The sequence below is a fragment of the Physcomitrium patens genome, chromosome 1 (assembly GCF_059467195.1).
Source record: "Physcomitrium patens ecotype Gransden chromosome 1, ASM5946719v1, whole genome shotgun sequence".
NCBI classification, from domain to species: domain Eukaryota; kingdom Viridiplantae; phylum Streptophyta; class Bryopsida; order Funariales; family Funariaceae; genus Physcomitrium; species Physcomitrium patens.
Window position 1 is genome coordinate 28,228,531 of NC_143410.1, and position 68,805 is coordinate 28,297,335.

Sequence of the window (68,805 nt, forward strand, 5' to 3'; positions counted from 1 at the left end):
ATATTTGTTGCCAATCCAAGTTTACCTGAAATAAATTAAAAACTTAAATAAATGTTTTTAGTATATTATATTTATTTGAAATTTGAAATATAATTTAATACCAGCTTGTATAAATTAGTGCATTAATAATAGTTTGAGTTATTAATATTTTTACATAATATGGAAAAATGGAATATATAAAATTGCTCAACATCATAAAATATAGTTTATAAAACAATCTAAGAAGAAATATTTAGATGATATATTAATTAATAATTTAAAAATATGCAAATACTAATTAAATCTTGAGAATAGTCATAATCATATTATAGATGAGGATATTCATATTTGGATTAGACCAATTTTTTTGATTGCTATTGAGTATACAATTTGCTCATTTTGTGAAATAGTTTAAAAATATATCTTTTATCTTATAAGTTCAAATTATGGTCTACATGTTTAACAAGAAATTAAATAGTCAAGATTTTGTGTCTTCGAAGCAAACTAACCACAACATTGTAGACTTATTAATGCTCATTAATACATTGTAACATTTATTATTTGTAATGATTATTTGTATACCTTAATGGTAATTATTTGCAATGTTAATTAATGCATTATATTGTTGATTGAGCTATTGAAATGATTTGTGGCTCAAAGTTGTGAAAGATTAGTATAAAGTGGCTACTTCAAGAGTTTTAGGACAAGAAGAATAACATGCAAATGTTAATATGTAAAATAGTTATATTATGACTATCTAACAATTTTGTGCTTAAAAATACAAGACAAATTCTTTAGTGTTTTGATTAGAGTTACTTCTTGTGATTTATGTTCATATATATATATATATATATATATATATATCAATTAATAACGTCATCTATACTTAGAAACAATTAATCTAACAACATTAGACAAGGTCAAAGTGAAAAAGTGCATTAGAGCAAACTTATTTGGAGGTGACATAGACTAGTGAAAATACAATGAATGAAGGTGGTATTAATGCCCCATGAAGAATAAAAATATGATCCACTAATTAATTGAAGATGGATCACTTTAATAACAAAATATATTCACCTGTTTCTAACCAAAAGTAAAAAAAGTCAATTTTAGACAAAGCCTATAATTAAAAGGCACCACTGTAATCTCTTCACCTCGTCAAGAAAGAAAGAAAAGCTTCGCAAATCAATTGAAATTGGACATACGAGGCATTGCTAGCAGCTGTTTTTCTTCTTCACCCCACTAAGCAGAATTCCAACAAAGCGAAGCCTAGATTTGTACAAGATTCAACGTTGCATATGGTGATTACAAAGCAGTCAAGGATTTAAATCAAGCTCTTGTCATGTTTAGGCACCTGAAATGGTTCAGACGTGTGGATGTGAAATCCTGCATGATTAGAGATGATCAAGTCGGCAAACAAACTTCAACCGATCAACTCCAGAGATCAAATAGCCAGCATGATTGAAATCAATGATCACTTGTTAAGTTCGTTTGAACGGGTGCCACTAGAACTTTTCGAGTTGTCAATTGTTTTCTCAACAACATAATATTGTACTCAATAGAAAATTGGACAGGACATTCACTGTCCAGTTTAAACTTGCCGACCTTGTAAAAAACGTTGCTGAATAACAGACATACGTGAAGATTTTGACTACATCCGCCGCATCCCCCGAGCTAGCTGATAGCATAATCTTTCAGAGCTAACAGCATCTATGATAATAATAAAAAAGAAAAAAGAAAAAAACGAAATGATCAATAAACTATGCCCCATTGGAATGGATTGTATCCTTGGAATGGCCCTCCTCCATAATCCCACTGCATCAGCGCTGATCTATGAGTTCAAAAACGATTGACTCTTCACAACTTCCCATGTGAAACAGTGTCTTTTGACTTCAAATTTGTGACCTCTTCAACATATTGAATAACCTCATTATCTATTTTCGCTGGGTGATGATGTTTGTTCGAAGCAGCAGACAGTGCTTTGGCTATCGAAAACAGATGTACCGAAGCCGGAGTTAACACAGCCAATTGGGTACCATCGCGAGAGAAAGCTACTCCATGAACAGCTGCTCATGCAAAATTTCAAGTCGCCCAAAACACCGAGTGAAACAATGCAGAAGGCAAAGGGTGATTTCTGGAGACTGTGAATACTCAAATACAGCGATGCACAATACTGTATGCAAAGGTGAGGTTCTGCATGAACCTTTGTCACCGGTGCTAATCCTTCCAACGACCTGCTAACACCATCATAATCAATTGTCAGTGACTGCTGGCTTCACTGTTTACGAAACTCAAATTCTCTAATCCCTTAGTGTATAATCTGCCCACCAGTGTGCACACCATGTCAACAGAGTTGATGTATCATACGAACTTTGACAGGGAGGTTACGCAGCGGTAGATTAAACATACGTCTCGAGAGTTGGCATCAATCAAACAAGCCTCGTTTGAGCCGCTGCCTCCGGCGGCAATCAAATTCTGCGAGAATCCCGTTCCGTACACGGCACAGTACAAGCGGCAGGGCTGCTGAACGACAGAGAAAAAAGTTACTTTCTCGGCATACTCAAACAGTAGGAATAGAATGTTCTCGGGTGGGAATAGCAAACTGCGAATCTTCTACTTCTGGGACAAGAAAAAAAAAAATGGTTGGCAACCTTGACAATCCACGAATTTGAAGGAAGTTGTGTTCTGGATAATAGAAAGATTCATCGAACAATCATACAAAATTCTTCTCATCAAGAGCATCTGGCTGTGAAAGGGCATTTACCTCAACTCCTACATTTCCTGGTGGCCAGCAGAGGTTTTCAATTAGCTGACCGCTCCCAAAATCCCATTCCTTGTGTATACCAAACCACCCCAACACAAGCATATTTTGTTGGCAAATTTGAAGGCCATGCAAAATAGTTCTTCCTTCCAAAGATGGGTGCCAATTCATTTATCTGAGTATAAGGTTTAGGGTAGGTTACAATGGGCGCCCAATCTGTAAGTGTTTTTCCATGTAACAACCCTTGCAATCTCCGTAGGTTCTCACCAAATTGCGAGAGGGTACGCAAAGGAAACACGTTGCTGGAAGAGAAAAGCAAGCGCTCATTGCTTAATCACTGGCAAAGCTCAAGTTGAAGATGCCAACGTCTAATTCCAGAGCAGTATTGTTAGGAGGCTGTGTGTTTTGTTTCCACCTGAAGTTGGTCTCTGCGTCGCCATGATCCAGTCAAAACATGGTTGTTCCCCTCTTTGATGTCCAGGGCATCTCCATAAATCTCCATTCCATACAAACTGCGAACGGAGGTTCCGGCTCTTGCATCCCACACCTGCTTGCACAGTGCACGACTACAAGTGTTGTAAAGTCGGCTGTCCAACAAAGGAGAGGGTGTAAGAAACACGTAACAAATTCTCAGTAACATGTCAGTTTTGGTAAACTAGCATCGAAATCAAATCAATTTGCCCACCTGAACTGTTTTGTCCCAACCTCCACTCAAAGTGATGTCGATGTCTGACGGATGCCATTTCAAAGCAACTACTCTGTTGCTGTGTCCTGCTGTAGTCACACCATTCCTACAAAATCATCCACATACCACAAACGTGGTTGTCATTTATGTGTAACAATAGGGTATTTGTCTAATAAAGTAACCAATTACTTGTTCATGAGATCATTCATAGATATGATGCTCGACGCCAGAACTATGTAGGCTTTGTACTTTAATGAGACGTATTATTTTTGGAAAATGCAGTAAAAACCACATCCGTTTAAATTCTGTTCAGAGATATCAAAAAGAAGGTAATAGATTCATCAAGATATCTCACTTGTTTACCCTTTTTCGAATGTTTGTATGGGCAGTCTCGTAATTCCATCATAGATTCTCACCTGTAATGAACGCACTTGTGTACATCAGTGTCAGTGGAAAACTTGGACGTTTCATGGATTTTCTGGAGCCTGTATTGTGGTTAGATGATCGCAGCACCTTGCAGTCATAGCCAGATGTTGCAAACTTCTGTCCGGTGGGGTGGTGATCCACCGCAAGAATCTCATTGTCTGGTTCTAGGCTCATTGATAGATGCTTCTCCGATGTGGCATGCCAGTGGTGGATTTGTCCCTTGATATCTTCCAAGTTCAACTATCATTACATATTAGTGGTTTCCTAAACATCTATTCATACCCTTGCGCTTAAATGAGTTCAGGGGGCTTAAAAGAAAGATATGGTGGTGGCATTCAAAGATGTTTGATACCGCCAGGATTCAAATCGCCGGGTCTAAGTGACCCCTGTGACATGTCATGACCGAAGGCTTCAATTTTGCAACTCTAAGATCTGAACACTTACTTCTGAACTCTGAAAATGCGAGAAGCATGATGATTTGGGCATTGTTGAATAATTTTATGCACTAAAATCTTTGTCAATTACTTTGACTGATTTAAACGACTAATAAAAGCAGAGAAGAAATGATGTACCACATGAAACCAACATATTCTGTGCGACTTTTGCAAATTTTGAAGAACGGAAACTCAGGGATGTGATCGACCATTTGCGCATGCCTTTTCTCCCCACATCCAACTTGTAAGAGAATCGTCCACTTTGTGCATTGTAGATCTGTTGTTAAAAACGACTAATTGGTAATTATACTTGGACGATTTCGTCTGGAAAATACATCGCAAAGCATTTGCATATTTCAAATAAATTGGAGGGGTAAAGCACGATGACTGAGGAGGAGACAACAACCTCAACAATTCCTGCAGATGTGCCGATCGCGAGCAAGTCATCGCTGTCTCTAGAGAAACGAGTACAGGTCGCCTCTGCGCTTTTCCTGCAACATAATTAGCCACATTCAGGCCTTGCATGTTCTTCGTATTCACTTTTTGGTGTTTATTTTTCTTTTCTGACTTTTCGGTACACATTCAGGATTTGTACAAAATTAAAATCCACCCATTCTCTCATTAGACAAAGTTCAAAGAATGGAAACGAGACAGGGTTTCAGAATGAAATACAGTAGACAGCACCATTCATGGTTATCTACTCAGAACTTCTCACGGCAGTAATATAACCCGCAGAACTCTCCAGTTCTCTGCTATAAATTCACTCCAGGCCTCATCTACGGTGCGTCAAAGTTCCTTAGCGCTGAACATACATGCCGTAAGCGTATCGACAAATCATATCATTAACTTACTGTACAAGGTACAAACAATCCTGATACTTGCAACGAAGGGCTATGAAACTACATTTCGCGTGATTTGGGTCATTTTTTGATTGCTCCAACTTCCAAAATTTTCCCGCTGTAACACTAGATGAAGTCTTAAAATCTAAGTCGACCTCAAAGAAGCCATAATTTGACCCAGGAGATTGTAATCAAGGACGATCATCACGAATCGACCAGAATCCACACCTTGGCCTCACCAGCGTCTGGTTGAAGGGAGACCCTAACTCATGCTGACCAAGAGCCTGCCACTGCTTACATGGAAATGACAGCATAAGGCTGAAGATTCTCTCCCCGCTCGGCATTGTCACGAACATGCTCCACAAATCCACGCGTTCTTCCAGAAATGGCAGGATTTGCAGCTCGCTTCTCCAACCCCTCCGCCATTTCTTCAAGCTCCTGCTTCATGGCAATGTACTCGTTCTTTTCTTCCTCATCTAGCGCAGCTTCTTCGTTCGCATCCACAACGAGCTTCCTCTCTACGTCTCCTTCGTCCTCAAGTAACTCCGTTTTCAGGTCTTTGAAGCACTCAAAAAAGCTAAACGAATTCATATTCATAATCCTCCATACACGACGCTAAAACAACCTGGAGCTATAGATGCTGTGCAGCACCAGAAGTGGTAGCAAGCCGGACTAAAATCTGACGTGAAGCTCGCCGAGGAGCTTGATGAGAAGGAAGAATCCATGAGAGCCCTGTCTGGAGCCGTCGTAACTGACAGCGGCAGCGGCAGCGGCAGCGGCAGCGGCTGTCGCGGCGGAGAACCGCCATCAGTTCGTCGTTTCCGAGACCCACCTTCTTTCGATTCCACATAGTTAGAGAAAGGGGAGGGGAGGAGGAGGAGGAGGGCGGCGCTACTTGGGTTGTTGCGGCACAAAATTATGGGCGCGATAGCCTCCGATGATTCGGCTGATGTCGACCCATCGGCATTCATGGGCCAAGTATCAATACCCACACTTTACCCTCGTCTTCAACTTCACGCATTGTTTTTCACGTGGATTTTTCAATTCCTCTGTTTCACAGTCATTGGTTTTGTGGTTTGCCCTGTTAGTCGGTTTCGGACATGCACGGTGAGTTCTTTTGGTTTTCGCGGTCCTCGAGGTGAGGTTTCTGCCTGATTTCGGTCTTTCGAATCCTTCACTAGGAATGAATGGTTTGAGGGTCATGCTCCCGCTTCCTCGAGAAGAATCGGTGTCGATGTTACCATCGACAGTTTGAGATGGATTATGGTGTATAGCTCTTGTTTTCGTGTCAGTGGATGTGGAGCTTTTAGGGTTTCTGGAGCCGCGTTCACTGAGAGGTATTATAGCTTGGAATAGCGCCACACACCAAAACTTCTGATGTTGTTGCATGTCATTGAGAGTTTGGTTTTTTGAGTCCAAGAAACTGTTTCCTGAAATCGCCTGTTAATGTCACAAACTCTGTGGGTTTGTAGTTTATGTTTGAGAGATGTTTGAGTAAGAGAAGAAATGAATCTCGTTTTGGATTTTTAATACATACTGGAGTCATGTTTGAGTGTCTTTTTGACTGCAGTATACTGAGTTGTAATATTTTTGGTCATGGGGTGGCTGGCAAAGACGTGTTGATCTTGGACTCTAAGTTTCCTGCTTTGGCGGAACTCTAAGAGTTTTCTGTTCATGTTGAATGCTAGACCGGTGTTTGAGGTGATGATTTATGGTGTATGCACATTCTTATCCATTTGCCTATGAAGGTGGACTGCTTGGCTTTCCTGCTGCTGTTGTTTTAATGGGGCTTCTACCTTCATTCAACAAGTTGTTTATGCTGTAACAGGGAAGTATTGAACAGAGCACAGGTATCAATCCAGGGCTGGTTGTTCTTATTGTGGTATTGGGAGCCTTATTGATCTTTGGTCTAGGAAATTACTTCTTATATCAATATGCCCAGAAGAATCTTCCAGTTAAGAGAAAGAAGCCTGTGTCGAAGAAAAAACTTAAAAAGGAAAAATTGAAAGGAGGAGTACGTCCAGCTGGAGATTAAGTGTAATACGCTTCGAGTACGCTTGCAACTTCCTGATAAGAATATATTTCTTTTCCAATAAAGGTTTGTGATAAAGCTATAGCCATCGATTAGTCTTGGTTATTGCACAGAGACGTAGCCTATTTCGCTGCAGTGTAGTGGGTAGTCGGATCTCTGAGCAGACCATGACTTTACACTGTGAGCGCAAAGTATAGGCTGGTTGTAGGTTGTCAGTGTTCAGTACTATGATGTCCAGAGTGGGTGGATGGAATTCTATGTTACTTTCACCAGAAGGTGCAGTTGTCTGTATGCGCTATTTTGTATCTTCGAGACAGAAGAAATGAGAGGTATTCTGGTATTCCTCCTGCTTTGTATTTTGGTGCAACTTAAAAGGAGGTTTATTGTATGTATATTCCTTCAGGTTTCAAGTAAAGATGTTACAACTTTGTAAGTCTATCATAGTTCCTGTTACAATTGAAACGATTTGTGGGTTACGAATCTACCTTCAAAGTGTAACTTTTCTGTAGAGTTTGTATCGCTGAACACCGTCAGAGCTCAGAAATTTTTTCTGAGAAATCTTAACATAGAGAATTTATTCCAAGGAACAATTGCCAATTGAAGAAATGTCCATCGACCAGACCTTCAAACCGGCTGCCCTCCTTCAGCAAAATTGCCATTGTGACCGCTCTTCCCAGTTTTGTAAATAATTTGTCTCTTTTGTTTACTTCCTGACCCTACTAATCTGCTCAAAACGCCTCAAAATCTATTCATTGTTTACTCAAAGATTGCGTCTGATTTTCGCTTCAGTCCAGATGCCCTCCTTGTGTTGCAGGGTAGACTGTTTCGTTCCAGTTCGACGTTGATCTGGTATTGATTATAATCAAGAACAAGAAAAACATTTTATTATATATATATGTATATATATATATATATATTTTCTACTCATGTATATATAATTCCAATTAAAATTCTACTCAAATTCATATATGAAAATATAGAGGGTGCTTGAACAGTCATAAACTGCTGCAAAAAGCACACGAATTTTGAGAATTGATAATTAATTGAGTGTCACAAAGAGTAATGTGTTCTAATGGACTTCCAAAATTCACCAATCTGCAGTTCCATTTACAAGATCATCCTTGAGAAGCGTAAATAGTATAGAATGACATTAAATCGAAATAATCACCCTTTTTTTTTTCCTTAAAGAAAATTATAATTCTAGATTTTATGTTTTGGTCCATGCACAAACTCCCACAATGTGACCGTGAACAAAGGCATTAAATTCGGTTATTTGCACCATTCTCACATTGATTGAAATAAATAAATAAATAAAAACATACTAAAAAGAATTCTCACACTAATGACGTTGACCAAAAAAGTTACATTCAAATGTTTTTAATGCTTTGGAACCACTCAATTGTTTTTATTCCTAGTTTATTTGTGGTTTACTAAGTAAAGTGGATTTTAATTCTTTCTTCAGAACAATGATTTCTTGAAAAAGAATATCAATAAATGAAATAAAATTATTATTATTATTATTATTATTATTATCATTATTTTTAAATTTCACAACTGGATTCATTATACTGAAAATTCCAACAACCAAAAAATAATCATAATTTCTATGGAAAATATCTGATCTGAAACAAATAACAATATTTAAAACATGCAAAAAACCCATCCTACAACCTAAACTACTGTTGAAGATGTTATTTCAAAAACATATTGTGTTAGACACTCATGAATAGACCAGAAAAAATTTTGTATAAAATATTTAGAAAATAATTTCTCTTTATGGTAAAAAATGATAACTGTGATGTTTTAGAACATCAAAGCATCTCATAGGGCATCAACAAAAGCTCACACGACTTACGACTTTTACAATGGACATCCTTTTGATCTTCAAAAATATTTAAGAATTGTGTTTGTAGCAAATCAATGTTATGACTTCAATTTAGCTTGGTTAAGAAAACTTTATTTTGCTGATAAACCAGCATGGGCAGTGAACCGGTCCAACTTTTCTCTTATTGACCTTGTGTTGAGCAAATGTGGCAAATGTTTGAGGGAAGAAACAAAAAACAAGAACAGTTGACACTTCAACCCACTCACACACACATAACACAACACAATACAACACATTGGAAGTGATTTAGTTGCATCAAAAGACTAGATTCCTCTAACCAACAAAAAAAGAAAAAAAGCACCATACCCAAAAAAAATCACATAGAACTATAGATTAATCTTCAAAAACATAAAATACAAAAATAAAGATGTTTATTCACTCACTCATTCACTCCTTTTTATTTGTAATTATCTCATAGAAAACATCTAATTATACCTATAAAACACCCTATTAATATCTGCCAAACCATATTTTCAAAAAACAAAACTTGGTTCACACTTAAGCTTTACTTCACATCACGGTTACCATAGCTTATTTATTTATTTATTTATTTATTTCCATTAAGATCTCTGTTTCCTCAACCTCTAGAGACAAACATTGATTAACCAATTCAGTGAACTGAGACACCTTAATATTGCAATACAGGACAGCAAGCAGGCAGTTCGCTAAACTCCACCCAGTTCCACAAACAGCACACGACACCACACCTTGTAACACACATTATCCCACATGGTAGAAGCGACATCGTGGGATTCAAGTGGTCAAGTTGGGGTGCAGAAATCCAGGAAAAATCACAAGCTTTTCTTAAGGTACAAGAGAATATAAAAAAACAAACATATAATAAGTAAAGAAAGCGGGGGGAAGAAATAGTGTGTCTGTGATAAGAGTGACATATAGTTTAACGTGGAAGGCCTATGAGACAGATTGAGAGAGAGCCAAAGGAAAGAGTGGATGCGTGTGTATCAAGGGACCAGTGTAGACTTACTGCTGCGGACCAGGCTGCTGACTTCCAATGCTTGGTAACAAGCGGTGCAAAATTGATGGAGTGGGGGAAAGCAAAGGGACCTGCATCTGGGTTTGTGGGTATCAGTCTATCAAGCAACAAACGATAAGCTAGAGGTGAAGCGTAGGGTGCATGGGTTCGAGGAGGAGCTTAACTTGATCGTGGTGAGCTTGGAATGGGGAAGATCGATGCCGAGTTCACGTGATTTGGGAGCTCTGCATGCGGCGCAATCTCGCAGTGGTCGTTGTGCATTTGTTGCAGTGGAAAGGCAGGAGGAAGAGGAGGAAGAGGATGCACAAACTGGCTAGTTGAGTAACTGGTCGCCAAACTGTGTGCACCGGTGCCGCGTTCACTGCAACCTCGTCGGCGGGCATCATGTTCGGCGGTCGTAAATCCTTTGCTACGGTTTTGGATCGCAATCCATTATAATAAGGGTGTTTGTATATATATATATATATATATGATATTTGTTTGTGTATGTGAATCATAAGACCGTGGGTTCAGAAGAGTGAGAATCTTGGGAATATGTGGCGATGGCGTGAGAGGTGGGCCTGCGTCGACGATGGTGGTTTATCTTTTTCCCGTAGCGTGGGATCATGCGATTCCTTAAATGCAGAGCGATGCTGATTCAACGAGGCGAGAGGCGTCATGTCTGCGAGTTTAACACCCCCCCCCCTACTCAAGGTGGGCCCAGACTTGTGCACCAACCATCCAGCCTCCGATCTAGCGGCTCTCCGCATCGTGACGGCTTGTCCCCACTGAGAATCCATCAACTAAAGTTATATTTTTTTCTTTTTCCCCTTCGGACTTGAGATCAGTCTGGCGTCTCTCATCGGACTTAACCGCCTTTCAGTCGATGAACTCCGCTGGCTACAAATGCCCCTGGCGTCCATGCTTGCGCTCTTCCTAGTGTGTTCAATCTCTCTCGCTCTTTCTGTGTCAGTGACGATTTGCAGGTTCTCTGTTTCGAGTTCGAGTTCCGGTTTCGGTAGATTTTAGTGCTGCAGCGGTGGTTCTGTTTGAGTTTTGGGTTGGAATTTGTTTGCAGAGTCTGCAGGGTCAAACCCCATGGAGAATTTGGACGTTCTGGTGAGGGGAGTGGTGATGCAGAATCCTGGGCTGGGCCTAGAGTTGATCAGTTTCCGAAGGGTTGAGTTGCTATGGGTTGCGGTGGTGGCGATGATCGTGTTAGCGTTGCTGTCGGTGAAGAGAGTGAGCATCGTGAGAGTGGGATGGACGTGGGGGTCCAAGCCGGGTCTTGTGCGTGTCCGCGTGCAATCGTTTTCCTCCATGTCGGACATCGGTATGTTCGACGATGAGCTTTTGAACTGCTCCGCGGATTCCTGCAGCGAAGACGCATCGAGCTCCTCCTCCGACGACCAGTCAGGGACTGCTGAAATGGTCTTTATTTTTGGAAAGAAGATGATGCCGCTCAATCTCCCCTCGCCATCACAAGCCTCCATTGTGCGCATTGCCCCTGAGACGGTAATTGGAACGCGACAAACTCCATCACAAGACTTCGAGATGAGCTTAGACTCGCCCTCAGCGCTGTTCCCTATTCCGCAACCCACTGACGCAAAGTTCGCAGAATCGCCGTGGCGCGAGGGAATCGATCCTGACTTCTCGCAAACCTCCCGTGGTGCCGATTCGCCGTTATCCTTATGGGCGCAGTCTCTCACGACGCCATTAGTCGGCGTAGCTCCACCGCCTCCGGCAACCATCGTGAAGAACGTTGATTCTTCTTGCGAATGGGATCCTCTGTGGAAGCTCAGAATTCGCGATGCAGTCGTGCGCGACACCAGAAAATACTCTCCTTCGGGGACTTTCAAAACGTTACCGCGAGCCCCAGTTGCAACGCAAGACGACAGCATCGTCACTCTTAAGGAAGACGTGGTTAGGTTATGGAACAGTGAGGCAAGGTGTCTAGTGAAGAGCGTGCATCTACCGAATTGTAACAGTGGAGACGATTTGGTCACAGCTTTTGATGCCGACTGGGAGTCCAAAGTTGCGGTCGCGGGCAGGAAGGGAGGGAGGCTTCTCCTCACAAAGCTGGAGGGTCCATTTTACGAGAAATGCTACGAAACAAACCTAAATGTGCAAGCGCTTCACCTAGATCGTAGCTCGTCGCTGAAGACTATATACACAGGTCAGTTTTCCGCCGTATCTTGATTTCGATTTCCCGAGCGATTTTGTTACCACATGAGTAGATTCTGATGGATATGCATGTTTTATTCTTTGTCACCGCAGGAGGGCCAACCATAGCCAATCCAGGCTGCTCCGTCTCGCTTTGGGATAGCAGGTCGAGCAGCTGCCAACTTTCGGTCAATTTGAACTCTGCGAGCTCCATCTATGGAATTCGCTCACTAGACCAAGAGCTTTACGTGCGGGACCAAGTTGACTCCCTCGCTGCGCATGACGTGAGGATGCTTGGGGCGGCTAGTGTAACCAGGGTTGCAAGTGACGTGAACTACGAACACACTCAAGAGGACAGATGGTGGGACATCGGCACCACCATCGAGGGCGACCAGGACGACGAGGACGATGAGTTCTCAGACAGTCTCACTGCTAACGATGAGACCAAGGGCGCCAGGGGGTCATCCTACATGGGCAGCCTCGTCAGGGCGATGAGCCGCAACTTCTCCACAAAATCTCCTTCCCCATGAAACTCGAACAGTCGACACACATTAAAATAATAATAATAATAAATAAAAGATCAAAAAAATCAAGAGGGGAAGCTACCCTTCTTCATGCGCTGTCAATTCCTTCGGAGCCATGTGTTTCAAACCTTGTGCATCATCGCACGACACCGGAACTCCGGAAGAGGAAGAAGCCGTGAAGGCGTGTGGCGATGGTACACACATGGACCCGCATCATCAGCAACTTCTCACATCCGCCTGCGCTAGCTTTGCGACACTGCTTCGATCAGCAGTGAACTGGCGGTCGTACGCGACCTGCACGAAGGATGTGGTTGTTGCATAGGCACGCGCAATTCCAGTTCCAGTTTCCATTCTTCGCGACACTATTTGGGAGTAATTTCTAGATTAAACTTGTGGATTTGGCTTTTGCAAGCCCGCGTCCCGGAATTCTCGGAGCTTGGTTACATCAGAGCAAGTAGATCCACTTCGGTGCCATGCAATGATCTCATGTGACGCCTCCTGGATTATCTTATTGTACATGGAAACTATATTGTCACCATCAGACAGACAGACAGACATACTCGAGGTGGTTGTGGTGGAGTTGGCTTGATACTGTTCAGCAGACCACCAGAATCACTTGAGGAAAGACACAAAATGAACTTTGGGTTTCGGAGTGGAAGAAATCTTTGATATTGTTGGAATATGTTTCAGCTCTGTAAATATCGACAACTGGAACTCATCACCATCGCCTAGATTGCACCTCTTAGTGGATCTTAATCTAGACTTGTTGCTTTGTGCGGGAGCAATGAGCCCTTGCTTGCTGCTCTTACGTGAATTTGCGTGTTTGTATTTGTGTGTGTGTATGTGTGTACATCTATTATATAACCAAAGACAGTTCAGATGATTGCAACTGCATCCTTACTTGCTGCTCTTCCAGAGCAAAATAAGGTAGGATGGACATGAGATGTAATTTGTCTTGAATTTTCGTAGAATTCAATTACAAGTAAATGTTAAAAGATTCACATGTACCATTCGTCTACAGAATTGTTTTCCACACGTGGAGTGCAACATGAAGAATTCCAAGATGATTCACTCTAAATTGAGTTGTTTGGTAAATACATTGACATTCAGTCAAAGCAAAGTTTTCATTTGAATAAGAGCAATAATAACAATAATAACAATAATATTCTTATGAAAATGTTGAGTGGAAATAATGTCTTCTTGAGGAGTAGACATAATGAAGTAAACAAATAAACAATTTGAAGTACAAATACAGTTATGTGCATTGTTAAGTCAATGCATGCAGAGTGTGGATATGAAGAGATGTGACTTTATTAGAAATGAAGCATTTGGGAGGACTTGCATTTGCAAGGGTACATGCTTGTATAGCTTAAAAGCTAATGTTATTTTTTGAGATGTTGAAAGAAGTAGAAAAAAAACCAGTAGAAAATAATTAAAAATGTATATTTAATATTACGATACTAAGAGTCACGTTTCATTTTTGCTCTAAGAAATGTGCAAAATAGACAATTTACCTTGCCAAGAGGAACAGAGTTCTCCTATGACCGCGGCGTCCATCCACGGGGTTCGGTGACCGGGACCCCAGAAACCCTAATGGGTCGGAGCGGGACGTGGCAGTGGCGACTCATGGCAGCACCGCCCTCGCAGCGCGAATTCGCTTGCGCCATTCGTGACGCTCCGCAGCGGCGATTTCTATTCCACGACGACTCGCGAGGGTGCCAATCGTGCTCTGTGTAGCCCCGCTGTGCAGTCTCAGTACTGGGTACCTTAGAACTTGAGCTGCTGTTGTTGTGGGTAGTCTTTGTTCTCGAGTCAGATGAAGAAGGGTGTGCACCCCGCGCTGCAGTGGATCCGCATCATCTCTCCCCACGGTCGTTTAGTGCGCGTTTTGGCTGGTAAAGCCTTCAAGCTCGACCGCCCGAGTTACGTTCGTGACCCTGGTAAACAATCCGAGACTGTTGGCACTCTCGCCAAGTTCAAGCGTCGTTTCGAGTTCGCTCCCAAAGCGCCGTCTGCTTCCCCACCTCCTGCCTCCGGATCGCCCTCCTCTGCACCCTCTGGTTCTCCGTCCTCGTAGGTCAGGTTTGTGTGTGTGTGTGTGTTTTATTTTTTTGCGCCCTCTTTCCGCCTTCGGCCTCTCGAAGGGTCTTATGTGTTTTCAGGTTTATTTTGTCGTCGGGGTTTCAATGATGAGGTTCATGGAAAATGTGAACCTCTTGTTTATTTTTAGGTTTTCAGGTTTTTATTATACCTTTGTCTTTTATTTTTCGTTGCTTCGTTTGGGTTGTTGGTTGATCCCGTGAATTTGGCTCTTTTGTGTTGGTTTTTGTTTTTGTATGGTTTCTTAGTTTTTGTACTGGGTTGTGTTTGCTTGCAGTTCTACGCTGCAGACAGCTTTGACAAAGTACAGACATGGAGCTTCAGGGAAATGTAGGGTTGTTGTCCAATGCGCCTCCGAAGCTTGAAGATGCCGGTCTTGAGGATTGTGCATTACCAATTGAGGGGGTTCAGGTATCTCGACCTTCTGATCCCGACCTTATTGCATTTGTCACCCTCTTCGCGTTCTACACCTTTAATTGTGCTAATGTGGCAGTAAAAACTTTCGAATATATATATATATATATATATATATATATATATATATATATTGACAGCAGTTACAGTTGAACGGTGTTTAGAGGTGGTCTCTGGATTTTATATATTTTTCAATCAACTCGGCCGTAGTGAAGAATAGAGTAGACATTCCTCATGTATATAGGAAACATTTTCTTTCAGAGAATGAATCAAGAATTTAAGGAATTTGTTGCGCGGAAGTGTGAGGAATTAAGAAAGCATGAAGAAGTAAGCGTTAAGCTTGATATTCTCAATGTACAAATTATATTGAAGTTTTAGAAAGAATAGTGATTGTTCCTGTATACCCATTTGGACCAGGACTGAATTTAGTGCAGTTGATTTTTGGGCCGGTTTCTTTGTTCTGGTTTGTTTCAGACGTGCTTGAATTGATTCATTAAACGTGTGACTTGACAACCAGGAGGCTTTTCGGATAGCGGCTGAGAAAGCAAAAGCGGCTGCTGAAAGCCTTAAGATTAACTTGAAGAGTTGGGACGAGGATGTTGGAGGTTGTCTTTCGTATCCTAAGCCCACAACCGGAGATTTGAAGGATGCTGGAATAGGCTTGGCTGGATCAACACCGGTGAGTATTTTTTTATTTGTAGAATTGAAGTCCGTAATCCACGAACTATTTGATGTTGAAATCTCGAGGTTGTCTTACCGTGTCTGTTTTTTGGATTCAGAATTCATACTTGACAGTGATTCCAGAGAATTGTAGTTGAATTTTAGTTTTATTTGGTTATGGGTTTTTTCTTTTTCAAGATGTCCGAGTCTGACGTTGATGCTGCCGTTGATGCTGTGATTTTGTTTATTAACTTATGTATTTGTTTTGTATGTGGCACAAGGATGAAAGCTGTGTTGAAACGAACACTGGAGGTCTATTGGAGGAGGGAACAGATGCTGTAGTCGATCCTGTAGGGGAGCCTAAGGAAGACAAGTTAGTGAGTGGCATAGATGTCCAGCCGAAACTTGGAGAGGATGGGTGTGTGGGTCCTGTAATTGGAGCCGAACCATCTGCAACCACGGATTCGGCCGATGACGGCGGCGATGAGGAGCCTAAAGGTCCCTCACTTACTGAAGCTTATCTTTAAGATGATAAGGCAGCACGTTCTCTCTGCAATCTGAAGTTTTTAAAAAATAACACCATAACTTGCCTGGGTCTCCTTCCCATCATTAACGATTTCAGTTTTTGACCCTCTGTTGCTTGATTCTTTCTATGACGCACTGCTATGAAATGCTCCTGGCTGAAAGCTGGTTTGCGTGTCTCATTCTTGCTGCTGTTAAATCCGAATTTACATGGACTGGTGGGAAGATATCCAGTTTCTTTATTTTGTTGTGAAGTGGGTATTGTGTTCCGAAACTGTCTTCATTAATTCAGGGAACTGCGAATGGCTTGCATTTTCTATATTGCTTAGACTAGACCAATGGGCGACTAGATCCTTGGGCACAGCTCGTGCCTTGAGCGTTGTGAGGAGCAGCTAAATGCAACTTTTTCTAAGTATGGATTTTATTAATATTTTTATAGCACATAGCTTGGAATATCAATTGTTTGAAAATAAATTTGTCACCACGATAAATGAAATGGGATCAACCAAACTCTCTGTTTAGCAATATCAATGTCTTATTGACATGGTCGACCTTTGGCGTGTATTGACCATAACGACAAGCAATATGTTGATCTTCATGGGATATTCCACTACAGTTCATTTTGAGATTGAGAAGACATTTATGTTCACAATCAATTGGGACATTGTAGACATGTTCAATGCGAATGACCAGGGATATGTGCCTACTTGTCAATTGTTTGAAGATGCAAACAATGACAAGTTGAGCTTGGTAGAGAGCAAGGTCTGAATTGTGAAGTGTACAAGGTGGAGATCAATTCTTTGTGGCTGTTCTGTCTCATGATTGGCTTTGTCTCCTGTAATGCCTCGCTTTGAATGGCAGCACGTGGATGGCACGAAGATTGTGTCACATGAGTTGCTTCAATGGGTGTAATGATGACCATGTGGCTTTGTTGTGAGTTTATGTTGTGAGTTTATAAAAAATTATTGAGCTCTTTCACATGCATTGGGTGTCTTCTCTTGTTTTTGATGTCAACTTAAAGCAAGGCATTTTTGAGTCAGATTTGAGCATCAATTGAAGGTTTAAAATCTCCACCTTTCTGTGGTTTTGCTTTTTAATCACGAGACAACCAAAATAAACTTTGCTACGTGTCCAAAACTTTTAGATGACCTTACTCCAAAATAGAGGGCACAATTAGTTGGAATTAGCATGGATGGTGAGCAAACAATGATTAGATGGATTTTTGGCATTGCAAGGAGGATGGTTGAGATGATTGGTGATAGAATGGTGTGGGTGTAGTGTGCTTTGCACCAACTTAATCTTATGGTCGAAGTAAAGTATGTGAAGTTGTATAATGACCAATTCGTCAACATCTTGACAAGCCTCATCTCTTACTTTTGCCGGCAATACAATCTCATTTGGAAGATAGATTGTACATGTTCAAAATTCATAGACTTGTAGTAGTTGTCTTTAAAAAAATTAAGTGGATTTTTTATGACAAGGGTGAGGGGTGATTTATGAGTACCTTTTGTAGAAGCTGCCTATATGTATTCCTTCACCTTTTTGGTAGGTAGTACTGCTTGCACTCAACAATGTTGAGGAAGCAATTTCTATTATAGTGATATGCTTATCAAGACTAAGCACCCTTTTGAATCAATAGAAAGTTCAACTCGAAGGCTTGATTCAATCTTTGGTAGGTTTGTGCAAAATGCAAGGATTGCATAATGCAAAGACTTTAGCCATGGCTTATGATGCCCCAAATCTGATTACTTGCAAATCTTAGTGTGTGGCTTTCACAAATGCAAAGGCTTTCATTCAAGATTAAGGTATCTTTGTAATGAGCCTTATGACTTTGCTACCTACAATCAAGGTTGAGGCCATGGTTTGTAATGTGACACTCTTGTTTACTAAGCTCGTCAACAACATTATGTCCATTATTGTCTAATACAATTGCAAAAATGGTGTTAGCGACAAGGACATTTTGAAAGTATTGCTTCATGGTTTATATGCACTACAAATGTCTCTGCTATGTATTTCCATCCATCCACACAAACCACGGTTAGAATTGGTTGAGTGGGACATTCAATCCATTAAGGATATTAAAAATGACCACCAAGCCATGGTGTGTGATTACTGCAAGGAAATGACCTTCAAAGATGCCTTTGACAAGTTCTTTGATTTGCGAACAAAATTTCATGTTCGATGGGATCATTGCAATGGTTGGTCTCTACAACTTCAAATTTTTTGTAGCAGATTGGTATTCATTTTTTTCAACATAAGTATTATCAAATCCAACTTTTTCATGATCGGATGGAAGAAGGATGAGTATCTGCAGTGCATCAAAGACTTCTTGCTTAAGAATATCTTGCATTCTAAACAATTTGATAGAATTTGTCAAATTTGATGAGGATGGATGTTTTTGGATATTTCTATAGATGAATTTCATTGTTTCTTAATTTATCTAAAATAAAACCTAGATGTAATCCTAAAATAAACTAAATTAGATATTTTAGAGAAAGTCCTAATTTAAAGAATTTTGATTATCATATTTAATAATTATCTTATTTTAGTTTTTTTTTAATTTTTTTTAATTTTTTTAATTTAATTTAATTTTTTATTTTGTCTTGTTTATGTTGTCATTGATGTTGTTTGTTTCGTTTTGTTTTGTTGTATTTTGTTTTGTTGTATTTTTTTTATTTTTTTTTATTTTTTGTTATTTGTCCAATGTCATAGGATTAAGTCATTTTTTTCACGTTTGGCAACAATACCTATATATTAGTCTTGTTTATTAAAAAACTTTTTGTCAAGTATTATTATAATATTTCCCTTTATTTTGTGTTGTCTTAGATACAACTTGTATAGCTTCAATTGCAAGAAAAATATTTTGCCATTTAAAACACAATAAGATAAGATACCATAATAAAATCCTTATATTAATTTCTATAATAATTTATTTTCTTGTCTTGTTTTTCCATGTTATAATATCAAATAAAATAAATTACAAATCTTGAAAGAACTACTTTATAAACCAATTATTGCTTGTACTACCAATCTATAATAATGACAACAAATAATTAAACACAAGTCATTTCCATGCTCTATTTAAATTAGTCAACTTGTAGTTTTTTTTAATTTCTTACAATTAACACATGATTACTAAGATAATTCATAAAAATCTTTGATTAAACAAGTTTAACTTGTATAAATTAGAATTAATATTTTTATAATTTTTTTATTTTATTTTAGTGGTATTCAAGCAACCTAAGTTGTTCAAGTAGCCTTTTGTACCTAAGATATTATTTGATATATATATATTTTTTTATTAATACTTAAGTTATTTAACTTGAATATTTAATGAATAAATAAATAAATAAATCTTCTATCAACTATGGTCATAGAATTCGACATATATATATATATATATATATATATATATATATATTTTTTTTTTGCAAGATTTTTGTATGGCAAAAGCTTTTATTTGAGTTTTTAAGAATACAACACAAAATATCTATTTGGCTTTGTTTGTAACTTTAATAGACACTCCAATTTATTTGATAGAAATTAAAGAAGCTATGCAAGATTGTATTTATAATTAGGATGGTAATAGATATGATAATCATGCTTGATTTGTCTTTGGATATATAATATCAAAATCTAATAGTCTTGCTAATATAAATTCTTCTTTATTCCTTTAAAATTGTCAAAAAATCAAAGAAATCGCTATATTTGAATAGAAAGATAAAACTTGTGTTAACAATAGATATTTTAATTTTTAAAAATATTATTAAATAAAATAAAGTTAAAAATGATTTTCTATAAAAACAATCTCATTGACACAAAGAGGTACATAACTTATTAAAATGTACATCCCACTGCGTCTTTTAAAACAAACTTTCTTACAAAAAAAAAAAAAAAAATTAGCAAGAACAATTAGACACATTTGATATTTTGGAAATAGGAAAAAAAAAAATAATAAAAAAAATATCAAGAATACATAATTCTTCAATTATGAAATGTATAACATTACTTATTGTTACCTTTTTACCTAATAATTTTTAGATAAAATTATTGCAGCATTGTATCTAGTCAAACTTTTAACTTCTGATAAAATTTTAAGACTACTAAAACAAACGCACATATCACTCACTACAGTAGATACTAATTCTCTCAAAATTAAACTAATTTCTGTACAAGTTCCAAATCCCATTGTTCATGAAGAAAACATGAAAACAAAACAAAATGGGAATAATTTTATGTTAGTGCTCATATACAACCATCCAGAATGTCATAAACTATGCCAAAAACATAGAAAAAACCCACTTATATTTTTCTTCTACATTCTCATTCTTGCCTTTGCTAACAAGCTGTGTCAATTCAAATACCTTTCTCATTACTCAACTCCAATTTGTTACCACAATGCGACTCTGTGGCACTCTGATGATAAATTCCCTGGTTGTGATGCCAGTTTCATTACTAGTTTCAAGAGTAGAACTGTTGCCTCACCTTTTGCAAATCCCAATTCTCACATTCCATGGAACTGAGCATCACAGAACTCGGTGCATTTGTTTTGGAATGTTGTTGTGGAAAACGGTTTCTGTGTTATGCCAAAAGTTCCGGCAACCTTCAGTCTTTACAGCGTAGTGGTATGTGTTGCAGTGATTTTTCACGTAGCAATGCAGCATTCGAAGAGTTTGCATGTGTGTGTGAGAGAGAGAGAGGAACCCATGTAGTTAGTGGAGAGCAAATCCAAATGCTGGTGGCTCTGGTGTCATTGTAGCTATATTTGTTTATGTTTTTTGTTTTTTTGTTTTTTTTTTTGTTTTTGTCTTTCTCTCTTCTCTTGATTTTTTGTTTCCCTCGCAGTTGTAATGTCTTGTTTTCCAGCAATGGTTAACAAGCTTGTTTCAGTTTGTGTGGATATGTGCACCTTCTAACTTGTGGCTACAGAGAGAATTGAGGCATAGTGGAACAGGACATTTTAGGACGGTCATGCGAGGCTATGACCTGCTACCCAAAGTTTTCAATAAGAAAATTAGGGCTTCAAAATGTTCCTGGTGCACCCACTGTGCCTCTTGACCGGATCCTTCGTTTTGTGAAATATCATGGTTTATTTGAGGATTGTATTCCTTTTTGGACTTTAGAGTGGAGTTATTCGAAGAGTTATGTGACTTTAGAGTTATGGGACGACCCCATCTATGTAATAGCAGTATGGGTATAATGCTGCGGTTTGAGTTTCATTACAAGTTATGAGTCGACTTCGTTGTAATCTTTCCTTATGATTTAAATACGAGATATCCTTGCAGGGCGTGCGGAGAATGTTGTTGGAGAGTTCTGGGAGACCCAAACTAATGCGACAGGGGACTCGCTGGATGTCAAAAACAGTGGTATGGGTTTCTTTGTGATGTGCAACCTGCAACTTGGGATTATTGGAGTGATACTCCATATCCATCAGAAAATATGCTCGCCATTCGGCGAAGTGCGTATTCAGTCAATCATGTGCCATCTCCCTTCGTACGCCTGATTTCTCGGTTGCGTCACAGGACATGAAGGAGAGATTGGCTGAATTAATCCCGAAAGAACAGGTAACATCCGGTTTTAAAAGTGGATCAGGCACCACGTGCATGCAAATGAAACGTATAGTTTGTGTCCTGGTTGCGTTCTTTTGTTTTTCGGACTGAAGAATTGTGGCACAATCATCATCGGAGGTATGAGGTCGATCTTGTTACATACCTGCTGTGACGAGTCATTGGAATTTAGATGATATTCAAATGAAAAGTTTCTCGTTTTGTTTCCACAGGACCGTTTGAAGAAGATTAAGAAAGATTATGGCAAGATATCTCTCGGAGACACCACTGTCGACATGGTGACGTTTTTTTCCTGATGATACCATTCTTTTTGGACTTGCTCTCGGTGAGAAAGCGAATAAAGTACTCATTTGCTGATGTGTTCCAGAGGTATTACACACAAATTCTCAATGATTGTTGGAGTCCCTAATTGCAAAACAACAATGTGCTGGGATGTAGTGCATTGGCGGCATGCGTGGCATCAAAGGCATGCTATGGGAGACATCCTTGCTCGACGCTGATGAGGTTTTTAGTTCTTAATATATTTTCAGTTTTTTCCTTGCTGTTTAAGAGACTCAAGATTCTCAAGAGAAAGACGGGAAACGTCAGTTATTGTTGCTTTTTGTTTTCTTTCACGGCTTTGCAGGGTATTCGGTTCAGGGGACTCTCCATTCCTGAATGCCAGAAGAAGTTGCCGGCAGCAATTAGTGGAGGCGAGCCTTTGCCCGAAGGCTTATTGTGGCTTTTAGTTACTGGCGAGGTCAGATTTCTCGGCTTGGTGTCACTAAGGCCATTGAGGTTGAAATTACTAAATTATAAATATACCTCTACATTTTAATTTGCGAGTTCAGCTTATATAGCGAACTGATAATGGTTCGGGTAAAGCGAAGGTACCTACAAAGGAACAAGTTGCTGGGTTGACCAAGGATTTTCGGAAGCGGTCTAAGGTTCCAGGTATGCTAATGCTTGTAAGCTTCTTCACGTAGTTGAAATTTGTGATCCACTGGTTGCTTACTTATGTGTCGTTTAGGAATGTCCTCTGCAAATTGTTTGCTGCTATATGAACCCAACTATTTATAAAGTCTGGGATTCATTACTTAATAGTCTTAATCCCTTCTTGATGGAATCAGAGCAAATCATGAGATATTTCTAATTTTCGCCACAGTTCTGTTTATCGACCATAACTTGACGTATGGATAGCACGTGATTTTTTATTTTTGTATTTTTTTTTACAGGATTTGTGTTTGACGTTTTGAATAAATTTCCTACCACTGCACATCCCATGTCCCAGCTTTCTGCTGGTATTATGGCTCTCCAGGTCCTTATTTTTATATCCTAGCCCTATTTCTTTGTTTCCACGAATATTGTGAGTAATAATCCTTCTGTATGATTTGCATATCTGCACAACTTATAAAGAAACATTAAATGAGAGACCCAGAGCCAATTTAATGTTTCTTTATAAGAAGCATTAAATGAGCCAATTCTTGCGGAATGCAGACCCAGAGCCAATTTGCGAAGGCTTATGAAGAAGGGATTCATAAAAGCAAGTAAGTACGTCATTTTGAACTACTTTATGAACTTGCATTGTACAGGTGAAATTCACACTGGCAGATGATTTCATCGCGTGGAGTAAAAAAGAACTAGAATTTAACTGGACTTGAAGCATATCACTTTTTCATCATTTCAATCTTGATCTCAATTTTTATAGATACTGGCAGCCAGTATACGAAGATTCCATGAATTTGATGGCTCAGTTACCAGAGGTTGCGGCTTTCATATACCGTAGGTAGGTTTCTGCGATTTTTATCTAATAACAATTGATGGAAAAAACATTTAAAAGGGAATCAAATTTTTCTGTAGCATTAAGAAGCCATGTTTTTCTTTACAGAGTTTACAAAGGAGGAAAGACCATACCTCCAGATCCAAAGTTGGACTATGCTGCCAATTATGCGCACATGCTGGGTTTTACAGACAAGAAATTTCATGAGCTTATGCGACTTTACATAACCATTCACAGGTATATTTGATAAACCAAGTTGACGTGGATAATTTTGATTACGATTAAATACATTCCACATTCTTTCTGCAGCTTTAGTTGCTATTTAATACTTGGTTTTCAAAAATATCTCATTATTAAATGATCTGCTGAACGTTTTTTTTTTTTAATATCATTTTTACTACTACTTTTTAAATGAATCTCACTGACAGATGTATGTTCAAACAGTGATCATGAGGGTGGCAATGTAAGTGCTCATACTGTGCATCTGGTAAGCAGTGAATTGGATCCTCCTTTCATTCTCTGTCCTCTAAATGCGCAATATGCTAAATCGAAGTTGCTCCGTCATTTTACTTGAGCTTTACAATCTACGGAATTGATGTGAAAGTAGTTGACCTTGGTAACCGCTCTGATCTCTTAACACAACTTCGATGTTGAATTATACCAAGTGACCGTTTTATTCCCTTTTGATTCAGGTGGGAAGTGCACTTTCTGACCCCTACCTATCGGTTGCAGCTGGAATGAACGGGCTAGCTGGTCCGCTCCATGGACTTGCAAATCAGGTGATAACCGACAGGGCTAACTATTAACCGGTTAGTATACCTATATTTTGCAGTTATTGCTTCCAATACTGCCACTAGTTCTTATGAGTGATTCCTGCCTAAATTTGTGTTTGGTCTTATTTTGCCATGCTCAGCTTCGGCCTCAGCTGATGAAGGTTATGATTGTTAGTGCCCAGGAGGTACTGAGATGGATACAAGATGTTGTGAAAGAGGTCGGAGCTGATGTTACCACAGAGCAACTAAAGGAGTTTGTATGGAAGACCTTGAAGAGCGGTAAGGTGAGTAATAGCAAATTACTAGGAGAATTGTTACCGTTGAATGTGAGCGTGAGATTGCTTCATTTATTGCTTGGTATATCTGGTTTGTGTGAGAAAATTATCTAACTCGAATTTCCGCTTGTAATTAAATTTGCACCAACATGACAGCAGGTTGTTAATTTTGTTTGGGCGATTTGCAAATTTTTCCTGAAAATTTAGTGAGTTCTGCATTCGTTGATTATGGGGACAGGTGGTGCCTGGTTACGGGCATGCAGTGCTGCGGAAAACGGATCCCCGATACCAGTGTCAGCGTGAATTTGCGCTTAAGCATCTACCAGATGATCCATTGTTCAAAATGGTGGCTTACCTAACTCGAGACGTAGACATTGTTTCTGAGGCACTGATTCACGAGTTAATAATTTTTGGATCGAAATCTTGAATGATTTGGTGAAGAGGTTTCCCAACAAGCTTCCAGGGTACTTAGTGTGGATGATTGTGCACGTAGGTATCAAAGATATACGAAGTTGTACCACCAATACTCTTGGAAACTGGAAAGGTACGGTTTTTTTATGTCTGTCCACCACAATAGGCCTAGATATTCAATTTGAATTTAACTTGGGAGTAAAAAGCACCCAGCTACTCGGAATAATGGTTGTAGTCACTTCATGCAAGATTGTAACGCTCGTGACTAGTCTTCCAGTGCATAATTTTTTGACAGGTAAAAAACCCATGGCCGAATGTAGATGCTCATAGTGGAGTATTGCTTCAACACTATGGTCTGAAAGAACAGAAGTGAGCAGTCCTTCCCTTGTAAACTATTCAATTATTCCACTCAGGTTTAGGGAATCTGTTGCCTGCACCAAGTGGGTGGACTTATGTTGATTTGATGAATGTGCAGCTACTATACTGTACTGTTTGGAATATCTCGAACTATGGGTGTCCTTTCACAAGTAAGTTTCAGAATCACTTAAAACCTGCTTGCAACTACTCAAAAGATACTGTTATTTCGGTATTAGACTATGATTGGACTCCTGTCTGTATTTGCTTCTAGATTTAACTGACATGCGTATCTGTTGTCACAAAAGTATATCTGCTGTGGGTGAAATGCTGCAGCTCATTTGGGATCGAGCATTAGGTTTGCCACTTGAGAGGCCCAAGAGTTTAACCTTTGGCTGGATTGAGAATTATTGCAAGGGAAAAGGTCAAATGAAGAAAAAGTAGTAAGAGTAGCAATTAAGAAAAAATCATGAGCCTTCACAAGTATAAATGAGGCATTGACATTGGTCCAACACCTCACCAAAAATTTACCACTTCAAAGCTCAATTCATTCCTCCAAAAGCCAATCTTCAAATGCTTATTGCATTCCTGATTTTTGAAGTGAAGACTTATTGCAGTTTCATGGCATTGATGTTCTTGGGATTTATTCACCAACGTTTTTTTGAAGTAATGAGAAATATGAAAAAGAAGAAGAAAAGGGGGACAAAAATGATTTGTTTTGTGAAAAAAAATGAAGGATCCATAAAGATATGAGCTGTTTAAAGTATGATTGTTAGTTGATTGCAATCGAATGAGTTTGATTTGATGTTTTTGAAGTAAATACAAATATTTCGTAGATATTTGTATTTTGTAGATATATGTTTTTGAAGTTGTTTTTTTAAAAAAATGAAAAAAGTGGAAAAATAAATAAATTATGAAGATACCATATATTCTATATAAAATAATAATAATAAGTCCTAAATAACCTTGCAAGTGTATATACATGTATATATGTATATAAGAATACATATAGTTTTTTTAAAGTAAAAATTAATAATTAGAATTTTAAAATTATAATAAATGAAAAATTATTTTGCTAAATCAAAAAAAAAGTTATGGTGTTTTAAGGAGGTTACATAAAAGTAATTTTTATTTTGATTAATTAATATTAAAAAAAACCAAATTATGTATAATTGGCTTTATATGTATTTTTGTGGTTAAATTAATCCCTAATTGTAACCAAATGCCTCATTTAAATTTTTATGGTGATGAATTCTTGTAAGAGTACTTTTTAATACATTTTTGTGGCAAAGATTTTTTACTTATTATAATTACATCTAATTCATTTATTTATCTAGTAATAATTCATAACAATTTTGTAAAAAAAAATAACTTCAATAATAGATAGGATTATTGTATAAAAGTATGAATATTTTTACAGCTTTTTTAGTACGTATTGAATAATTTCTTAAAGTGTAGTATTTCTTCATTTCTTAAAGTATAGTATTTTTTTAATCTCAAAATTTTATTTAAAATTTGGCATGCTAAAATTCAAAAAATTCTGTTAATTTTTAATAAAAATATTAATACTTAAATTTGTTAGTCTTTGATAAATTAAAAATATTAAGGAATTGAAAGAGAAAAAATATGAAATTTATTGAAATTTTGATTTTATTCAAATTCTAAATTAAGATAAAAACTATTCAAGCTATTTCATTTTTTTTATTTTTTTATTTTTTTTATGAATATTTATTGGACAATCAAATGTAAAATCACATACATATAAAGAATAATATATACACAATAGAAATATTTTATTAAAATATGAATTAACTCAAATCCACAATTATAATTCTATAAAGCTAAATATTAGATTAATTAAACTTCTTAAATTTTTTTTATATGATATCCTAATTGCCCACCAAAAATGTTATACATTGAATTGTAGAGGCAACATCCTCTCATCCTTTGCTCTTCTTTGAAACTCCTACCAAGATGGTTGTAATTGTCAAACAATCTTATTGTAATCTATCTATATCAAATAGATAAAAACTACTAAAAATAATTTTATTACAAACTTGAATACAATATTTTTCTTTTCTTTTCTAAGTTAGAAAAAAAATTAAAATATTTAATACTTTGGTTTGAATTGACCTTTGAATTTAAATATGTTGATCTTTGAAAATATCTATTGTAATTTAATTTTGAATATTAGATTTCTTATGTAATCAACTCTTATTTTTTTTAATTTGAAAAAATTAATTAATGTGCTATAATTATTTTTATAAAGTTTATAAAAAATTTCTTTCATTTACAGTGAATTTGATTGGATGTGTTATTTTTTCTTATTTTGTTTTATTTTAGATATAGTAGATCATATTTTTACTAATTTAATCTAATTTTTATTGCATGAATATATGTGCATTAGCATACATATTATTAGTATCTTAAATCAAAGATTTAAAAAAAAAGGAAAAAAGAATTAAATGTTTTAAATCAGATTTATAGTATTTTACTACATATATATTATTATTATTTTCTAATTTAAAATTAATATGATCTGTAATGTTTATAATAATTTATTGAAATAGATATCATTCTAATTTAATATAATATCTTTATGTCTATAATTTTAAAAAAATCAACCATTATATGATACTAATATTTCTATTCTTATTAAATATTAAAGTATTTTAATTCAAAAATTACTAAATTATTATCTTAAGATTTTTTTATTTATAAAATATTTAAATTATAAATAAAATTAAAAAATATTACATCTTTATTACAACATGCATAAAAACCCTAATTTTTTAGAACAAATTTCAAAGTCATTTGACTTTGATATCTTCAATTTGAAGAACTTTTAATGGATGTTGAATATTCTAAGATTTTTGAAGTAAAATAATGTATGTTTAAATTATCTTTATGTAAATAAACATGTTTCTTTTATAATTTTTTTTCATTCTTTTTTATATTAGATTTGAATGAATTCAATGTAAGATTAAATATATATAATGCAAGGATTGAATCAATTGTACTTCACAACTTATTTATCATTATATTTATCATTATATTTATCATTATATATATATAGACTTAATATATTAAATCAAGTTGTATGAATTTTTAAATTTTTACAACTTATAATAGATTGATAATTATTTAGAAAAATCTTATATATATATATATAATTTAATTTAATTGTAATTAATTTAACTCTAAGTATTGATGCTTTTTAAAAATTTTATTGTTATATATTAGTATTTAAAATTTAAAATGAATATAAGCAGTTGTTAAAACCACATCCCACCTTGCCATTTTATAATTAAATCCGTCTACCTCAATCTTTGTCCTCTATTTCCAATTCCCAGTCCCCATTTTCTTTTTCTCTTTGCTTCATTTGAATACTAATATATATTAACACCATTCCAAAGTGGTAAGTAGAAGTGTCTTTGAGCTTTTATAGCTTATAATGTAAATTAACTTTATTCCATTAGCATATTGAAAATGTCTAATTGTAAAAATTTTGACCATATTCAAATTTCATGTCAATGTATTAGTCTATCATTTATCCAATACCAACAGAAACTAATTTATATTTGCAATCCAAATATTAAAATAAATAAAATAAAATAAAATTTAGGAATACCAAATAGTTATTAATATATGAAGTCTGAAGTAGGATCCATTCCAAGTTGGGAATGAGAGACATGGAAGAAGGGGATGACAGGGAATGAGAGACATGGAAGAAGGGGATGACAGGGAATGAGAGACATGGAAGAAGGGGATGACAGGGAATGAGAGACATGAGACAGCGAATGAGAGACATGAGACAGGGAATGAGAGACAAGGACAAGGACAAGGAACAAAGGAGGTAAATGGAAATTGGATGCAAGGAATGAAATCTTAATTATTATAGTTCTTATTATTATAATTTTAGTTAGATACAGATTATAAGAAATTTGCAATACAATTGACAATCAAATATTATCTTTGTTGAAAGTGTTTATTAATTATTAGAATTAATATTTTAAATAATTATTTGTAAATGTAGTTGTATTTGCATCCATAAATGCCTTTAAATCATACAATAGTTTTAAATTATTTTTTAATAATGATATAGATTAAAAAATATGTTATCTTGTAAAAGAGTATATACAAATTATATTTAATTTCTCTCATTAATTCACAAAAAAAACATATTTTTGAAGTAGATAATTATTTTTAAAAATAAATATGGTTTATTTATTTATTTATTTATAAACTTTTAATTATAAAGCATTCAAAATAAAATACAATTAGTGCATGAACTTCTTTATTTATTTATTTATATCATATACCACAATTTTTCTAAAAAAAATCCTAAAAAAGATTGAGGAAGCTTGTGTTGAATTTTAAAAGTCTACAGAATTTTTAAAGAAGCTTTTATAATAACAAGGGCTTTTGGAAGACCATAAAAACAACCAAAAAAATTACTAAATTTTTTAAATAAAATAAAAGGTACTAAAAGACTAAAGAATGTCTTTGCAAACCAATATTCTTTAATGAGCATGAGAAAAAAAAAAAAAAAAAAAAAACTTTACATAAATTAATATTAGTTCTTAATATGAAAAATGTTAACTATTCTTTAATTTATAATATTCCACCTTAAATTGATTATCCAATAATTGGAAGATATGGACAATAAACATCTTCATTATGATGTAATTACATAATATCTATTATTTAACCTCAAATAGACCTTTAAGATGATATATATATATATATATATATATATATATATATATAATTTTAAAAAATGTACTATGCTTACATTTATTACACAAAAATATTAATATATTGTAATAGTTTAAAAAATAGTTAAAAAAAAGTGCTCAAAAATTATTGTATGTCTATTACTTTTAAAATATTTTTTTCATATTTTATATATACCAATATAAATAACCAGAAATAGAATGAAATCATATTTAAAGCATTTATATCAATCTAAGTTGTATGGTAGAGTGTGGCTTATAGTGGTTAGGAATTGCCTCATATTGATTACATGTCAATGCCAAACATTGCTCAGCGGACTTGATCTCTTGACCCTAACATAAAGAAAAATACAAGTGTGTTGTAAAATACAATGACCTCACCTCCATTGGCACCAACAATAAAATTGGATCAGTTGTTTGATTGACTATCATGGACCACATTGATAAACACACAGCAACAATAACAACAACCACATGAGGATGAGAATCGAAAAATCCACCCAAACAAAGACAAGACATAACTCTGTACAAAGAAGCCTTTAGCAAGCTCCACATGCAATGCAACTAAAGAAAACAGGACACACACACAAAAAAAGAAACGGAATGGGTGTGGCAAATTGGATGGCTCTTACCAATCCCAAACACCCACAGCTGAAGCAACAAGTGGTTGTGCTCAAAGAAGAATGGAAACCATCTTATTAAAACCATATACATAAACGTCATCAACAACGGATATCCTCACTTGTTTCTCTAGTCTCAACACGGCGACTGTATGCACAGATGGAGGAGGGGAAAAGGAAGAAAGACGCCGAGGCTCCGAGTCTTCCATGAAGAATAAGAGTGAAAGAAGAAGAAGAAGAAGAAGAAGAAGAAAAAGAGACAAAGCAAAAGAAAAGATAAGTGCGAGAGTTGCAAAATTGGTGGCTTGGGCGCTGTCGGTGGAGTGGCTCCGCTGGGATGAGGACTTGAATATCGACACACTTGTAGTGCGAGAATGGTTCCAAGTCTTGGATGGTTGCTCAGCATGAGGGACTTGGATTAAATAGCTCAGCCATGGAAGATGAACGCCTGCTCAGTTTGTAACCGCATTCGGTGAGAGCTTTGGCACGAATGCGAGGAGTCAGTGCTGCAGAATCCGGATTGCTGGATGTCTGCGATTGGCATTTTGTGAGTGCTCATGGATGCCTGCGCTTGCGAGACGAGTCGTGTTGGTGGTGATCTCCTAGTGACAAAACTGCTGCAGTACTGGGTCCCGGAGGCCCTGACTGTGCAAAGGGTTGGTTGCCCACGTCTTGTCTAGCCTTGTTGGCACAGATTGCTGGGATGCAGGTGGAGCCATGGATTTGGATGGGTGTGTTTCGTGACTACCGTAGTCCAGGTCCAATACACGCCCCGCGTTATAGTTGTACCCGACCTCGGGCATCATCACGGAACCGCCCCGGGAAATCCGCTCCATTGCCTGTCGCATACCACACATTCCAGGTAATCAGATTGAGCTCCAGCTTGAACACGTCGGAATCCTCACAGTTACATGCTCTTGAACCTAACGAGGGGAGGAAAAATTGCAGCAGGAGTAATGGTTTCGAGTAGCTGGACGAGGGGTTTACAGACCCCAGTACAGAAGAGCTAAGATTAGTGATACAGATGTAAAGCTCTAAAAATTGAGACCAGGGGAAGCAACGGGTTGTTGCTGGGTGCTGCAGGACCTGCAGTTGTTGCTGTAGAAACTTGACGTAATGGATGGCTTCGTCAAGCATGGAAGCGGTGTCCATCTTGGTACCCCCGGGCACGAAATGCTGCAGCACACGAACGCGGTCGCTGATGCGCTCACGACGATGTCTCGCCGCCACGCTCTGAGGGTCCGAAGAGATTCGGACGTTGCGCCGCTTGGGCCGCGTCTGCGCGATTTCTTCCATGCTGGGAACATTTGGGAGCGTCAAGGGCGTCGGGAAAAGAACTGCGGGGACGACATTGCCAGGCGAGGTTGGTAGGAACGTTGCGGAGGTGGAAATCGCAAAGTGAGCCTGCGAGGGCTTGGCCATGGCCACGAAAGGCACATAATCAACTGGGACTTGAAGACCATCGTCTTGGAGCAATACCGGTCCGTGTTGCACCTTTGGCGATTTCCGCGACTGGGATTGGACATCCGCGACTTGCATGCATGATGCTTCGGAGGAATCATCTAAGACACGCTTGTGGGAAGCCGTTCTCGAAGTTGTTTCGAGCTGCAGACCAGTGGAAAACAGCAGTCCATGGGGACTATCAGCTTCCATGTACAGATTCGCGACTTCGTCTACTCTTGGCGCCTGATCCAGAAAGTCTGCGGCTGAAACCGTCCCTGATGGAATCACACTCAAAGCAACAGAACTCGCTTGCTCGGAAATGTCTTCCTCGTTGCACGATGAGTCTACCATGCCTGCGCTTCTGGCACTCAAAAGCCGCGCATTTTGATTCTCCACACACAACCCCATCGTCTCTAGCTTCAAAAATGGACGCAATGTTACATCTTCCTTCCTTGAATCCTCGAACAAAGATCCCGCACCGGTGATGAGTGTTTCATCGGAGTGAAAGGATAACGGCACGCTTACAGAGGACTCAGCATGAACATCGTGATTCTCGCTCCACTTCGTTCTCGCATTCAACCTGCAAACACGGTCGAGAGTTCGGCAAACAATAATCAGCTACGAAAGAAATCCAATTCCTGATCATTATGCACTGCAAAATATTGGCAATCCTAGTGACATAACCCACACGCGATTGCGTTAGTTTTAAATAGACATATTTTCTTGTGTGGTGTTTGTTCTGACGCCCACATGTGCTTCATTAGACCGTGATACTTGAGATGACAGTTGTGCAGAGACAGCCTTGGAAAACTTCGGGTCGAGAGAATTTCTAAGATTCGTGATCAACTCTTCCGTTCAACTATTAATCAGTCCGTTCATGCATGCAGGACTAAAGTTTGAGGAAGATGTTTTTACCAAACTTCCATGTCCGGAAACTCGCTGCAGTCATTAGCTCTCAAACTTTGACTCATTTGCAGTCGGTGCAGTTCTGGGCAGGACTCGGAAAAATGGATAACCTCGGGAAGAAAGAAAAAAGATTTAGCAGCAGATGCACAGACGAGTAACCTTGACAGTGCAACGAACCTCACGCCGAGACACAGGAATGGTTCTATCCTATTTCGCCATAAATGAATTTAATGATCCCTCCTACAAGAACTCTACCAACGGTTGGGAGGGAACACAACGTCGCGACGGAGAGAGAGACAGAACTCATGTGCAGCACTTCCTGGCGCTTCTTCTTCTTCTCAGAGTTGCAACGCCGCAGCCAACTGAAAACAAAGCTAGCAAGAGGAGACATGCGACGCTGAGATAATGACTGGTGACGAACACCACAAAAATTAGAAACGGAATCTAGAGGACCGATCCACTGCCAGGACCCCGATCGAGACTGGTCGCGCTCCAGGCGCCGGATCGTCAAAGTGACTGGAACGTATATTCTCGAGTCAACTGACGTTACTCGTGATCCACGATCTCCAACACCACCCTAAACACTCGCAACACCAGTGGATACTGCATGATTATTATTATTATTATTATAATCCAGGTGATGAGCTGCGGCAAATACGCCGCTATGACCCACCTCCGCCCACTCCTAACCAAGAGGGGACCCACCTGGCGCACTTCGATGCTTTCGTCGCCTAGCATCCGATTGCCCCACCTGTAGGCAGCCACGCACAAGGCCACCTCCTGCGCCGTGGATCTAAATATAGCAATTTCTAGCTTAGACCCCACTGCGAAAACTACGCAAATGATGCAATCTAGATGACCGCAACCTGAGAGCAGGAGAGTGATCTTTGGCGCCAGGGAAGCTGATGGGTCTGATCTGGTAGGAATGTTTCGGCACGCCGTTGCTTGGCATCGGAGAACTGATCGTGTCTGCCGTCGTTTCTTCGAGGCGGCTCTTCTGACACGGAAATGCTTGTCGCTGCGTGTGCATGCGCTAAAGCTGATGTGCAGCCAAAGCCACTGGTGGTCCTCCTCTGATGATTTGCAATCACCTAGTGTCGCCCATTTATATTTCTTTATTATATATATATATATATATATATATATCCATACATACATATATATATATATGTGTGTGTATGTGTGGGGTGCGTCTTGGGGATATCCAATCCTTTCATTTACTTTCCTTCTTGCCTTAGTTTTCATCCCAAGCTGCAAGTAACAGAGATATTATTCCTTCCAAGGAGGGATGAGTATTTATAATAAATATTTATCTAACTCTAGAGTTTGGGCAAGTCTCACAAAAAAAAACCCCAACATGGATATTAGTTTTAGTAATTCAAAAGTAGCGAGTTTTACCAAAGATGTATTATTGTGAAATGGTGTAATGCACATGTGCTAAATTGTAGCAAAAATTAGGAAGTGAACCTTGCACCAACACCTATGTTCAAACTTAAGTCTCCATTTATGTATGTATAAGTGTACTTGCTTCAATGATTGTGGAGTATCAATTATTTGGTTTTCTTTAAAAAAAATAGAATCAAATATATATATATATATATATATATATATATGTATGTATATATATGCATATATATATGTATATATATGCATATATATATGTATATATATGCATATATATAAGTTATTTTATTTTATTTTTTATAATTACTAATTGAATCAATTAAATTCCAAACCTATTTATTATAATTCCATGTTGCCAAGATACTATTCATATACCACTACATGTGAAATAGTCCAATATGTTCCTTGGTTTTATTGGGTGTACCTTTCATTTTTTAATAGGTTTTATTCCATACATTCTTTCCACAATTAATGATATGAAGCTATATCATTTAATAGACTTTGTCTTTTGGCAAGTGTACTCTATTACACATAACATTATTTCTTTTGAATCCATAATATTTACATTTCCATTCTTTAGATTAAAAGCCATAAACAACTTGCCTTCTTAAACCATTAGAAGATACAATGGACAAAGGTGTAATGTTTCCAAAAAGGATGAAAGTACAAGAGATGCACTCCTTACTTCCTGCTTATCTCACCTTTGCTTAATTAATGTATACAATTTTGGCATATTAATAACATTTAAATAAACTACTGTGTAATATCATCCAATAGGGGATTTGATCTTGTATTTATTTTGAAATCAATTATGAGTAGTTAAAGGATTTGAATTCTCCATTGCTATACTTGTTTAGCCAAAATACACTTCCAAAATCTATAAAATAGGTTCTTATATCTTTGATAAACAAATGATGTAATATTGGTCAATTATCCTTTCTATTCAACTATGTCATATATTCACAGTAACAACGTAATGCCATATGAGTCAAAAGAGACTTGCCTCATTTTGATTTTTTTTTGTTCCTAATATTAGTCCACCTTAGCTTGAATGTGCATGATAAAATCCCTCTCCATCTCTTTTTTTACTATATTAGAGATTGTGTATTATTTTTGAATGAGGAAATAGGCTAGTTTTGTGGTGTAGTTCATGAATGGAGTTTTGTTCTTCTATTGAAGGCATTGTAAGTCCTAAAGCAATCTATACACCGTCCCATATCACAAGTAGATGATTAGCTCCTTTGTTTTTCCATTCTTATATCAATTCTATAAGGTACTTTGTTTTGATATCCATAGAAAATAGCTTGACCTATGTTGAGACCTAAATTTATTTTGTTTCTAAATTAATTTAGAAATAAGAAGTTGATTGCCATATTCTAAGGAGAAAAGGGCCTTCTTATTTAGAGAGATTCTTATTCATTCTTTGTCTTCTATGGCCAAGAAGATTGGTTGCCAATGGTTGTGCAAGGCAGCTATTATGGCTTCTCAAGCTCCAATTTTTGTTGGTTTTAGACCAAATTCTAATCAAATCCTAATAAAATTCTAATGAAATCCTAAATTCTAAATCAAACCCTAATCAAATTTTAGAAAAATTCTAAATCTTAACCAAATCTTAATGAAGTCTTAAACTCTAAATTTTAAACCAGACCCTAATCAAATTCTAAATCTTAAATCAAATCCTAGACAAACCTTAGATCCAAAACCAAATCCTAACAAAATCCTAAACCTTTAACCAAACTCTAATCAAATTCTAAACTCTAAACCAAATCCTAGATGAATTGTAGACCCTAAATCAAATCCTAACCAAATCCTAAATCCTAAATCAAATCCTAATCAAATCTTAGATCATAAATCAAATCCTAATCAAAATCTTAATCAAACCTTAGATAAATTCCAAATCCTAATCAAATTTTAAACTCTAAATCCTAAACCAAATCCTAATCAAATGTCAAGGACATGAATCTTGAAGAAAGAGAATCGTCAATACACTCTTTTATCACTAAAGAGAACTAAAAAGTCACTCAAAAGATAAAGTAATATTAACTAGAATAACTATTGCTAAAAATAAAAAGACTAGAAAGTCTTGAAATAAGAGTAAGACTAGAAAGGTATTGAGAAGAGTGAAGAAGGCTTCACTCTTGCCTCCATATATACTATCTAACTAAGAGTTATATGGCAATGTCCTATAGGACCTCCAACATATATTGACTTTGCTAGCCACATGTCTTATCTTGCAAGGTAAGTTTTCTATGTATGTGCCATGTAGTTGGCTTGTTCCACAAGCTATTACATTGAGATAACTTGTTCCACAAGCTACCAATACATGGTTAGCTTTTTGGCTAAGTTTCTAACCTATAAATACATTTAAAGTCAAAACCGCATCTATGAAGCTTCTAGAAAGCTTCTCTAGAAGACTTTATGAAATTATTCTATATTTATCTAATTCTATTTAATTATATAAGTAACTATTGAGGTAAATATATATATCCGTGACATTATCTGCTCTTTTCAACATCTCATGAATGATGTATTTCGTGAATTCTTAGACAATTTTGTCGTCTATTATCTAGACGATATCCTGATCTATTCTAAGAACGTCGAAGAACATGAAATACATGTTCGTCAAGTATTACAAAAACTTAGAGATGCAGGGTTGTATGCCAAGATGGAAAAGTGTGTATTTCACACTACTCAAGTTGACTTTTTAGGATACATCATTTCAAATGATGGTCTCATGATGGATTCTAAGAAAGTCCAAACAATCATGGATTGGAAGATTCCAAGGACAGTAAGAGATGTCCAATGTTTCTTGGGATTTGCCAATTACTATTGGATCTTCATCAAAGATTTTTCACGAGTTGCAGCTCCACTTACGAGCTTCATTAGTAAAGATAAATTCCAATGGAATCAAGAAGCGGAAGCAGCATTTGAAGCCTTGAAGACATCGTTTGTCTTTGCACCAGTCTTATATCGTGTTGACTTTTCCAAGGCATTTTTTATGGAAACAGATGCATCAGATTTTGCCTTGGGTGCAGTTTTATCACAAATGGGAACAGATGACAAACTTCATCCGATAGCTTTTCATTCAAGAAAATTCTCAGCAGCCGAGATCAATTATGAGATCCACGATAAAGAACTTCTTGCGATCGTGGATTCCTTTCAAGAATGGCATCATTATCTAGAAGGCGCTTCTAGTCCAGTCACTATGTATACAGATCACAAGAACCTCGAGTATTTCATGTGAGCACGCGTGTTGAATCGTCGTCAAGCTTGTTGGAGTATGTCTTTGTCAAGATTCGACTTCATTATCACTTATTGGCCAGGAAAACAACAAGGTTTGTCTGATGCCCTATCTAGACGTTCTTATTTTGCACCAAAAGAAGGAGATGCAGCTTTTGAGCAACAAAGAACGGTCCTCTTGAAACCGGAGCAATTTCATCTCCAAGCAATGAAATCAACATTGACTGTTGATTCAACTTTTTTCAACCAAATCCAGTCCATTATGTCCTCAGACCCTCTTGTTTATGATATCGAGAATAATTCTTCTAAGTCATATGATCCTTCTAAGTTCGAGTTCAAGATTAATCTATTATATTTTGAAGGAGGCCTATATGTTCCAGAAGAAGAAACACGTTTACGTGTTCTTCAAGCATGTCATGACTTTCCAGCAGCAGGGCACTTTGGATATAATAAGACTTTGGAACTCATATCAAGAGATTTTTAGTGGCCACAAATGTGGAAGTCAGTCAAAGACTTTGTACAATCATGTGATATTTGTTCAAGATCAAAAATTCCTCGTCATCGACCTTACGGACTTCTTCAGCCATTACCTATACCAGAACAACCATGGTCTTCTGTTTCTATGGATTTCATCACAGATCTTCCAAGCTCAAGATCTTATGATTCTATATTTGTGATAGTAGATCGTTTCACCAAGATGGCACATTTTGTGCCATGTACAAAATCTATCACAGGTGAAGAAATAGCTAAGCTTTTCATTGATAATATCTATCGCTATCATGGATTACCTAAAGATATCATATTAGATAGGGAAACTCAATTTGTGTCAAGATTTTGGAGGACCCTTTTCAAGATTTTAAAAGTGGACATAAAGCTATCTTCGGCTTTCCATCCTCAAACTGATGGACAAACAGAGCGCGTAAATCAAGTCTTGGAGCAATATTTAAGGTGTACTATCAACTACCAACAAGATGATTGGACAACCCTTCTGCCATTGGCAGAGTTTGCTTATAATAATACAGTACATTCTTCCACGCAACAAACATCTTTCTTTGCCAATTATGGCTATCATCCACGACTTGATACTTTTGATTTTTCAAAAGTTGATAATCCTGCAGCAGAAGATATGGCAAATCGGTTGTCAGAGTTACATGTAATAATGAAGACGCAATTGAAGGAAGCTCAAGAACGACAAAAGATAAATGCAGGTCTATATCGTAAGAAGCAACCACAACTCAACGTGGGTGATAAGGTATGGCTACTTCGTCGCAATATCAAGACTACTCGACCTTGTGACAAGTTGGACTATCGTAGGCTTGGCCCCTTTTCTGTTTCTGAACAGATCAATCCAGTTGCATATCGGTTACATCTACCGGAGTCAATGAAGATCCATCCTGTATTCCACGTGTCTCTTCTTGAACCATATAAGACAGTGGATATACAATGAAGAAGACAAATGCCACCACCTCCTATAGAAGTAGATAATAATGAAGAATTTGAGGTGGAAGAGATATTAGACTCAAGGTGGCGCCGAAATAAGCTGGAATATCTTGTTCATTGGCGTGGATATGATATTAGTGAACGCACATGGGAGCCATCCAGGAATCTAGCAAATGCATCAGCTAAAGTCAAAGTTTTTCATCAACGACATCCATCAAAACCAAGATGAAAATCTCTCTTATAAAAGAGACTAGATTGAGGCAAGATAATATTCAATTTCCTATCCTTGTTTGTAACTTCTTTGCATTTGTGACGCTAATTAGTTGGAGAGCCAACAACCAGCGGATTCAACTCAAGAACCTTCATTTGCTGACCTGCCGGATGAGACATTACGATTGTCACAACCTTCAAGATGACGCAATCGAGATGAAGATCTTCAAGAACGACATGTTCTTCCTCGAATAGATGTGAGATACAACGCGTTTGGTATCACGATTTGGGAAGAGACTCTCGATGTTTGGTGATTTTGCTAGAGGTAGGAACAACTCCTGATGGTGTTCCAAATATTCTATTCGAAGGAAGTTACGAAGGCCTCAATAATGATCAAATAACTGGGTGGTCTTCCCGCCCTGGTATGGGACACTATCGATGGTTGAGAGGCCCTATCAATCATCTTCGAAGAGAACAAAGATCAGAGTATGTGGCGAATACAATTCGTCGCATCATAGATTTCCTCAACATATGATGACCACTCCTCGTGGAACTCGTCTCTAGAAGGGGGGGAAATGTCACGGCCATAATCATGTAAGCTAATAATTACATATAGAAATAGGTAGAAGTAAGTAAAAGTAGATAAAAGTAAGTTAATTCTATAATATTTAATATAGAAGCTTCCTAGAAACTTCCTAGATGCTGATTTGACTTCATAGGTGTCTTTAATTGACTTTTTGGATTAGAAACGTGGTCAACAAGTTGGCCATGTGCCACACATGTTGTTAGCTTGAAGATCAAGCTAACTATGTGGCCCACACGTAGAAAAACTTGCCTTGTAAGTCAAGGCATGTGTCCTACAAAGTCAACACATATTGGAGGTCCTATAGAACGTCGCCCCGTAGCCCCTAGTTAGATAGTATATATAGAGACAAAAGTGAAGGCTTCTTCACTCTTGTCAACTCCTTTCTTGCTTCTAGTCTAGTTTCAAGGGTCTCTAGTTTTCTTGTCTTTTGGCAATAGCCATTCTAGTTTCTCTTTTCAATATACATACTTATTATTCATATTTTGTTACTTTTCTTTGAGTGAAGGCTTACTTGTCTGAACTGTTTTTTCATCGAGTTCTTGTCCTTGACAAAAACATGCTAAGGCTCCTGAATCTAACAAGGCAAAAACTTTGTGATTATTAGGTCTTAAATATACTTCTATTATAAAACAAGATGAGGGGTTTGAGGAGAAGATAAGAGCTTAACTAGGTGTTGCTCATGATTTCAGCCACATGGTCTCTGTTGTAGCTAGAGAAACTCATTTTTCAACACATTATCTTCTTTGGTAATTTTTCTCCTCATTTAGTAATTACATTACTTCTTTAGATAATGTGGAGCACTGTGCTTAGCTTCTCCACAATATAAATACAACCCCTCTTGGCGATGTCGAATCTTTTCCTGCTTTGTGAGAGGTTTAAAATGTATCATATAAATTACCTTGGTTCTAACTTTGACAAATATATTTCAAAAAACTTAGAAGCTACTACCATTACTTGGCTTGTTCTTCTTCAACCAAATCTTTGTTCTTGACATCTTTCAAATAAATGATTATTACATGCAATAGCTTGAGTAATAATTTGTTTCAAAGATTCTACTTTCGACATTGTTAATAACAAACTTTGATGCTATCCTTCAATCCATATCAAAACTGATTAATAAGTGCTTTGTTGTTCTAGTCCATATTGCAAGCGAGGTTTTAGAATTTAACAGCATATATACTAGGTGATCGTGATCCTTGTCGTAAGGATAAAAGCTTTGTCTCTGCTACTTGTTCCTGATCACTTTCTCCAAATATCGTCGTAAATATTTTTAGGAATGAATTCAAATCATAATGGAATCGTGAATCTTTTTCCATTAAAGGTACAAATCAAGAGAGAGTACTTCTTGATAGTAGTGTGCCTATGAATTCGACTTGGATAAATCCATCCGGATATTGGAAAGGATGCAACCTTACATAGAGCTTAACTTATTACAAAAATCCTCAAAATTTTGATCTTATTCCATCAAACTTCTCAGGCATACTAATCCTTGTCCTTATCATACTTATAGATACAAAACTCCATGGATTTGGTTGTGACGTTGATCTACTTGCTTCTTTCAACTACACAACTTCTTACGACAGATTCTAAACTTATTCCATAGGCGTAGGCATAGTACTTCCATGATTCACGTTGAAAATATGTAAGATTTCCACTCTTAGAGTATTGACAAGCTCATAAAGATCTGCCATAGTTGCAAATCTATTCTCACTTCTATTAAGAGTAGCATCCATAATCTTTTCTTCCATTGACAATTCAAACGAATTCAAAAGCTAAATTAGAAGAGAGTAATCTGCAACCTCTAAAAATAAATCACACAAAGAGAGATAATCTACTCTCTTTAAAGAAAAGATCAATGCTAGAAAACAAGATTTTTTGTTTAATGGTAGGTAGTCCGCAACCTTCAAAATACAACAATAGAAGCGGAGTAATCTAGTCACTTCTAAAACAAGACAAAAATAATATATTAGCACTCTTGTCAAACTGTCAAGGACATGAATCTTGAAGAAAGAGAATCTTTAATATACTCTTCTATCACTAAAGAGAACTAAAAAGTCACTCAAAAGATAAAGTAATATTAACTAGAATAACTATTGCTAAAAACAAAAAGACTAGAAAGTCTTGAAATAAGAGTAAGACTAGAAAGGTATTGAGAAGAGTGAAGAAGGCTTCACTCTTGCCTCCATATATACTATCTAACTAAGAGCTATATGGCAATGTCCTATAGGACCTCCAACATATATTGACTTTGCTAGCCACATGTCTTATCTTGCAAGGTAAGTTTTCTATGTATGTGCTATGTAGTTGGCTTGTTCCACAAGCTATTACATTGAGATAACTTGTTCCACAAGCTACCAATACATGGTTAGCTTTTTGGCCAAGTTTCTAACCTATAAATACATTTAAAGTCAAAACCGCATCTATGAAGCTTCTAGAAAGCTTCTCTAGAAGACTTTATGAAATTATTCTATATTTATCTAATTCTACTTAATTATATAAGTAACTATTGAGGTAAATATATATATATCCGTGATACCAAATCTAAATCTTAAATCAAATCCTAATCAAATCCTAAATCCTAAACTAAACCTTAACTAAATCTTTATTCTAAATCAAATCCTAACCAAATCCTAAATCCTAAATCAAATCCTAAGATAGTTTAAAACCTCAATATCTTTTGATTAAACTATTGATCTTATTTAAAATTTTACACACCTCTCAATCACTTAGTTACAAACAAATACAATAGATTTGAAGACAATTATACTACCAAATGGAAGAAAAACCTTAAAATCTGCTTAGATATTAGCCGACCTCCTTCCCCAACCTTGATGCTGATCTTTTAGTACTAACATCTTCCTTTTGCACCATTCAATTGATCTCAAAATTCTCATATATGTAAGAAAATAAGTCTACTATCAATACACATAATTTTCACTCCAATCCATTTAGTAGATTGCAAGAAATCTTAAAAATCTACATTAGACCTAAAATTCTACTTTTTAAGACCCTGATCTACTTAAACCTCAATAACCTTCAATTCAACCATTAGATCAAGCTAAAATTTACAATACTTATTAAAAAAAAACTATAACCATTAACCTACAAAATTTCACTTATAGATGTGCTACAAAACTCTTGAAATTATCCAAAACGTCAATCCTATTTTATATCACAAAAACTCGAATTATTTGAAACAATCTTGACTTTGTAAAGCTCTTACAAAGTCATTACAAATCCAAATCACAAAAAACTAATGCTCATAGAAACCGTATCAAGTCCACTCTCAAATCCTACTCTCTGATCTCCAAAAGAACCCTAGAATTGCTGTAGGTGTATAGTTTTGTGCCAAGTTGACAACCAATTCTCACTGGGTATCAATTCTTAGCTTCTTGAGGTAAATTTTGTTAAAATCTACTCTCAACTCCCTCCTACATATGCCTATATTATTTAATTTTCTAATTTACTTTATTTTTATTTATTTATGGTCCTACAAGATAAATAGAAGCCTATTTTATAAAACAAAATATTAATACTTTTTAGTTTTACTATCCTTTTGACTATTATCTATATTTCTTAGATAATTTGCTATAATATTTTGAACTAAGATTTTTTATAATATAATAATTTCCACACTCTTTCATCTATTAGCCATATTATATCACAACAGCATCATTATGTCCTCTTGAAAAAGAAGAAGGGTTTTGGCCCCCCACATAGTGTTGTTGGAATTTTAAGACAACAAGCATGACTAAAATAATGTTTCAAAATTTCTACCTTGTGGATAATGATTCACATAAAATATGCATCTACATGATATGAGTATAATGGTAGTTATGTAAAAGTTCAAGCTCTATTGTCTAATTTTTATTGCACAATTTGTTTGTCTTAATCTTGTTGGCTAATGTATCGTGCATTAATTGCAATGGCTTGTCAAATAGGATTTCTATACCTAACTTTTGTAATAACTAGTAGCAATAAGATTTGGTTATGTTAAGAGGTAGCACAACTTAACAAAATTCAATAGCATAGTTTCATTCTTGGAAGGGTTTCATTATTGTGTCATTCATTCTTATTATTATATTGGAATTGCAAGGGAGACAGAAGAATGAGGCTCTACATCAGGATTCTAAAAATAAAATAAAATAAAAAAATCTAAAATTAGAAATTTATTTCATAATGATATAAATTTTAGTACATTAAATACTTAATTTGTAACTTAAAAAATTAAAGAATAATAATATAATGGCTCTATTATGATATCGGAGATTTACATTCATAATATAAATATTGATAGTACACACTTATTTAAAATAAAAAACAACTATCAAATATTCGTTCATCTATATTAAAGAAAATAATTATAACTGCAATAATAAAAATAATAAATATATTGAACAAGAAGTTATTATATTACATTATATTATTTATATAATTACTTATTAATATTTATAATATAAGGTCTTTATAAAATGTTCTAAAAACTTGCAAGCTACTACATTTTTAGCAATTATGGCTTCAATGCATCCAAACAACAGCCATTGTAAGTCTTCAATTTACAATTTTATTTATCTATCTCAAGCTCTATGGATTCATCTTTAAATTTTAATCTAAATTCAACAATTAGAATTATTTTAAAATTTAAAATGAATAATTTATTGCCAAAATAGGTCAATCAGTAGCTACTGATTTGCATGCTTTGGATTAAAGGTTCCGTGCTTTCTGGTGCATGTAGAGAATTAAATACATATGGACAAGAGCACGGTTGAATGCAAGAGTTATTATTCTCTTCTTTCTTTATATTCATTACAACTAATAATAGTAAAACACATTGATTATTACTCATGGTCCACATTTCAAAGAATGGATCAAATGAGGTCCATCTTTAGAAAATGAAAATTTAATACACGGTAAGAAATGGAGTTGGATAAGAACTGATTGACAAAATTTTCAGCGTAGCATCGAAATTTGAATGATATGCTTGAAAGGTTATGTTACTATCACTCCAAGCTACAACCAAGGTTTACAAGGTAGAAAACATCTAAAATTATTAATCTGAGTACTACAACTTTATTTACTTGACCGTTGTATTCTTCTGTCATCAAAAAAATTGAGGCAATTCCAATCACATAACAAAATGAATAGAGTTATGTAACTTTTTTTTTCTTCAATAAACCATTGCTTAGAGAAAACAAACACGACCCAAACATGAGAAAGTAAACTAAACAACATTTTTCTGATTCTTCTCACCCCTAGTAAACCCCATGGTTTGCCACATCGTCATGTCCAACCAAATAGCAAACATGAAGAACGTGACCTAAAGGAGGCGAACAGTTTCTAAAACAAAGTGAGGTCCATAACCCCGTGGTCCAAAAAGAAGATGCACAAGAGTGGAGTAAGCTGAATGATTGAAACCGATTTTTTTTATATTTATTATTAGATGATGAGGAAGAAAAAAATTGTCTCCCAATTTAAGACTTGGTGTGCCTGACAATCACCCACCCTTAATCAAGCATCGAAGATGACGCTGAAGAACCCAATCACACTTGTGAATCTGATCGTGGTCAATTAATTCACACAAACACATATATATATATATGTATATATATATATCCACAATTCTGTGTGTAAATGTGTGTGTGTGTGTGAAAAGGAGCAATTCTCCGCCTTCCAGCGTGTGATCGATATCGCAGCTGTCGTGGAATCAGTCTCTTGCAGAGGTTCGCGGGAAGGCCTGGAAATTCTGATTGTGCAAGCAGCAGTTTCGGCAAATTTGTGCAAAGCAGGGAGCTGCAAAGTGTTGGCCGAAGCCTCAGATTGGAATAAATCATGATGCACAAGCATGACGCTTCTCACGGCTTTCGTATGCGTTTGATGCCCGGCAAGTCCACGTTGCTGTACAGCGCGTAGTTGCACCACTTGTTTGGTTTCACAGTCGCGTACTCCAACACAAATTTCGTCCTAGAAAGCCCGAAGTCTTTGAATAGGTCTAGCAAACTTGCTTGCTCACGGACCAGAAACCCGATGAGCAGCTTGGTCTTGGTGTCGCCCTTGCAGACCTCCAGCACCGCACTGTGAAGCTGCTCCATGGGGATGTAAAAAAAAGGGGGGTCGAACACCACCACTCGGAAGCTCTCGCTCTCGCCGAGCGGCTCCGGGTTTCGAATGTCCCAGTACCGGAAGCCCGGCAAGTAAGAGAGCCGAGTGTCGATGTCGAGTAATCGGACGTCCTGCTGTGGATCTAGTTGGTGGAAAGCTTGCGCGAGGGAAGGGGTGGCAAGGCAGCAGAGATTGGGATCGTAAGACAGTGCCCGACAAAGTTTCTCAACGGTGGCGATCGTCCAGAAGTATTGCTCCAAATCGTGTCGTTCCACAAATCCGTTGCTGAACATGTGCCTAGGACTTCCAAGCGTGTTGGATTCGGGCTTGCTGACCATCGCCATTCTCCAAGACCACTAGCTCATACTTGACGAGGGCCCGTCAGCGTCAAGACCCACCTAAGACTCTGAACAGAGGCTGAGCGGATTGCCGGTCGCACTCCGAGCTCGGCTACACGAAATCGGTATCTGGTTGTGTTCGCACAGGAACGAAGTATATGTATTTGAGATAGCTTGGCACTGAAGGCAAGAGTATACTTGAACGTTGTACAGAGAATCGTAGCCATCGGCGACACATCCTGATTCTGCAAAAATTCTTAGTCGGTATGGCTAATTGGAGGCGACGTGCTGGTCAAGGTAGACGAAAAAAGATAGATGGGTGAACGTTCAGGAGCTAATTCGGATCAGCAAACTTGAGCTGAGTAGAAAAACTATCACATTTGAAACTCGTTCGTTGACCTCCCTATTCCAACTGTACAAGATGCAATTGTGCTCACACGTCCCATTTCAAAAGCTCCACGTCTTCATATAGCGAGGTAAAACACAATGTGATTCGATCGCAGCATCATTGCACAACATAGAGATTTCCATTGGAGAAAGCTACCACGACAGATGCAGAGAGGAGCAACATCATCTACTTCCCAACATACAGCGCACGAGATTCCGATGCAGAGCAAAAATCAACACGCAATTCAATCAAAATTCTAAAAAACAATCTGGTGATTCAACTGCAGGAACTCTGCCAAACCAATCCAAAGCGCACCAAAAATCATCAGAACACTTCAACTAGTACCCAAAGACGAGTATTCACCTATAAAGTGCACCCAAAAAATGCAGTTGCTGCCCTTGCTCAATTAGTGCAGGAACAGAAAGCCTCTCAAGCCACTATCAACGTGATCCGAATTCCTGTTCATTTGTCGTTCTCAACGACAATAGACTCAGTACCAGATCTAAGTCATGGAGTAGAACCCACGTGCACCTTCGTATCAGGTGCACTACGATGGAACCTTATTGTGGCTCAGCATCAGTGTTTCAAAGGATACTCAGCAGAACAAGAGTATCGTTTCCTACCTAAAAAGCTCTACGTCGGTGAAGAAGACACCTGCACAATTACAAAATTTCATTGAAGGGTGCTTTCGATTTCATGCCCACCCCAACTGACTACTCATCGTATACTGGCAACTCGGCCGCCCTATAATGCTAAACTACGAAAAAAATTAATGGAACAAGTTATGGGATGTATTTACTAATCAGTCTCTAATCTCAAAACTCGTAAACTTTCCTGTCATCCTCCATTTAGCCTCCCCACCCACTGCGCTTGCTTCGCCCTCCGCCTGAAGGACAATCGTTTGCCCTATGTCCTCGTTGCCCGCACACGTGACATGTCCCTGAAAATGTCTTGTCGCCCCCTCTGTCTGACCGTCCAGACGAAAACCTTCCAAACTTCTCAGAGTCTCTTCCGGAGGATGACGATCGAGGTGAGGAAGATGATGAAAATCTCCCAAATCGATCATTACCCCGATTCCCACCCCGGCTTCCAGACCCTGACCCTCCTCCAAATCGCCCGAACATATCCGAGCCCGCTCCTTTCCCGTCTTCCGCAACTAAACGAGGAAGCTTTGCCGGCACGTCGAACACGTCCCCTTCCTGGGTTGGTAGCGCCAGAAGCTCCCTTGCCATATCGTCCGGCACATCGAACACCGCTCCGTTCATCTTCTGCTCGTCGATGATGCAGATCTTCCCCACTCTGTCCGCTGCAGGTCGAGACATTCCTGACAAGACAGCGCTCACAGCCCGTGCGCTCAGAGGCGGCCTGGCCCCTGTCCGCACCAGCCTCACCGTCGTCATTCCTGGTTCGTAGGTCAACAACGACCGGCTTGGTGGCAGCTGACTGAATCCGCTCAGGTGGGCCAGAGCTGCAGCGAAAACATCAGGGCCCTTCTCTTCCAGCAGAGACTCAGCAGTTGGACGGAACTCGGCCGCCAGGCTCGCATCCACATTCTCCAGCGCGCCCTTGACCTGCTCGAAGCTAGCTCGCATCACGTCCCTCACGTGAGGCAACCCTACTATCTGAAACTTGCACTTCACGTTGTTCTCTATCGTTCGCATCGTTCGGACCTGTTGGCTAGTAAACATAAGTATGTTCGTTCCAGATCTACCCGCACGACCTGTCCGTCCGGTCCGGTGCACGAACGTCTCCGAGTCGTTTGGTATCTCGTAGTGGATCACCAAGTCCACGTTCGGCACGTCTAGTCCTCGAGCAGCAACGTCCGTCGCTACCAACACCGCAATCTTTCCGTCACGAAACGCACTCAATGTCTTCTCCCTCTGAACTTGCGAGATGTCCCCGTGCAACGCCCCGCACGAAACCAAGTTCCCCATGGCCATCGCCACGTCATCCGCATCCCGCTTCGTCTGCGTAAACACGATCGTCTTCCCACCCTTCCCGTGGACCGTGATCAGGTCGCTCAAAATCGACCGCTTCGCCGACGCAGGCAACTGAATGGCCAAATTCTTGATACCATCCGCTAACTTCTCATCCGAATCGCCCACCAGGTCGATTGTCAGAGGCTTGTTGAGGTATTTCCGACTCAGCTCCTTCACCCATTTCGGCATCGTCGCACTGAAGAGCATGCTCTGCCGCTGCTTCGGCAGCTGCTGCAGAATACGCTCCACATCCTCCTCAAATCCAACCGCCAGCATCTGGTCCGCCTCATCCAATACCAAAAAGTGCACATCCTTCAACTTCAGGGAGCCCCTGTCAATTAGGTCAATGATGCGACCGGGCGTCCCCACCGCAATGTCCACGCCCCGCTCAAGCTGCCGCTGCTGCATACTGATCGGCACCCCCCCGTACACGCACACGGTCGACAGCATCGGAGCAGACTCCATGAACTCCCGCTCCACTTGCTTCGCCAGCTCGCGTGTCGGCGCAAGCACCAAAGCCCGAGGCGACCGCCCCTGCCTGGGAGCATTCTCAGCATTCCCGTCCACAATGTGCCGAATAATGGGAATTCCAAAAGCGAGGGTCTTACCAGTCCCTGTCTTCGCCCTCGCAATCAAGTCCTGCCCCTTCATCGCCGGCTCCAGAACCGCCCTCTGAATGGGAAACAAATGCGTAATCCCCCGCTTCGCAAGCGCCTCCACGATATCTTCGGAAACTCCCAAACTGTTGATCGCAAGCTCGTCCTTCCCCGCACACGCATCTTCCAAACCTGAAAACCCGTCCTCCTCACCAGAACTCTCAGTCTCATCATCCAAAAAGTCCGGCTGGCTAGAGAGCTCCCTCCACGACTGCATCAACGCCATCTCGGAAGCCGTCCCATTTCCCCTCTGCAACCCCGGCATAGGCCCATTGGCAAGGAACACCCCTCTCCATTGCACCCCATCACCCTCTCCACCCCCTCCCGCAACGGCCGTCAAACTCCGCCCGATCGTGAGTGCGCGTCGCTGCCCAGATACAGCTCCCGCACACGATCTAGCTTTCAAGAGCGCCCTCACTCCCGCCTCCGCGCACTTCCTCGTCATCGCCATCACTGAAAATCCTCAAAACCCTTCCAAAACCCTTCAAAGACCCTCCAAAATCCCTCCAAGCTCACCACCAAAATCCTGTGAAGAGAATTGTAGAGTGACTACAGCAGTGGCGTGATCGGGCTAGAGGCGGCGTTCAGAGGCAAGCATTCCTCAAGGTGGAGAAAGCAAGCGAGGATCCGAAACCCTACAAGGCAATGAGGGGTGGAGGCCTCACAGAGAGACAAAGGAGGAGAAAAAGACACAAAGGAGCCTTCATGAGAGCCTGAAGAGTCCTCGGAAGGGGCGTTAGCACGGGCAGCACCAAATAACGGCCGCCGTTAGTTGCAGGTCGGTCATGTTTGGAAACCTAGCGAGGCATCTGCCCGATGGCCATAGGCTTCCACGGTTTTAAGGTCAAATAGACGCGGTCGCCGGATCCCGCTGACTCGTGGTCACTGGCGCCCGTGGACATGATCTCCGCCCCGGTCCCCCATGTAATTTTGTGGGGATTTCTATAACTTCTTAAGAATTGGGTATTGTGTTTGATTCGGTTCCTTATGTATATATAAGTTTGAGTGTAATTTTTACATGTATATATTTTTTAAATATTAATATATTTTGAAATGATGCAAAAATATGTGCTTTACAATATTTTAAATATAAAAACTCATTATAACTAGAATTTGAGAAAAATGTGTGGTGTTCTCAATGTGTTACATGAAATTAATGTTATGTTTCTTTTTAACAGAAATATAAATTCTTTTTCTTTTTCTCTTTTGAATGACTTTGTTGTGCAGAAAAATCAACATTTTTTTTTTTTTTTTGATTTCTAAACTTATTTATTTTTGAGGAAACAATGCATTACAAATCAGAATATTTATACTTACACATTTACAAAAAATCATATTTATTTATTTGAAATGTGGAATATGATGGCGTTTTTTTTGTTGTTGAATCTATGATTGGAATTGGAATTGGAATTCAAGGTTTTTGTGCCTATTGCATGGACTATATTCTCTATAAATAAATAAATAAATAAACAAAAAAAAACAAAACAAAACAAAACAAACAAACAAACAAACAAACAAACAATCAAAAATACCAATAAAAATTAATCTAGTCATGGAATCAAAATTGAATATACACAGCACATTCAGACATATAAGTAATGATGTTTCAAATGAATATAAATTTTATAATGAATATTATGAAATGGATCAAGATAATTGTGCAAAGGACTTTTGGATTATTAATTTGAAATTTGATTTGTATCAAAATTTCTATAATAAGTAATTATAATGGTACATACTTAAGAAGAATATAGAATAGTCAAAGCACCAACAAAAATATGGGTATTTCTAATGCCACCGCAATTTGCCATCTATCACATGCCACCATAGTTTTTCTACTACCACCACAATGTACCATCCAACTAACATATTTTTTTTGTTTTTTTATTATAATTAAAATTTAATATTTACATATTTTTTCAAATTATATAAAAAATAAGCATAATTTTGATTTTAAAAAAAACTACATTATTAATTATAAAATTATATATAATTTTTCATCGTCACATAAGCAATGGTTTTATATACTATTGCCATTTGAAAGTCATTTGAGAAATTGTTGCATTGAATTCAATATTACCATAAATGCCATATTTCTTTTAGCATTGCTCTTAATGAAAATCCATGTTGTAAAATTCTATCAATGACATGGTTGGCTATTGGAGATTTTTACAACTTCTTGGTGCTCTTCAAAGACACCAGAATATTGATGTTTGTTTTAACATATCCTACATCAATAAAGACAAAATATCTTCTTCCAACTTATCTTTAATAACAGTCTATCATTAAATAATAATTAATCTAATTTTAGTATAATTGATGAATTCTCCTTTAATAAAATAGAAAGGTAGATGTTAAATGTACCAATGTAGTTGTAACAAAGTAGTTGTAATGTGAATCTATGGTTCTAGATAAATATGATAATTTCTCTAACAATCCATTTGACGGCTTGTGGCTGTTGGGTATTACAACCACATCAATACATTATTAGTGTATATTCTTAGAAATAATATTGGTCATTAATATATTTTAAACTTAATTTGGTAGCAATGAAATTTAAGCCATCTAAAAGGTCCAATATTTTTTTAAACTAATGAAAAATAAAAATAAAATTTTATTTTTGTTTCAATTATTTTTTAAAAACTTATTCACATCAAGTTAAGTATATGTTTTAATCTAACTTATATTAAATAGTAATTATTCTTCTTGCCATAAAATATTATCACAATAAATTGAAAAGCTTTAAACTTTTCTCTATTGAAAATTCTATTTAATTGCATTATATTTAAATTACAAATGAAGGTCAATTTTATTCTTGTAATTCTAGTGGTTCATCATATTTATACATGTATGTGTATTGAATATTAAGAATTGTGTTTCATTTTAAATATATTAATGTGTTTTGGATTACTTCTACTCCATCTATAACTAGAGTTCCATGGCTTTCTATTTTCCTTCAAGAACCTACCTATTTTGCTCCTTTGTACTTCCTTGTTTTGCCTCACATTTATTCCACCAAATACATCATATTGTTAAACACCTTCTTATTGTTCATGCAACATACTCAATCTATGTCTTCTTCTACTCCTTCTTATCTCTCTACTTCACATGGCATTTGCTCCACCAAAAATATTGTAATGTTAAGTAAACTATAATGTGTTAAAAATATGTCATTTTCCTCTCAATGTTCTTCTTTTCAAAAATTACACAAATTAACTTCTTTTGTAGAACAACAATTGGTAAAGAAGGTTTTGATTAGAAGGTTTGTACCTGACATATTCATATCCATTGGCCATTTAATTCAAAAAAAAGAGAAAAGCCAATACATAAGGTTTTTTTTTGTATGCTAATTCATTTTTAACAGCATGCTCACTTTTTTTTTTTTTTTTTTTTTGTGTTTAATTTTTAGTTGAAGTGTTGTAAGAAATACATACGATTTAAGCAGAATTTGAAGTTGATTTTTTTGAAATTCTCAATAGTTACAATGAGATAAGTGATTATTATTACTATTATTATTATTATTATTTTTAAAAAAGTCTCTTTAATGAAGTATCCATCCACAATAATAGGCCAAATGACAAAAGAAGCACCTACAATTATAATTAGTAACAACTATAGGCAAAAAATGGTGTCAAAATGTAAGAAGTCTAACGTATAAATTACAAGGTCTTATTAATTTTTGGTTTTACAATTGTACATGTACAACTAAGAACAACGCGCAACTATCAATAATGCATAACTATCTTTCTATAATTTATTTTATTTCAAAATCTAATAAATGTGCAATATCTTTATAAAAAAATTAGAACTAAAATTAAATCTCACACATTAAGGGAGTTTTTTTTGTAAAGTAGACAAGGCACGAATTTTTCTTTGTAAAAGGTCTCTTATTACCAAAAAATTTGAACATCTTTTTACACCATGTAAAACATAATATAATGAACATTAAAAGATTAGACAATTGTTGCAAATATGTGCTACACTTTTTGATAGTAGATATTTAACTTACAAACTATATCCACCATTGTGAAGATAGACTAATTAATATCAATTTATTTCTTATCTAAGAAAAAAGAGAAAAACTTTGAAAAACTCTCAACATTCCAAAGGAAGAAAGGCCCAAGTTTTTAAATGGTTGAATGGTATATTTTTAAGAGAAATTTTTTTTTTACTTATTCCTTGCACAAAGAAAGTTGAAATAGAGATATAATGGTGGCAACCACTTAATTTCTTTAGTTAAAAAACTTGATTTTACAAAACAATTGAGATAATATACTAGATATAGATGAATCTATTTTATTCTACAATATGTCTTTCAATTAACAAATTACTAGCCAATGTATAAAATGCACAAAAAAAGCCAAGGAATGCATCTTTGTTGCATTCACAATTAATACTTTTAAAAATAAGAAGCTCTAGTCATTCATGATTGATAGAATCCAAAATCTATACATGTTTGAAGAAAATTTTGGCAAATAACTTGGATTCTATTATTATTTGAATAAAAAAGCTTAAATGACGTTTGAATTATTTATCAAATAGCTCAAAATTTTTGATCTCAAAATGAGACGCCAAAATAATAATAATAATAATCATAAATCTTCTTTTTTCTTAGCAAATTAAACGCGCTTATAGCTTGAATGGTGTTGAAACATAAAACACCATCTACCACTTTTTTTCTTCAATACAACATCTATTCTCCAATTAGTAGATGCTAGAATTATTGTTGCATCAAACAATGTTATTGCCACATCCAAATGCTCTTTGCTCTTCACAAATTAAGAAATTGGACCAACAATCCTTAAAAGATCAATATGTTATAAGAAATGTGTTGGATGAGACATGCAAAGAATGAAATATCTCTTGAGACTATTATGAACTATTACAAACATATGAGGCTACTCAATGTCATAGTTGCATAAGATGAGATTGGAAAATTTGATGATGCCAATTTGGAAATTATCAATGTTATGGCAATAAAGTTGAAACTGTACAAAGAATAGCTTACTATATTGTATGCAATACTCCAAGAATTTGAAAATGTTAATATCAATATAAACATCAACCAAAAAACTTGCTCAAACATGCATAAAGTATAAGATTATGTTTGTCTAAAGCACAACAAGTTATTTAAGAACTTGATCATCAACCAATACTTTTGTAAAATATAGCTAGCATTATTAAAATAAAATTTACCAATGGTAGAATTTTTTATATTTAAATTATAGAATTTAATATTTTTTACAAACTACGCAAAAAGAGAGATTATAAATTTATGACCTAAGAACGACCTTTGTTCTAAAAAATATTATTAGGTAAACAAGAAATATTAGTTAAGAGATATTATATAATTGAGATACATTTGTACAAGTTTCTAAAATATAATCTATAAACATAACAATAGAATTGGTTGTAAGCTAATTCAAATCCAATTTTCAAACAAGTATCAAATTGATTGCCATTCCTAACTATTGATGCATAATTTAGATACATACAAGTTTGATGTGTTTTAATATAAAATGATATATGACAAAAAAATATATCATTTTATCTTTATTTATCTTTATTTTTTTTAAATAGATGAATTAACACACGTATAAAGGAGTCCAATGATATGGCAACATCAAAAGTACTTAAAAAAAAAATAATAATATTGAGCAAAAAATTACTTGACAAAATAAGTAAATCATAGTTGTTTAAATTCAAATACAAAAGAAAATTTCTTTATTAGAAAATTCATATAATTACACAAAATTACAATTTTACTTACACTCACATTATTAAAAAAAATTAAAACGTCTTTATTTTTTTAGATTCAAATGTTAATTTAAGAAGTACTTTTGCAGCATAGTGAATTACAAAAACCTCATTTAAAACATTCTAACTTCATAAACATAAAAATAATAATAAATAAAATCCTAAAAAAGGGGTCTCTGATATGGTGTGTGTATATATATATATATATATATATATATTTCTTTTAGTACATGATAAGTTTCTGATACACACAAAATAGGACTTGGAATCAAAACGCGTCACGGTAAAAGGCTACAAGTCCCGTTTTCATGGGCATATATCACCGTGGCTTGTCAACACCTTTCAAAGGAAAAATTTAGGGCTCCAAGCACGAGGGCACCGAAGAGAGAAGACCTAGAATTACTTGAAAGACTGATCGACAGCGGACCGAACGCCGCCGTCGCCGTTGCCCTCGCCGTCGACAACCACGACGGCGAATGGAGCTTTGCCCGGCTTATGGGTTGTTGCTGCGGCAGAAGATTCTACCCGACGACGATGAATTGCAGAAGCAAATACCCGAAGAATTGTGGATTAGACACTGTAAGCGGCTGCTTTCGGCGCCGACTGCAAGTGCGGTTTGCTTCGAAGGATCCAGCTGTCGATATCGCCGTAAATGGAGTCACCCTTATTCCCCTGGTTGATGTCTACCGACGCACATACCTCCCATCCGGCGCAATTCAGCGCTTCGATCAGGTGGCCCACGAACATCCGCGCTTGCATCGTTTCCGGCCCCATTGCAGCCCACGGGTTGCCCAGCATCTTGTACTACGGCACGCCGTAGCAGAAGCATTCGCGTTGCAGACCACGATGCCATAGGTTTTGGATTGTAGATCGCACTACTTTGGCCACCTCTGGCGGCCCGCTGATGATGCGGATCTTATCGAACTCGTTGAAAGAAATGGCACACATGCGCACGGTTGAGTCCGGAAGCGCGGCTTGCTTGAAGTAGAACGTGTTTTTGTCGAGTTGGTACTTGCTCAAGTCCGTGGATAGTTTTAGCACCCAGCCGTTTTGGAGAAGGAAACAGAAGATGGTTGCCACAAGGTGGCGCGCAGCATTAGCTTGCTCGCCGTCGCCTCGCCATGGGTTGCCTTTCAGCTTGAACTCGAAGCTGACACCGTAGAGACATTCTCTCTAAATGCCGCTCTGCCAATTCGCTTGGATGACGGAGCGCAGCCTATCGATCGAGGAAGCCGAGACATTCATGACACGAATTTTGTCCCTCTCGTGCAAGGATAGGCATAGTGGCTGGAGCGAAGGACGGCCTGAGCTATTGGCTTCTGCCGGGGTATCACCGGTGTCCATAGTCTCCAAATCTTACTATGCACGCAGGCTCGCAGTGGTTGAGTCTTCGAATTGGCTTAAGAGGCTGCTCGAACGATCTCGAATACCGTATCAAGCTTTTCCTCGATCGTCAACTGTAGCCTGTATCAGAAAGCTGTTAATTCAGACTGTGATACAAGTACTAGGGAGCGTCTGAATTCAGGTGATCAAGAGGCTGTGGATTCCTCGAAAATATAAAGCTTTCTGTGCTGAGTGGAGAAGGTGAGAGCCCGAAGCATTGTGGCACTTCGGCTTTCTTTCCAAATTTGTTATGTACATGCCGAGGTTCCGACTATTGGTGCAGCTACTTAGAAAGTACCAAGCTGCCGCGTGATGTGCTCTGGTCATTGACTCTGCCGACGCGTTTTAGATCCCAAACGTTGACAAACACGAGTAACTCACCACGAACGCGCACGTTTTACTAGCAATACTTCTTTCTTTGAAGTTGCTACAGTGACCCGATTGGAGTTCCATGCTCTTCGTGCAAGTGTGACAAAGTCTCTTTGTGAAGTTGGGTATGTTGAACTTTAGAAGATTGATGGCGAACCTATCAGAGACCAGCAAAAAAGGTACTTTTAATTCAGAAGTTCATGTCGATTCTTCACCACACATGAAGTTTCTTTAATTGAAATAGAAAAGTGACGCACTCAAGCACTTGTACGAAGATATTTGTAGAAAAAGATAGGAAGTGTCGAAACCAATGTGAAAGTCATTTTAATTATTTATGCCACTAGCTCTACATTTCTTACTTTCCCAGACAGAGTAATCGGACTTTTTGAATACACATCGGATCAAAATAAATATCGCCATTATTGCGTAATTAGTTTGAGCAACAGAAGATCTTTACAAAGGCCACCTTGCGGATTATCCTTCTGCAAAGGAGCTTCATGGAAGGCGAAAATGCAGTGCAAGAACGTTTCCATATCTATGCCTATGCAGGATTTATCCATTTGCAAGGATGACAGCACTGAGCGCCATTATGGTTCCATGACGTGCTCAAACGAATACAATTTTACGTAGACCACAGATGGTAATACAACTAAAATTTATGCTGTACAAATGCAACCCCCTAGTTTACAAGTTTGCTGCCCTGGCAGGCAACTCCGGGTCTGTTTCAGCTTCCTCCTCTTCAAGTGATCGTTCTGTCCCTCTCTGCAGCGAGTACAAAAGTAATTAGTCACCGTGTAGAGAAAAACTCTGCAGAAGCATAAAATCCTTGAAATCAATGAAAACAGCCATGATTAGTTACTCTACTCAAAATGCAAGTGAACGTCAAGAGAATGACACACCGACTACACAATAAGAGTGCTGAAGTAAGAAATAGACGACTTATATAATAACGTGTGAAGTAGTTGATTTTCAACATGAAAGAATGTTAGTCACACGATATTAAGAGGATGTGTTCAATCACCTTGCTGGGACTCTTCATGTTATTCAAATAAATGTCCAAAGCACCCTCTCCACGAAGAATCTTAGCACCGCTTCCTACGCCATCAGGTGGACCTACCGCATCTTCGTCTAAAACGACTGCATCTATTTTCTCATCCGTCTCCGAAACTGAATCTGGAACCTATCATGAGTTAAAGAAATTAAATCAGTCACAAGTACAAGAAGCGGTTGCGAAGCTTCCTCACATAACGCCATGTATACAACTTGTGCATAAACCCAACATTAGAGGAAGACAAACGGATTTAAACCTGGTACATAGAGTCTGTTAAAAGGGCCTCCATAATGGATCGCAACCCACGAGCTCCAGTGTTCTTGATCATGGCTTTCTGTGCAATCCTTCGCAACGCTCCTTCAGTGTAATGCAACTTGACCTGTCAACATTGTATAAATCTGAACCACTTCAAAATGTACTTCACAAACCTTAAGCTCTAAAAGCGTATCCAAAAACTCCAGAAAATGAGTAGATTAGGCTCTACATTGTAGCGCAAAGAAACTTAACTTGGTAAGCATACAATAATGGCTGATCAGTGTATGTTATAATTAGGAACTTACATTATTCATGGCAAACATTTTCTTGTACTGTTTGCCCAGGGCATTTCGGGGTTCTGTGAGCACCTGTAGCAAAGCAACATATAATCTTTGCCAAATAAAAATATCTCTTGCCAGGAAGCTATACGACAATAGTAAAAGTATCCACAGATTAAATCCTTATCATAGAAAGATATTTCAAGAAGGTATTCAAAAAGGGCTGAATGATGAAGTGGTTTGCATGCTTCGAAACGAAGCATCCTCCGAGAGTTTGGTGGCCGCCGAAAGGGATCCAGAATGCACACAGCACGAGCTGATATATATCCAAGCAAAGATTGTGAACTAAGAAGCGTATCCCAACTAATACCTGCACAAGCTGGTCTTCATTCAAGGCAGCTAGACTGACAAGAACAGGAAACCTTCCAATAAACTCAGGAATGAGCCCATATGAAATCAAGTCACTACTCTCCACCTGCACGCAAATCAGAGCCGGCTTGTAAAGAGAACGGTTCCCAGATATTATGTTAATCAAGATATCTGACTCTACAAAGTAGACAATCTACCAGCCTCAACATCATGAATCAAAAGATATTTAATACAAACCACTATAGGCATTCAACAGTCCAAGGACTTTAAGCCCACTCAGAGATGATTTATGAGAAAGACTGCATGTGTGGAATTCCCTAGAGAATGTAAATGAATTGCTTAACACTAGGTGTAGAAGCAGATGTCACGTCACAGGCAATGATGCAGAAGAGATTTACCAACTCAAGCAATGAAGATGTGACGGCCGCATTGACCAATTTATTCACTCTCATGTTCGCACGTACAGGTGCTCCGAATCCAATAGACGAGTCCTGACGCCTGCAAAATGGCAAGAAATCATTAAGGAGAAGAACATCTAGACCTTGGGGCGGAAAAGAACACAAGGATCGTGGGCGTTCTAATCGTGGGTGTACTGATAGCATGCTGTGCTGTATGACGCTGCATGGTAAAACATATACTTGCATGCACCTAAAAGAACTTAAGCTTCAGTAAATTAAGTCATACTTGCAATAGTAAACCATGCAGTGTAAACATAGAAACATTATCTGAATAAGGCGAGAACCCACTCTCCGGAAAATCATACCTCTCTGCAATAGTTTTCTCAAGCTCTATGAAAGCACCCCCGCAAATAAACAAGATATCCTTCGTGTCAACCTGAATCTCGAACATTCACAAAAAATTAACAAAAGAAGGATGAAACTACAACAAAAACTAAGGAAACTTGTAGTATGAGCTAACCATAATTAGTAATATTTGACATCAGACCCGATGATTGATGCATATATCACCTGAATATGGTCTCCACGTGGGTGTTTACGAGCCCCTTTCTCTGGCACATTCACAACCTGCAACACGACTTACTCAGTTACTACAATCAGAATTATAACGTATCAACATTCATAGAAGAGTCATCCCCATGTAACATACATACTTGAACCACAAGGATACGCTGTGCAACAGCAAATATGTCGAAGTTTTAGAAGAGAACTTGAATCGTACAGTTCCTTCCAGCATCTTCAAAAGTGCCTGCTGAACTCCTTCACCAGATACATCCCTGCTAATGTTCATATTCTCCGCCTGAACAATCAAATACATATTGTTAATGATTTTTAGAAAGCAAGGAAGAGGAGGTATCAATGTGCTCCTACTCCTGAGAAGTAACTAAGAACAGGGACTCCTCAGCCCTCCCGCTACTAGAAAACTATGCTGAAGGTACTAACTAATACAGAACTTGGAGGTGTATATTTCTCTGACTTGAGGTGACGTCTCAATTCAAATGAAAATGTCATACCTTCTTTGTAATTTTGTCAACTTCATCAATATAAACGATACCCTGTTGAGCGGCTGGAACATTAAATTCTGCCGCCTGTTAAGCAACAAGTTAGTCAAAAGCCACGTCTGTCTTAAACAAGTGCAACTTCAAAATATTTCCCAAGTTGCAGTTTTACAGCGTTAGGTTCAAGGTATTCGTATAAGAGGTCGTTTCAGCCACTTACCATCAACAACTTGTACAGGATGGATTCCACATCTTCTCCCACGTATCCTGCCTGAACGATAGAATTATACCTTCATCGAATTAGCAAATAAATAAATAAAGCTCGCAAAGGGTCCCCACTCTCAGGACCAAAGACTAAAAAAATTCGTGGGATCACCTGGGTAAGTGTTGTAGCATCCGCAATCACGAATGGAACGTTTACGAATCTAGCCAACGTCTTGGCAAGCAATGTCTTTCCTGCAAGTACGAAATCCAAGCGTAAGCCCTTCCAAACCATGCTGTAAGCCGAAGTAAGGAGAGAAAAAATAAAATAAAATAAAAAATAAATTACAACGAGTGGTGCATTTTGTTCTGTTCAATGGAAAGAGATAAAAAGAGATTTGAACGAACCAGATCCAGTAGGACCCATGAGAAGAACGTTACTCTTCTCCAACTCCACGCCGTCATTCTCTTCGTCTTCCATATCAGAATGGCCAGCGCTGAGACCACCATATCTGCAAATCCAAATCTCGACTACATTATAGCAGTGCCTCGTTTTCTGAGTCAGGAAAAACAAAGAAATACTTCCCGATGAGGAATCTGAAAGAAAAATATAAAAACCGACCCGCAAATACTTCCAATTCGAATTTTGAGAGAGGCTTCTGGCTGAATAAACATACCCCTCATCGGTAAGCCTTATATTGCTCTTTAATAAGGACTCATAGTGAATACGCTTATAATGATTATACACTGCCACGGATAATATCTGCAGATAAAAGAAAAAAGGAGCGAACCTCAGCTTTTCAAATCGAATAAAAGTAACGCCGAGGGGTAGACAGTTGCTTCTTTTAACATGAAATTATCCTACACTGACGAAGAAGGAAAGAAGAAGCACATGAACTCATTTCACGAGCAATCAACCATTCTCTAACTTGCCCTGAAGACAATCACCCTCATTGCCCGTAATGTAAGCAAAATAAATAAATAAATAAATAAATAATAAAAATAATAATAATAAAATAAATAAATAGTCTGCTACGGCTTAATTTAGCACAGCAAGAGAATTGAAAGAGGGGAAGAGGGAGAATGCCTTTTTAGCCTTTTCCTGACCCACGACAAACTTGTCGAGAGCTTGAGAAATTTCTCTAGGAGTGGGGAGTTCCTTCCCAAGCGCAGCACCGCCCCAAGAGTCTCTGGAACCAAATCCACCTCCTGGACCTCCAGGGCCTCCTGTGCTAGGATGCGCTCGGATCAAATTGGAGCTCGGAGAATAAGGGGGATTAGGCGGTGTTGAAACAGCCACTGGGGAAGATGGCGGCATATTTACAGCGGCCTGCAAATGCTGCGGCACATCCCCATGAATTTGCTTTCGAGAGCCTTGCGATCGAGAGTCTCGCAACTCTTCAGTTTCGGCTATTGACAAAGCTGACCCTGCATCACTTCCTTTCGGGACAATCATGCTACTCGCTGCCCTGTATGCTCGGGTAGAAGTCGCCACAGGCTCAACACTCATTCTTGTCTCGACTGCTTCGCAATTCGAACATGTTCTGCGTGAGTCAAAGGTGGGACCAATTGATGCCACTGAGGCGGATACCGGAGTGCTGCAGCTCGTGCAAATTTGGTGCGCTCCGCGCGATCTCTTCCCCAACTTACCATCATGAAATTTTCTCCGTCCGATTGCAAGACGTTCCATATCAGGACTGATGCTTGGGCCGGAGGGAGTCGAGGCAGAGGGCAATGACCGAATGAAATTATGTACATGACTTGGAATCACAGAAGTGGGGGGAACCACAGAGCTTCCACCACAGCTGGGCAGAGAGGGAGGGGAAGAATGGGTAGAAGTGCGTGCTCTCCATCCCAAGCTCACCACCCCCATACCTTGACGCCCATGATAATTCGCCGCCTTGGCAGCGACATCACTGAACCTCTTCCATTTCACGGGAGCCATGGCACCTCAAATTCAATGCAATCCTTCTCTCGACAACCTCAAATTAGTCCACAGCACACAAACCCTAAAGTACCTTCCGAACACCCGAGGCGCGAGGCGCGAGTCACGACCCTTCTTCACTGCTACAAACAATCACCCAAACCTCCCCACATCACAAATCCTCCCACCTCAAAAATCCAACCCCACTATCACACAAACTGTGCCCACATCTTCACGCAAATTCGCAACCGGAGGCGAGCGAATTCAACAAACAACGTCCTCAACAAGCAACTGGGTTTCTTTTCAGTTCATTCGGTGGCATGGAATCTGAGGGAACCCACATCCAGGAGACGATCAGAAAGGAGAAGATCTATTCACAACAGCGAGCTCTTTTCCTGCTCGCCTCTCTTTCAACCTTTTCTGCGACGCTTCCCGTCCTCTCCTAACAACCTCAAAAAGACCCGACTCATCACATCACTGATGACGACGCTCCCGCACTTGGCAAAACTGGCAAGATACCTTCGCGGCTCACGATAGCATAGTAAAAGCGCATCGAGCGAGGCAGATGGTGGGAGCCCAGCTGACGTAGCGGCGATTCTGGTAGAGCTCCTCTGGGATTGCCCTGCCCCGGATCAATCAATGACCCATCCCAGCGGCGGGGCTTCGATCGCAGCGCGGCTGCGGCCACCGCCGATCCCCTCGGCGTGATCCGCCGGTGGCCCAAGGCCATCCCCTCTCGGAATCTGTTCCCATCCCTTAATTCTTCTGCTTGCGTCGTCCAACCCCCAAACCCTAATTTGCTAACCCTAATTGCATTTTCTTCACCTTCACCTTTTGTGTACGTAGTCATTTGGTACCATCAATGTGTGTGTGAACAATCATGTATAAGTAATTAAAAAACTATTGTTTGGATTAATTCTATTAGAGTTTTGTAATGTGATTCATTAGTTTTGTCAACGTTCAAAGGAAGTTTTGATTATTAAGATAGATCCAACAAAAGACTATCATCAAGCATTGATTTTTTTTTAAAAAATATTAGCCAATAATTTATAAAAACTTGTTTAAAGCAATACAATGTTATTACATAATTAAATCTACAAAAAAAAAAAAAACAAAACAAAACAAAACAAATAATTAAAAATTTGTAAATTAATATTTATCATCAACTTCCAAACTCAAATACACCTCTTGCTATAGTCTTTATTCTATTATTTCATACTTTTTTATTATTTTATGAAATGTTATTTTATATTTCATTATTTTCTTGCTATAGTCTCTATTCTATTATTTCATAGTTATTCAATTTTAGAACATAATTAATGTAGTATCACTTTTTGTATTAGAATACAACCAATATAAATAATTATTCAAAAAAATATATGTACAAGGATATTGCTTAATTTATACCTCTTAATTGATGTTTCTTGCTTTCTTGATAATATTTGCTAAAATAGAAGGTATTTTTAGGTTGTAAACTTATAACCTTGTTTTTTTTGCATTATTGATTAAAATAAAATAAAAAATCTAATAATTTGAAATTTTGTTACAACAAATAGACAAATGTGAGTTTAATAAGAATAGAGAATATTTATTTGTGCATTTAAGTTTTAGAATAGATGAATGTGGGACTAACAAAGAAAGAGACCATTTATTTATGTATTTAGGATTTGGAGTTTGTTGTTTCAATACTCTTTTAGATATTGCCTCTTTTAATGTCTTTTTACTTTTTTATTTAAAGATAGCAACCTTGGAAATCCAATTTTTATTATTTCTATTATTAAATCTTTTCCAATGCTTACTAACAAAACATAGTAGGATTAATGGATGTTAGGAGGAAGAAGAGATAGTGACTTCTAGAAACAAGTAAAACTCATGCATCTCATAGTAGGCTTAATTTATAAGCAACAATTGTAATAAGAATTGAAGCAAGAAGTATGTGAACATACGAGTGGATATGCTTGTAGAAAGCATGAGGAGTTGTATACTAAAAAAGAATATAGTGTTTTTTAGGCATTTCACCATATTCTTGAATTGCCTCCAAACTTTTAGATTAGTGTGCAGTCTATAGAATGTATTGAGTTGTATTGTAGTATTGTTGAAACCTTGATGTTAATATTTGCACAATTTTATTATGGAAAATTAGAGCATGATTAGATGACCAATAATCAAATGTTTTATTAATCTTTTGGTTCATTGCTTATTTTCTAATCCTTGCTTTCAATTGATGAAAGAATTAAAAGCTAAAGAAATCTAAGAAAGATATTGCATCTTTATTGATAGAAGCTTAAGACAAGCTCTTATATTTATGTTAGATTTAATATTGAATATTCTTATTAACTTTGAATTTATTCAAAGCTACTTTTTTATTCTATGAAGTTATTATGCAAAAATATCCCCCCAAACCTTGTCATGTTCTTCCGTGATTTCCTTTGCTCTTACTAGTTATATAGTTTTTTTTTTAAAACTTTGACACATTTATTGATGAAGCAAGAAGAAGAGGATGAGGCCAAAGAAGAAGAGGTTATAGTATTACAAAACGAATGGATCATTGTTCCTTCTCTCACTACTAATATAGATGTACCTTCTTGTCTCTTCCTTTGTTTATTATAACTTAGTTCTTGTTGAGAAAAAAGGTAACACTTGCATGTAACAACTCTACATTCACTTTGATACTTTCATAGCAATTGGGCAATTGTGACATAAAAGAGATAGAAGGAGACAATTAAAAAAAACCTTCTTGTTGCCACAATACAAATGTTATGCACTTTATATTGTTTACATGCATCTTTATGGTTTAAAGAACCTATAAATTATAAAAATTTATGATCCCACTTAAATTGTAAAACATTGGTTATAAATTTTCTATCTACCAGGGTTATAAATTAAGCAAGGTACATCTCTCTTTGTCTCTTTCTTATAAAAAATTAAAAAAATGCTATTCATAGAATGGTATTTGTAAACATGCTGTTTGAAAATATACATATGTATATATTCTACTGCAGAAAAATCAACATATCACGTCCCCAGAAGCAAGTATCAACTATGCCTTCAGAATTGTATTGGCTAATGGACAGGATTACTTTCACAACAACTTCAAGCACACTAAGTCCTTGTGATAAATTTCAACTAGATTCACAACCTTTTGTGTATGTCGGCTGCTGATTCTAACTGCTAAGAAAAACTGCATTGCTCTGTTCAGATTTGAAGGCAAAGTTCTGTTTTTTTACATGCCTCTCAATCAGTTCTGAGCAATGCAAATAGAGAAACAATGGACATATCCACTAGACGCAGAAAAGCATTGAAGAATGAGGCATCAGCAGGAAACCGCAGCGTTGGCAAGTGCTGATTAGAAACCAGAAATTGTCAAGAGCTAGAAGAAATTGTCAAGAGCTAGAATATGGGTCATGGATTTTACAGCTTAAAATGTGCGGCTGTTGCTTCAGACTTGAAATCTAGGATCTCCATCACCCTCTCAAAGTTTAGGGTTGTGGCCATTTGGACCTCCATTTGAGATCTCATTCTCAGCATATTGTGCATCGGTTAACTAATAGATTGCAGCTCCAATCTGCTGACCAATGAATAGAAATGCACGGTGAAAATGAGAATAAGCCAACGAAAGAAAAAGAAAGATGGAAGCTACGTGCATTTTGATTCTGCTTGGGATGGTAGTCTTCACCAGTGTGTGCTTAGAAAAAAGCCTCAACAAAAAGCCTGAAAATGTAATACGAAAAGAGACTGCCAGGGGGGTTCCCTATCATGGTTGAGGATGCGGTAACACGAAATGAAACAGAGCCATGACATAAGAATTTATAGAAGGGATTGCACTACATTTAGAAGATTTCGCAATCTTGGAGTGATGCTATTAGCAAGCTGCTCTATTCCTTGATTTTCAATATGCTTACAGCGGTTTCCAATGTCCTCAAGCTCTCGTAGAGCAGACTTCACCTTCCCCATATCTCCAAGCGCTTTGGATGTCTACAAAAATGCCGCTCACACCTAGTCAAGATGGAATGCTCTATTTACACAGAACCCTTTCACAGAATCCCTATCATGAACAGCGTCACACAACAACTAGTTTCTTTCGCAATGGAGAAAAACACAATAAATATCCATCAGTCTGTCGCCGCTTCGTGAACTTCTTGGTTATTCTTAAGCTTAAATGAGATTACCTGTTCCTTTCAGTACTTTTTTCACGCCAGTATGATAAATTGCTACATTGAAACAAGAACCAGCCATCAGCCCAGAAACTTCAAATCTTAAATATAAATGTAACAGGTTCAGGCAATGTCAGTGATATACTGTACCGGCTGGTGTGTTTATTGGTCTTCGGATACAGGAACAGTTCGCACAACTGTTATCCTTAGCGTTTGGAAAGCACCGGAACTAGGAAACGTGAAGTGAAACGTGGTCATCGATACCAGTAGCTTACCTCAAAACAACATTTTCTTCAATATCATGCTTAAGCTTCCCAATATATACTCTGCACTCGCATCAACCTTATTAAGAGCTGTGGAGGCCTCAGTACCAGCACAGGAACGCCAGTAGAAAAGAGCTTTAGGAACAGACTTGGTTCCCGAATCTTTCACTGCAATGCCCCGTCGAAATCGTTGTTTAAGTAATACAGCAGTACGATTAATAATCTGCAGAAAGTTCTTGAATAGGATGTAGAACTCGTCATGTACCATGGAAGTGGTGAGTCCGTCATGTACCACTACGTATGGAGCTCCTGCACCGACTTGAAAGTCATGGATTCAATTGTCCACTTGCAACTCAAGCATCTCTAAAATTTATGTTCTTGCAGTAAAAATAGTCATTCGTCTGGCTCTACAACATCATCTCCTCCAAATAATATTCCATCGATAGAGGGTCTGGTTCTCCTTGGGGAGAAAACAGCCAGCATGTGTATATGATACTTGTAATGCATGGCAACTTCTTTTGTAAGCTTTGAGAGTTTTCTCTGTTCGAATTAAATCTTAACAATCAAAGTACCCATTGCATTGCACTTCACCTGCAGCTCCACCATTGACAGCGCGATTTCTTCCTCTGCTTCAGCTAAAGTCTTGTACTATCACCGGGCCACTTTAAAATAGGGAAAATCAAATTTTCCTACAATAGCGGCGTCTGCAATGCGTGTGGTGCTTCATCGTGTTGGCCGCCACTTATATTGCTGGATTAGCCGCAATGACCAAGGCGCTTAAAACATCGTTTCATTCGACCAAGCATGGCTCGAAGTACGGTGTAGTGCCATGTAAACGAGATGGTGCCTCTTCGAAGGTGGTGTCGGCCCGCTGTTTGTTTTGTGTGAAAGTTGGGCAAGCTGAGAATGATTCCAGCTCACATGAACTTGCCCTCACCGAGAATGTTCAATTCTTTTCCGTTCCTTTCCGTGCAGTCAACATGAAGAAATATAAGCTGACATAGCTTGCGGAAGCTTTTGCCGAGTACGATGCCCTCAATCATTCTGAGAGGAGGCAGTAATTTGAACAACATGTCGCTCGCAACAACACTCTTTATGCGCATTTCAATAGTGAGAACAAGTACGTGCCCAGGATCAACGAGGACATCGTTGAAGTGCTCATCGGCAACATGTCGTTTGACCCCGACAACCAGTCATCAACTTCCTTGGGAGAGAAGGCGCTCGCCATTTTCTTGTTGTTCAAGGATGCAGCCGGCCTAGAGGACGGCGTTGACTGTGACTACTAATAAGACCGGAACCATAAGGCATACAAATTTGAGATAGATTGTCTTGGTGCTTTGACCTTGCTGTAGGCTATGTAAGCATTGGAGAGTCGTTCTGAATGGTGTGGCACCTTGCAAACGTCACGCAAGTCATCTCAAAGATGAGCTGCTTCAAGAGCTGCAGCGAAGGCAAATGCGCTACCTACATGCGCATCGGCTGTGCCGTATATTTACAGAAGTTGTCATTGTTGCTCTCTTTGTCCCGGGCGTTCTTGTTAGCGATTGACGTGGGTGCAAAGCAGGGTATGTCGTATCTCAACGACCGTCTGCACTTTAATGCCAACAATGATGTGCACAATTTTCACATGTGGGTGCTTCCGCTCTTTTATCGCAAGACAGCCAATATTATATTGACTATGATTTCCAAGGCGCTCGAAGTGATTGAGCCATTGTAGAAGACGAAGTTGCTATCACTCAGCATCGACGGTTAGCGCACCGTGAC

General features: G+C 37.7%; 8 protein-coding genes and 1 long non-coding RNA gene across 21 annotated transcripts; 4 read left to right on the forward strand and 5 right to left on the reverse strand.

The window, feature by feature from the left end:
• Window positions 1–1,465: 1,465 nt before the first annotated feature.
• Window positions 1,466–5,853, reverse strand: LOC112288453 (uncharacterized). 5 transcript variants are annotated; one of them, XM_090255386.1, is made up of 12 exons: window positions 5,423–5,853; window positions 4,692–4,776; window positions 4,424–4,562; window positions 3,939–4,078; window positions 3,789–3,841; window positions 3,426–3,531; window positions 3,156–3,306; window positions 3,008–3,042; window positions 2,744–2,812; window positions 2,389–2,499; window positions 2,183–2,213; window positions 1,466–2,045 (listed from the first exon to the last, which is right to left on the reverse strand). In XM_090255386.1, exons 1-12 carry the CDS (start codon window positions 5,719–5,721, stop codon window positions 1,837–1,839), a joined length of 1,428 nt encoding a protein of 475 aa, XP_090111512.1. In that variant the 5' UTR covers window positions 5,722–5,853; the 3' UTR covers window positions 1,466–1,836. The 5 variants fall into 5 exon arrangements, with proteins under 5 accessions (XP_090111512.1, XP_090111510.1, XP_090111516.1 ...); XM_090255384.1 differs by having other exon boundaries at window positions 2,389–2,502; XM_090255390.1 differs by having other exon boundaries at window positions 2,389–2,502; window positions 5,353–5,488.
• A 118-nt stretch (window positions 5,854–5,971) lies between these two features.
• On the forward strand, window positions 5,972–7,592 carry LOC112288461 (DNA-binding protein S1FA-like). Its single transcript, XM_073538440.2, has 2 exons — window positions 5,972–6,102; window positions 6,953–7,592. The coding sequence occupies exons 1-2, from the start codon at window positions 6,043–6,045 to the stop codon at window positions 7,157–7,159; spliced, it is 267 nt and encodes an 88-aa protein (XP_073394541.1). The 5' UTR covers window positions 5,972–6,042; the 3' UTR covers window positions 7,160–7,592.
• A 2,323-nt stretch (window positions 7,593–9,915) lies between these two features.
• Window positions 9,916–13,708, forward strand: LOC112288030 (uncharacterized). Its single transcript, XM_024531797.3, has 3 exons — window positions 9,916–10,728; window positions 11,093–12,190; window positions 12,292–13,708. Exons 1-3 carry the CDS (start codon window positions 10,641–10,643, stop codon window positions 12,705–12,707), a joined length of 1,602 nt encoding a protein of 533 aa, XP_024387565.1. The 5' UTR covers window positions 9,916–10,640; the 3' UTR covers window positions 12,708–13,708.
• A 661-nt stretch (window positions 13,709–14,369) lies between these two features.
• LOC112288039 (uncharacterized) lies at window positions 14,370–16,496 on the forward strand. Of its 5 annotated transcripts, none has more exons than XM_090255413.1 (5): window positions 14,370–14,641; window positions 15,079–15,212; window positions 15,477–15,542; window positions 15,733–15,894; window positions 16,157–16,496. In XM_090255413.1, exons 2-5 carry the CDS (start codon window positions 15,114–15,116, stop codon window positions 16,400–16,402), a joined length of 573 nt encoding a protein of 190 aa, XP_090111539.1. In that variant the 5' UTR covers window positions 14,370–14,641; window positions 15,079–15,113; the 3' UTR covers window positions 16,403–16,496. The 5 variants fall into 5 exon arrangements, with proteins under 5 accessions (XP_090111539.1, XP_090111538.1, XP_090111536.1 ...); XM_090255412.1 differs by having other exon boundaries at window positions 14,637–14,778; XM_090255410.1 differs by having other exon boundaries at window positions 14,641–14,783.
• A 4,282-nt stretch (window positions 16,497–20,778) lies between these two features.
• On the forward strand, window positions 20,779–26,461 carry LOC112280492 (citrate synthase 4, mitochondrial). 5 transcript variants are annotated; one of them, XM_024516038.3, is made up of 19 exons: window positions 20,784–21,022; window positions 21,683–21,763; window positions 21,920–21,961; window positions 22,177–22,242; window positions 22,403–22,468; window positions 22,590–22,703; window positions 22,834–22,897; window positions 23,179–23,261; window positions 23,441–23,490; window positions 23,652–23,729; window positions 23,832–23,960; window positions 24,168–24,210; window positions 24,416–24,502; window positions 24,637–24,780; window positions 25,010–25,117; window positions 25,265–25,315; window positions 25,478–25,551; window positions 25,658–25,709; window positions 25,873–26,461. In XM_024516038.3, exons 1-19 carry the CDS (start codon window positions 20,981–20,983, stop codon window positions 25,978–25,980), a joined length of 1,482 nt encoding a protein of 493 aa, XP_024371806.1. In that variant the 5' UTR covers window positions 20,784–20,980; the 3' UTR covers window positions 25,981–26,461. The 5 variants fall into 5 exon arrangements, with proteins under 5 accessions (XP_024371842.1, XP_024371806.1, XP_024371832.1 ...); XM_024516064.3 differs by having other exon boundaries at window positions 20,837–21,022; window positions 24,679–24,780; XM_024516050.3 differs by lacking the exon at window positions 20,784–21,022 and adding an exon at window positions 21,029–21,433.
• A 4,478-nt stretch (window positions 26,462–30,939) lies between these two features.
• On the reverse strand, window positions 30,940–33,750 carry LOC112279736 (uncharacterized). Its single transcript, XM_024514435.3, has 3 exons — window positions 33,251–33,750; window positions 31,979–32,915; window positions 30,940–31,731 (listed from the first exon to the last, which is right to left on the reverse strand). The coding sequence occupies exons 1-3, from the start codon at window positions 33,304–33,306 to the stop codon at window positions 31,495–31,497; spliced, it is 1,230 nt and encodes a 409-aa protein (XP_024370203.1). The 5' UTR covers window positions 33,307–33,750; the 3' UTR covers window positions 30,940–31,494.
• A 13,517-nt stretch (window positions 33,751–47,267) lies between these two features.
• On the reverse strand, window positions 47,268–50,242 carry LOC112279693 (DEAD-box ATP-dependent RNA helicase 3, chloroplastic). Its single transcript, XM_024514374.3, has one exon. It carries the CDS (start codon window positions 50,030–50,032, stop codon window positions 47,795–47,797), a length of 2,238 nt encoding a protein of 745 aa, XP_024370142.1. The 5' UTR covers window positions 50,033–50,242; the 3' UTR covers window positions 47,268–47,794.
• Window positions 50,243–57,491: 7,249 nt separating this feature from the next.
• Window positions 57,492–63,330, reverse strand: LOC112279703 (CLP protease regulatory subunit CLPX1, mitochondrial). Its single transcript, XM_024514384.3, has 15 exons — window positions 61,788–63,330; window positions 61,378–61,463; window positions 61,109–61,212; window positions 60,876–60,955; window positions 60,720–60,770; window positions 60,515–60,589; window positions 60,223–60,300; window positions 60,012–60,068; window positions 59,807–59,877; window positions 59,442–59,541; window positions 59,045–59,149; window positions 58,702–58,764; window positions 58,398–58,520; window positions 58,112–58,270; window positions 57,492–57,852 (listed from the first exon to the last, which is right to left on the reverse strand). Exons 1-15 carry the CDS (start codon window positions 62,643–62,645, stop codon window positions 57,775–57,777), a joined length of 2,088 nt encoding a protein of 695 aa, XP_024370152.1. The 5' UTR covers window positions 62,646–63,330; the 3' UTR covers window positions 57,492–57,774.
• Window positions 63,331–63,873: 543 nt separating this feature from the next.
• LOC141046271 (uncharacterized) lies at window positions 63,874–67,888 on the reverse strand. Its single transcript, XR_012219071.2, has 4 exons — window positions 67,054–67,888; window positions 66,794–66,835; window positions 66,453–66,599; window positions 63,874–66,189 (listed from the first exon to the last, which is right to left on the reverse strand). It is a non-coding gene; the product is annotated as an uncharacterized LOC141046271 (long non-coding RNA).
• Window positions 67,889–68,805: the final 917 nt, after the last annotated feature.

What these genes read in the sequence shown, in the direction of transcription:
- LOC112288453 (XM_090255384.1), bottom strand. Translation starts at nt 5,721, where the DNA reads ATGAATATGAATTCGTTTAGCTTTTTTGAGTGCTTCAAAGACCTGAAA. An exon ending in CCTTATGCTGTCATTTCCAT is followed by an intron (nt 4,777 to 5,422) that starts GTAAGCAGTGGC and finishes ATTATGTTGCAG; the next exon opens with GAAAAGCGCAGAGGCGACCT. An exon ending in GCGTACCCTCTCGCAATTTG is followed by an intron (nt 2,813 to 3,007) that starts GTGAGAACCTAC and finishes GGTATACACAAG; the next exon opens with GAATGGGATTTTGGGAGCGG.
- LOC112288461 (XM_073538440.2), top strand. Translation starts at nt 6,043, where the DNA reads ATGGGCGCGATAGCCTCCGATGATTCGGCTGATGTCGACCCATCGGCA. An exon ending in CATCGGCATTCATGGGCCAA is followed by an intron (nt 6,103 to 6,952) that starts GTATCAATACCC and finishes ATGCTGTAACAG; the next exon opens with GGAAGTATTGAACAGAGCAC.
- LOC112288030 (XM_024531797.3), top strand. Translation starts at nt 10,641, where the DNA reads ATGCGATTCCTTAAATGCAGAGCGATGCTGATTCAACGAGGCGAGAGG. An exon ending in CACCCCCCCCCCTACTCAAG is followed by an intron (nt 10,729 to 11,092) that starts GTGGGCCCAGAC and finishes ATTTGTTTGCAG; the next exon opens with AGTCTGCAGGGTCAAACCCC. An exon ending in GCTGAAGACTATATACACAG is followed by an intron (nt 12,191 to 12,291) that starts GTCAGTTTTCCG and finishes TTGTCACCGCAG; the next exon opens with GAGGGCCAACCATAGCCAAT.
- LOC112288039 (XM_090255413.1), top strand. Translation starts at nt 15,114, where the DNA reads ATGGAGCTTCAGGGAAATGTAGGGTTGTTGTCCAATGCGCCTCCGAAG. An exon ending in TACCAATTGAGGGGGTTCAG is followed by an intron (nt 15,213 to 15,476) that starts GTATCTCGACCT and finishes ATTTTCTTTCAG; the next exon opens with AGAATGAATCAAGAATTTAA. An exon ending in AATTAAGAAAGCATGAAGAA is followed by an intron (nt 15,543 to 15,732) that starts GTAAGCGTTAAG and finishes CTTGACAACCAG; the next exon opens with GAGGCTTTTCGGATAGCGGC.
- LOC112280492 (XM_024516038.3), top strand. Translation starts at nt 20,981, where the DNA reads ATGCCAAAAGTTCCGGCAACCTTCAGTCTTTACAGCGTAGTG. An exon ending in GGCTTTTAGTTACTGGCGAG is followed by an intron (nt 22,704 to 22,833) that starts GTCAGATTTCTC and finishes GGTAAAGCGAAG; the next exon opens with GTACCTACAAAGGAACAAGT. An exon ending in GAAGCGGTCTAAGGTTCCAG is followed by an intron (nt 22,898 to 23,178) that starts GTATGCTAATGC and finishes TTTTTTTTACAG; the next exon opens with GATTTGTGTTTGACGTTTTG.
- LOC112279736 (XM_024514435.3), bottom strand. Translation starts at nt 33,306, where the DNA reads ATGAGTCAAAGTTTGAGAGCTAATGACTGCAGCGAGTTTCCGGACATG. An exon ending in TTTCCGGACATGGAAGTTTG is followed by an intron (nt 32,916 to 33,250) that starts GTAAAAACATCT and finishes CCGTGTTTGCAG; the next exon opens with GTTGAATGCGAGAACGAAGT. An exon ending in TTCTACAGCAACAACTGCAG is followed by an intron (nt 31,732 to 31,978) that starts GTCCTGCAGCAC and finishes GGTATGCGACAG; the next exon opens with GCAATGGAGCGGATTTCCCG.
- LOC112279693 (XM_024514374.3), bottom strand. Translation starts at nt 50,032, where the DNA reads ATGGCGATGACGAGGAAGTGCGCGGAGGCGGGAGTGAGGGCGCTCTTG.
- LOC112279703 (XM_024514384.3), bottom strand. Translation starts at nt 62,645, where the DNA reads ATGGCTCCCGTGAAATGGAAGAGGTTCAGTGATGTCGCTGCCAAGGCG. An exon ending in TTGACAAAATTACAAAGAAG is followed by an intron (nt 60,301 to 60,514) that starts GTATGACATTTT and finishes TTGATTGTTCAG; the next exon opens with GCGGAGAATATGAACATTAG. An exon ending in TAACAGACTCTATGTACCAG is followed by an intron (nt 58,271 to 58,397) that starts GTTTAAATCCGT and finishes AACTCATGATAG; the next exon opens with GTTCCAGATTCAGTTTCGGA.